Below are 70,642 nucleotides of genomic sequence, written 5' to 3'. Positions count from 1 at the left end.
CTTCCCACAGCTGGCAGACATGGTGGTCCCATGGGCGAGGGCTCCATGGCTCCCTCGGTCCGATGACCTGGCCAGGGTCGCATCGAGAGCCAGATCAGAACGCCCCAGCGGTTCCCAAAGTGCAGATGCGACTTGGATTAACATGTTTCTACAAGCCCCGGCCTCCTCCCTCCCGGGGCGTTCCCGCACTGCAGCTCCCTGGGCCCACGTCGGCCTGGCCTTCTTGTCCTGGCATCTCCGCCTGGGGAGTGTGGGGAGAGGCCTGTGGCTCCTGGTCTTGCAGGTCCCTCTCCAGCGAGAACCTGATGCTGCTGGGGGCATGAAGCTCACCCCCACATCTCTGGGAGACCCTTCCAGGACTCCCGCTGCTACCGGCTCTGTGAGGAGACCTATGGATGTTGCAATAGCCTTGCTTTACCCACAGTCAAGTCTACATACTTCTAAATATCATTTGACCTTGAGCATATCGATTTATATTTTGTTTTCTAATTTGCTAACCTATAAAAAAGGCCATCCTCCTCCCTCTCTCTAAGTCCAACTCTGCAAGTGAAATCACTGCCCTCCCCCCTACGTGGGACATGACATCCAGGGGTGAATGTCTCCCTAGCGGCATGGGAGATGACTCCCAGGGATGAGACTGGCCCTGGTACTGTGGGATCAACAATGCCATCCTAACCAAAAGGGGGGAAAGAAGTGCAACAACCAAGGTATCAGTGGCAGAGAAGAGTTCAAATAGAGTCGACAGTCTACTCTGGAGGTTGCTCTTACACAAGCTTCAGTTAGACATTGCTACCTACCATAACTTGCCAAACCCCAATCAGAACCATTCCTGTCAATCCTAAAGAATACCTAGGGTGTTTTATAAGATTCTTCAGAGGTTCCATGCATTAGGATAAATTTCCAGAACCCTACAACCTCTAGATAGGCCCCTGGACCAGATAAATCCTGAAACCTAGAGGGGCCAGCCTCTCCAGAACATCAGCTAGTTCCATCCCCCTATCCAATATTTATGACAGTCCCTTCCAACATGAAAAAGTAGAATGGCCATAGCCCAAATACCCCTAAAGAGTGGGAGAAAGATTAGAGGTGATGGTGGAGTTACACAGACAAGGTAGGGATTAACAAACGAATATGGTAGCTGAATCATTAGATTGAAATTTCTTTTAGTCTCCAGTTTCTTTGAGTAGCTAGAAGTAAAAAACTAAAATTGTTGAATTATAAAAATTCTGAAATCTGTTCTATAACTAATTGTTGTTCTGTGCTTTGAAATTTATTGCTTTTTTGTATGTATGTTATTATTCATTTAAAAAAATGATGGTGATGATTAAAAAAAAAAAAGCTTTTATTCCTTCTAGCCTCCTATATTCTGGAACAGCTAGAAGGAAAAATCTGAGGATCATCTGGTAGCTCATGACAAACTCTGGAATCTGTCCTGTAACTACTTGTTGAAAAATGCTTTGAAAACTATTGCTTTTTTCTGTCTTTGCTTTGTATATGTGCTCTATTATACAATAAAAAAAGTTTTTAAAAAATTTAAAAATAAAACCATAAAAGGCCGTCCTGTAGCAAATGCAGTCCATGGCCCTCTACAGACCTGCTGGGCTCTTGCTGCAGCCTCAGCTGCTTGCTCAGAGGACAGACCAGCCGCTGGAGCCCCCACATCACCTCCTGGCTCTGCGGCCTTCTCTACTCCATGAGAGTGGCTCTACTCCTTCTCTACTCGGCCCAGCCTCCCCTCCGGCCCACACTGTGGGGGTTGTCACAGCTCCAGCACCCACCCACATGCCCAATGGCTGCCTAGGAGAAGCCAGGCAACAACCTGCAGTGCCGGGAAGTGAGAGCCTCGTGGGGTGGACTTGGACCAGTGAGGGCCAAGAGACAGGAAGGAGCCCAGAGGTGGGCTCCTTTGAAGAAGGTCTGGAAGATTTTCTGGAAGCTACCCATGCACCTGAGCAAGTAGCTCTGCTCCTCGAGACTACAACCCCCCACCCCCACCCCTGAATTTGTCCTCTTCCTACTTCCTCGAGGCAGTTTCCATCAGGCGCTCTAGGAATTGCATCCCCACCCCACCCTTCCCCTATTAGGGATCTGCTTCAGGCTTTGTAGTCTCAGGCGTGTGGAAAGACAGCTCCCTAAAACCCTCTCACACACTTCTAGGTTTATAGGCAACAACTTGGAAGAAATTTAATTGGAAGATGATTGCTCAGGTCTGGGCAAGAGGTATGAAGGCCAAATTTGGGAAGAAGCTCTACAATGGAAAAAGAGAGCAATGAATGGGAGAGCTAGGGCGGGGCTGGCGTGGGCAGGCTCTGAAAACTGATTGGACTGGGGAAAGGAGGGAGGAACCAAGCAACCCTGAGTTTGAGGTCTCCAAGCCTGAAAGGCAACCGTGGCTCTGGTGGAAATAGGGGAGAAGTCAGAGTCAGAGGAGTTTTGAGCTAGAAGAATGGAATGACGGCGAGCATGGGATTTCGGTCCAGACTCTGCCATCCACCAGCTGCGTAACCTTGGGCAAGTTACCTGCCGTCCCTGAACCTGTTTCATCACCTGTAGGGTAGACCAACTCCTGGCTTCTCCAGTGTCTCTCCATATCTCTCTCTCTCTCTGATTCCTGTCTCTTTAATTCTCAGTTCTTCTGTTTCAATCATTCCCTTTCTCTCTTCTCTGTCTCTCTTTCCTTCTGACCCTGCTTTTTCCATCTCTCTCTGTCGCTATCTCTCCCTTTGTTTCTGTGTCTCTCTGTCTCTGGGTGTCTGCCTCTCTCTCTCCTTCTGTTGCTCCCTTGTCTTCTCTGGAGTCCTGCAGGCTGGTGGCTGGGAACAGACGGCTGCCAGGCCTGGCCGGAGGCCCATGTCATCACCGAGGCCCCTCCCTCAGTGGCGGCTGTTCAGAGACCACCTGGGGAGTGCAAACTGTCCTGCCACCCGTCACCGCTGTGACTTAGGGCCTGGCCCAGCCTGCGGCCCAGCCTGCTTTGGCTAACCCTGAGGGAGGCCAGCCTGCCGCCTTCCTTGTGCAATAGCCTCTCCAGGGGCCAGAAGCCCGGCCTCAAGGGAAGCGGTGGTGGAGCCTTGCCTCCGTGGACACCAGTCAGCCTTGCACCCTTCACAGGGGGCCAGGGTCAAAGGAGTTGAGATGCCCTGGACCAGTGCCCCCCCTGCCTCCATGCAGGAAGAAGACCACAAAGCCAGGCTGCTTGGATTGCCTTAAAGTCTGTTCCCTGATTTCTCTCAGCCCTTCAGGAAGGGACCAGAGTAGTCTTATGAAGATGACCTGAAGCCCAGCCTCAGCCCTCCTCAGTCCACACAAAACATCACAGTGTCTGGTGGGCATCTAGAGCCTGCAGGCCGCTGCTACCTGTCCCATGACCCTGCCATTCCCATCTCAATGACGTCTGAAGCCCCACAGACCTTCTACTCTAGGTCAGAGCCCAAGGCAGCAGGAGGAGAACCTCGGTACGGGACAGGGGAAAGGGAATTGACATCGAGGGATCCCTTACTTGCTGTGTGCCAGGTACCACGCCAGGTGCCAGCTTCAGGGCAGCCACACCAGGCAGGAATGATGACACCCACTTTTCAGATGAAGAAACTGAGGCCGAGAGAAGTTCAATGAGTCCCCTAAGGTCCCACAGCGCCAGTAAGGGATCTAAAGTTCAAGTGACCTGGTCACATATGCATGTTCAGAATCCCCCCTAAAGAAACACCCGCCATGCCCCAGCAAACCAGCTTTCTAAGCAAATATAGACACGACACAGTTCCTGATGTCAGAGGACCCACAAACACACACACAAACAGACACACAAAAACCACGTGACCGCACACTGCCACAGTGACGGTACCTGGGGATCCAGAAGGAGACGCATGTAGGGGGGCTGCTTGTGTCTGCTCCTGCCACCCAGTGTGCCAAAGCTACCCAGGAGACCCAGGTGGGCGGCTGTGTCATGCCCTTGGTTAGGGGCCTGGCCCAGTGTCACCTGTGAGCGGACAGTACCACATGCGTGACCGTGGGCTAGGAGCACACTCTGCTGTTTCTCACCGTGCCTTCTGCCCCGTGCAGTGGGCATGAGGACACTGAGGCTCTGAGAAGCTGCAGGACTTCCCTGGTCACACTGGGATTCAAGCCCAGGCAGGCTGCCTCCAGAGCCCCCACTAGTTCCCAGGTGGCCTTTTGAGGATGAAAATAAAAATGTGCAGCAGGGACTCTCTGAGGCCCAGAGAGGCTAAGGGGGAGGCAAAACCTTAGGGGAGGTGGGATTGGCTCTGCTGCACTGAAAGGGCCTCGAGGGTGGGGGGGGTGTCCAGGCATGGTGGAGACAGGAGCAGCCCTGCATGCAGGCTGCAGAGGGAAGGCCGGAGGCTGACCATTTCCAGGCACCCAGGAGGCCGTGGCAGCAGCCCAGAGGCCATGGGCCTGGGCACTCTCGGCAGGCCTGTCCTTCCCTGTCCCAGCCTCCTCCCCTCTCTCCTGGCTTGAGGGAGGGCAGGATGGCAGGATGCAGTGGGAGAAGGCCAGGCTCATGTTTCCCTCCTCTCTTCCTGGCAAGGATCACATGGCAAGCAAGGAGGACAGCTGAGCTGGCAGGTGGGTGGCCCTGCCACACCGAGGGGACGGCTGGGGAGGAAGGACGGCTGAGGTAACTGAGGCCTGGGGCAGAGCCACGCCACCCTTTCCACATCCCACCTTCCCAGCCGCCCTGTGGTTCTACACATCAGTGGCAGAGCCACTGGACCCTGCCCCGATGCCCACACGCCTGCAGCCCCTCTCTCCTGCCCCTCAGGGTAGGCAAAGAGCAATAGGGTTCCCAATAGACAGGCAGACTAACGTCCGGGACTAGAAGACCCACAGTTAGTAGGACACAGCATGGCCCAAGGGGATGAGAGCTGTGTAATTCTAGAATCTCTAATGAGCACTGCTCACCCTCACCGGGCCTCTACCACAACCCCCTCTACAAGCCTGCAGCTGTTGGAAAGCATGTGTCAGGCAATCTGCAGGGCTAATTTACCTCCACCAAGCCCCTCCCCAGGAGATGTCACTGGGCCCTGGGCTGCTTGGACTGGCTCCTTGACCATTTGGGAATACTCCAGCCTTGGAACAGAAGCTGTCAATCAATGGTCCTCAGAGATTCATCAGAATGATCAAGGGACAGCTTGGCGATGCCAAGCAGTGAGAACTGCTGTGGATCCAGAGAGCATGGCAATGCCATGTCAGTGGAAAACCACACACCCTACATGCAGCAGAACCCCAGTTCTGGGGCTGAGGGGGCCTGGCTGGAGCCCTGACAGATGGGAGGGGAGGTGGGGCTGAGCTCTCTTCCTGCAGGCTGAACTGAGTCTTCAGGAGTCCCCCGAGAAGGAGATCCTAGACCAGAAAACCAAAGTTCTGCATTGAACCGGCTGCACGGAGGCCAATTTGGCTGCTGCTCCTCAGACTTGTCTTAAGGGGACTTAGTAAATCCTGGGTGGGAAGAACCCAGGGTCCTGAATCTTCCAGGAACATCCTCAGCTTGGTGCTGTCACTATAGGGATGCTCTAATACCATATCATCCAGCCACAACCTGAGCCAATTGACTGCTGTTAAACCCTATCTACATACATCTTTAGAAACACAGTCTGAGAGTTAACTGTCAAGTGGCCGGCTTTTCAATTGTTCCAGCCCTGTTTGCAACAAACCCTCACTCTAATGCTCTGTATTAGCAAGTGTATCCAACCTAGTTCTGCACTTCTTAACTTCATTCATTTTGGACAGGTGCCTTCTCTGAGCCTCAGTTTCCTCATCTCTGAAATGCAGGTAACTCTTTTTACCCAAAAACGTTAGTGGGATGATTAAGACCAGTAAAAGCACCTAGCATAGAGTGGGTGCCCAGTATATATATTTTTTCTTCCCTCCCTCCCTCCTTCCTCCCTTCCTTCCTCCCCGCCCCCTTCTTTCTCTTAGCATTTATGTTCCCAGAAAGAAGAGTCTCAAGCACCTTACTTGATCCTAATTCAGCTCCCTCCCTTCTCCTTCAGCCACATTCTTTGTATTGCTCCTCTCAGGACCCTCTCCAATCCCACTGTCTTGTTTTATCTTGTTTTTTGTAAGACCTTCGCATTGTTTTTGTAGTCAACTACAAGAAAGAAGCTCATCCATCTCTGTGTCCCCACATCACCAGGCACAAGGGCTACTCGATGGATGGGATTCAAGGAATTGATCATTGGATGAGGCTCTGGGAAAAATGGATAAATGTGTAGATCGATGGGTCAGGTTAGATAGAAAGGATAGCAGGTTGCATTGGCAGATATATGGAGGAGTGACGGCTACATAAAACAGATAGATGGGTAAACAGATGGCTAAGTGAGACGGATGGATAAGAATGTGCATGGTTAGGTAGCGAGATGAAGCGGATGGGTGATGTGAAAGAGTGAGGTATATGAGTTCACGAGAGGATGGATTAGTGATGGATAAACAGATTGACAGATGCACGTACCATGGTTGGCTTTGGGCTGATGCAAGAAATTTAACGAGCTCACCTCAATACCTTCACCCCAAACTGATGTTTTCACTCTGTCTCCCACTGCTCCCAAATCATAAAGGTGGGGAGGTAGAGAAAGGAAATGGTTGATAACAGCAGAGTCCAGGTGCTACCTTCTCGTTCCAGCTTTGCCTAGGGGTCCTATGGTATGGGTGCCACAGTCTCCAAGGTTGCAATGCTCAGAGCCACAGGGTCAGGAAAAGGGCTCAGGGCACCACTCTCTCCTCCCTGGCCTGATCCCCTGGTCTCCCTCCTCGGAAGGACCACGCCATGCCGAAGGGGAACTGAGGGCACGAACAGAGCTTTGACTGTCTTCACACACAACCCCAAAGGCTGGAAGCCCGCCAACGGCACTTTCCAGCCTGTCTCTTCCCACAGGGCAGGCTTACATGTTGGCCAACTGGGAGCAGCCTGTAGATGGCCCTCGTTGAATGGAGAGGTCTTCCAGAGCAGGAACAGTATCTTCCTCCCTGTCCCATCCCAGCGATAGAGTTCCTGGTACAGAGTTGGCATAGAAAAATGTTGGGGGTTAAATAAATAGCTAATGAGTCTTGGACATGACCAACTGTAACCGATCCCAGGGAAAGCATAGGAAGATAATGGTAGACCCTGATCTAGATCATTGAATTTGAATCCCAGCTCTGCCTCTTACCGACTGCATGACCCTCCGTAAGCCGCCACTCTCAGACCATCTATTTCCTCATCTATGGAATCGTGTTCATAATTGATACCAGCACAACCATCTCCTGCAGCTGTGAGGGTCACATTGGAAACCGGCTTCTAATCGGGTCTTTTTAAGGACCCTTCCTGGGAACCTTGATAGCCAAGCCCCAAAGCTGAAAATCCCTCCTGCCTAACTCCCTTGCCCAGGGAGCGGAGCTGGGGCCCGTGGGAGGCGATTGGCAGGCACGGAGGTGAGCATGCCCCACTTTCAGAATTCTGTAACTGGGGCTCTGCATCATCACCCTGACCTCAATCTTTCTCTGTGAATTATGGAAAAAGAGTCTCTGAAAGTGAGGCATGTGAAAAAGTTCCACCAGGCTCCCTCTCCTCTCCTCATTTCATCCTTCCCAACTTAATAAGGACCATGGCTTATTAGCTGTTCTCATCCACCTCGCCCTGTCCTGTGCCTGCACACGTGAGACTAAAAATACCCACCGCTCCTATTAGCAGCTCTGCCCCAGGGACAGGCAAGGCTGCACTGTCACCAAAAATTGGCTCCCTGTGTCCCTGGCACCCAGGCCACTGGACCTATCCCTCTTGGGGCACCAAAATCCTTCTGCAGTAATCATCAAAAGGCTGTTCTGTGTTCATCTGTGTTTACATTCAGAGATGCCAGTCTTCTTTCTGTGTCTCACCTCACGGTCTCGTTAGGCAACCTCACATCACCCAGGAGAGGGGCCTCTCCCAGGGAGCACATGTCACCTGGAGCACTGCCTGGACTCTGAAAGCGGCCAGCCCAAATCTCCGTGTGCCCCTGGAAAAACACACGAGCCCCTTTTCACGAAAATGTACACTGGTTCATTGTGTTTGGCTGAGTGCAAAGACCAGACCCATCCAGGAGCCACTGTTGGCTCCCTGGGAGAGCTGTGTGGACCAATTTCTTTATTTTCTGGTTCTTTGTCAATAAAACGGGCATAAAGACATTCACCCACTGGGCTAATTCTGAGGCTGTCTGAGTTCATGGAAGTCATAATGCAGAGTTCTGTGACTGATACTGTCACCCGTCAAGCTCCTTTCACCTGCATGAACTAGGTATTTACTCTTCTTGTCTGCACTGGAGAGGGAGGTGGATCGAGGAATATACAAGGGGCATTTCAATAGCTCGGCAATAAACACTTGGCGAAGCTAAAGAGGTAATCTCTCCATGCGCTTTCATGTGCCACTGGATACCTCTCTTGGCATTGCCCGAGATATTTTGGAAATGGTGGTGAGAGACAAATTGATTTTCATCATCTCCATCCACAGGAAAAGGCCAAGAATGCCGTAGAATATGAAGGCTCCGAAATCCAAACGACCTGAAATTTAGAATGAAGTGTTTCCACATTTGCGCACCGTTATATGCAAGAAGACGGGATTTTAACAAGCTATGGACAGAAAACCATGGAAAGTCGATTAAGGCGTCATGGACAGAAATACTGAGACAAGAAACGGCTGACAGGCTGCTGGGGGAGAGACATACCAGAGAGGTTGACAGTGGAAATTGTGCTTAGCAGAACCAGTTACCAGCTAGGGCTCCCGCTGAGAAGGTGGCAGCATGGGGCTGAGCTGCACTTTCTCAGAACCGAGCTCTCCCCAAATTCAGGTTCCAAAGGGTTCTGTCAACAGAATAGGAAGGTGCCTTTTAACACTTTTAACAAGTGTCCTCAGTTAACCTCCTTCTCCTCCATTCCCTGAAGGTCTGGGAGAAAGACACAGAAGAGCAAGTGCTACCAATCACGGGAAGGTTCGGTTATAACCCCAGGCTAAAGGGAGAAGTCTCAGCTCTCTGGGAACATTAATTCTGTACAATTTGATTCAAGCATTAATTGAGCACCTCCAGTGTGCAGCACGTATATGAGGCACCACGGGTGGTCAGAGGGTCAGGAATGAGGAAGACTGTGGCCTGGCCTTCAGAGAGCTTAAGGGGTCAGAGGGACAGAGATGATGCCACCATAAACTCTGGCTGTGAAATAGGAAAGATCGGAGGCAGATTGGAGGAGTATTCTTTTTTTCTTACTAATATTTAAGCGTTTGTGTCACCCCCAGTAGGAAACAGGAACAAAGGATACAAACCAAACAAATCGCATAAGAAAAAACACAAAAGGGAAATTTATGTTAAAAAAAAGCACTCAGTCTCAGCGGTAACCTAAAAACTTAGAATGAGTTACCATTTATCAATAATCCTAATGGCAAAGGTTCATGTAATGATAGTGTTCAGTGCTTGTGATGATTTGTGGTGAGGTTGACACACACGCCTAGGGTGATTGTAAATCGGCACACTCTTTCTGGAAAGTAATTTGACTTTTTATATATATATATCTTAAGTCTTAAAATAGTCATAACCTTTGACTCAGTAATCCCAGTTCCAGGAATCTATTCTAAGGAAATAACCAGAGAGGTGGTCAAAGATAAAAGCACACAGATATTTATCATCACATTGTTTATAAAAGTGGAAAATGAAAGGCAATTGGAAATTCCAACAACAAGAAAATGGAGTAATGGATCATCGCACATCAAAATAACGGGCAATGATTAAGCAATCTTTTAACTTGGCTTTAAAGAGTTTTTACTAAGTTATCAGTGTGCATGTCTTGAATTAAAAAATCAAGATACAAAACTGTAGGTAGTGTGATCCAATTTCACTTTAAAATAAATATGCATTTATTATATATGTTGTTGAAAGGAAATGAAAGATGAGACGTTTAAAATGATTATTTCTGGATGATGGGACTTGGATAGTTTTTATTTTTTTCTTTAAATAGCTTTTGCATTTTGTAAATTTTCACTAAGGAGCCTGAATTATGTTTGTAATTAGGAAATATCTTCCAGTGATTGTTTCTTGCATTTTAAAGTAAGAAAAGACAACTTAGAGCAATGCCATCCAATTGCTGAAGTAATCTTCTTTTATTCTTATCTGTATCTTTATCTAGTCCTCACATAGTGAAAGAATCTGACCAGTGCCAGAACAATCTCTACCATCGGGAAAAGGCAGAGTCCACAGACACTTATTTTTGCAAACAACAAGATGAGCCATGACTCAGGACTGGAAACACTGAGCGTGGCCCCTCATATCTCCAACACTCAGCCTCTTCGCGAAGGTTTAATGGACGCCACAAAAGACCAGAGGAGGCTTAAGCAGAAAACAAGGTGGTTGATAGGGAGATAGATTACTGGGGACACTAACAGAGAAGAGATGGAGGAAGGAAAACTGAACTCCAGGGAAAGGCTTTTGCTCAACCTTTAGTATGGAGAGTCTAGGCCAAGAGGGAAGGTGTCAGAATGACACAACCCAAGTGGAAGACCCGTATCGCATAGGCACAAAAGGCTGAGAATCGCTGCCCAGCAGCCAGTAGCCCCCACCCCTCCTTCAGACCTGGGCACTGCCTGCCACACAAGCTACGACCTCACAGCCCCACCCCATATGCCCACCTGCTGGGCCAGCCCACCGCAGAGGCCCCTTCTAAAGATGTCACTGTAGAAGGCAAGGCAGGCACAGTGGGCAGGGAGAAGGCCTGGGAGGTGGAGATCTTGAGAGTGATGCATGATGTCACCTTGACCAAACCAGCCTGGGGTGAATGATCCCCCCTCTTCCTGCCTACTAAACTCTGGGCCACAAAGAGCCCCTTGAGGCCAGCATCGTCCACCAGAGAGCACATAAAGGGATCAGCATATCCAGACCACTCCTGATAGAAGCTCCCACGCCCACCCACTGTGCAGGACATCCCTGGAGACCTTGGGGCTTGTACACCCCACTAACCCTGCTCCCCCATCTCAAAGAGCGTGAGTCTGGTCCTTGCCAAAGCAACAGAAGCAGTGCTTCACACGTGTTCCCTCTGAGCCTTCAACTGGGGAGGACAGACTCAAAAGACTTAGTGCTGTCATTCAAAACTGATCACCCAACAAGGCTGGCACATGCTTTATGAAACGCAGAGCTCCGTGGTAACCAGGCTTAAATAGGAAGCAGTTCCTGAAGATGACTGCAATTCCTCATAGAATGGGTTCTCCGCCAGTGAGGGAAGGGAGCGGTCTATTGGCCTGGGCCCCGTATGGAAATCCCTGGCCCAGCTCACGCAGGGTCACGTAGTGTCTGAGGAAGGAGCTGGAGGCTGGCCCTTCAGCTGCAGTGGAGTGCTCACCTGCCTGTGCTCTCCACCTGGGCCCAGGGTCCCACCTTATCTAGGCACTCTTGCCCTACACAGCACGTGCATCTGACGTTTATCTTTTCGTACCATCACCCCTTGCCCGGCACCTTCTCTAGAAGGTCAGTCTCTGGTAGTGATTGTGCCCATGGTAACAGCCAGACCTGCCCCTCACCCTCGTGAGTGCTCCCTGCTCCTCCATCTCTGCTGACACCCATGTGCGTCGCCACCCAGATGGACCACAGAGGTGCTGCCTTCAGATTCAGTGCCCCCCCCGCCCCACCCCCACTCCCAGGACTGCCCTGCCCCGTGTCATCTTCTCTCCCACCTCCAGCACTCACCCACCCCAGCCAGCCTGCAGCGCTGCCTGGAAAGCCCTCTGCCCGTCTCCAGAGGTACTATCTGCATCTACCCCTAAGGAGGCTGTTTAGCTGTCACCTGCAACGAGTAGCCTTCCCAGAGCCTCCTCTCCAGGAGGACAGGTGCCCCTCTCGCCTTTCCATCACCATTGCACATCGGAGGGGCTTGAGGACAGCAGGGATGGGCAGAGCCCCAAAGCTTCTTTATGGCTTGACCAGCCCCACCTCAGAATGCCGCAAGGAGTTACTGCAGCTTCCACTGTCTGCGAACGGCAGGGCCCTGCCTCCTCTCTGCTCCTCACAGGGCTGCCTCGCTGCTCCTGAGGCTGTGGATTGCTCCTAGCCACCAGCCTTTGCCTCTTGCCACCACCACCAGCGCCCCTGCACTGATGTCGCAGAGCCTGGGAAATCTGTCCCCGAAGGCCCAGGTTCACCATGAGCACCCCGTGTGTCTCCCCTGCAGCCGGCGGCTGCTCTTCCCCTGGGTCTGGGCACTGAGCAGCCTCAGCTCGCAGGCATGCGACGGTCACATCGGGGTGGCGAGAAGGTCCGTACACGAGCTTTGGAGTCACCACCGACTGGGGGGGTCAAGAATTAGGCTGCCACCTACAACCTGTGAGACACCTGTGGGAGCTTCAGTACCCCTGAGCGCTCTGAGCCACAGTTTTCTCGTCTATAAAATGAAGATAAGAAGAGGGCACTTCCCAACGACGGAGTAAATGCATGCAAAGTGCTCGCAGAGTTCAGAGAGGGCAGGCAGGAAGGAGAGCGGCGCTGAGCCCTCACTCCCTTGGAAGCGGCTGTGGCTGCGTGGATCTGACCCCAGTTCCTCAAGGACGGAGCGGTGACACCAAGTAGTGAACCAGGCAAGGAAGGCGACTCCGTGCTCCACAGGGGTTCAGGGACGCCTCTGAGTCCTACACTCCGGACCCCACACCATGAGAGCCCTCAGAGCGGGGTCCAGACAGAATCTGTCCAGGAGGCAACAAACTGCGGAGCTATAACTAAGCCATAGCTAAGCCTTTATCTCATTTAATCCCAACACCTCCCTCTCATTTGACTAGAGGACAGACAGGGCTCAGAGAAGTTGAGTATTTTGCCTAAGGTCACACTGCAGGAGGTGACATCAGCATATATACTTTTGCCTAAAGTAATTGCTATGGGGGTAGGGATTGACATGTTTTCTAAACTTGAGTGGGGCGGAGCCAGAGCTGGGATGATCCTCCGAGTTTATTAACTATTGGGATGGATAGAAAGAGAGGCACTGCGGACATGTGGCATCCCCTGAGAGCTCAGAGGAAGGCCAGGGAGGCTTCAGGGAGGAGGAGAGGAGCCGTGACTAGCCTTGGAGGATGGCTGCACTACACTTGCCAGGGAGGGCCAGAAAGGTTTTCCAAGAAGTGGCCATGGCAATTACAAAGACCCAGAAGTGAGAGCAAGGCGAGCCAGGCTGGTCAAGAGGCCGTGAGAAACCGACACCAACTGTGGAAAGGTTTCTGGGAAACCCCCTGTAGAGCTGGGATTCCATTTAGCAATTCACCCACTTTAGGGGAAGCCGAGGGAATGAAGAACCAGGACTTTGTCTATTGCTTCTTGCCGAGTTTCCCCACTCTCTGTCCAGCCTGCGGTGCCTCGGGGTCTGCAGGACGACTCCCTGCCCGGGGCTGGGGGTGGCAGGCACAGAAGGAGGAGGTGCTCTCTCCACCTCCTCTCCCCACTTCCCTCCTGCAACAACGGAGAAAGCAGGTACTGTCTATAAGTCCCTGCTAAAAGCCTTTCTGCACAGAGAAGAAAAAAATTTGCCAATTGGGACCCCATGAGAGATGATTAAAAAGAGAAATGACCCATGGTCCCAGGGAGTTACTATTTCTGAGGAAAAGGAATACCAGGAGCCAGAACACACCCAGCCCTGGCAAGGGTCTCAGCTGCCAGGAGCAAACCTGCCCTCCCAGTGCAGCCATTCCCCACTCCCCAAGGCAGCCAACCCAGCCTAGGGATCAGCCCACGCGGGCACCAGAAAAGGCCCCTTCAAGCAGCGAGGGCGGCAGCTGAGCACGTCTGAGGATTAAATGTGACAGAGGATACAGTGGACAAAACAGCTATCCCGACAGACCTCCGTCTTTTGGTGTCCTGAAATTTCCAAGTTTTAAAATAAAGTTTTGCCCAAGAATGGAAGCAGCCCCAGGTGTGTGAGATCCTGAGCAAGGATGCAGGTTAACCGGTTATGTCAAAATGCAGAGGGGCTCATGTGGTTCCAGGCGGTGGCAAGCGGGAACAGCGAGTGAAGCCCAGCTGCAGAGAGGCCAGGCGGGCCTGGGGCCAGAGAGGAAACGGCTGCAGCTCGTTTGGGTTCACAGGGCAAAAGGAAGAGACGGATCTATAGAAGGAGGCTGGGCCCTGAGTGTGAATTACAGGTCTATTTTTTTTGTCCTATTGGTTGTGGGAGCAGGTAGGGTGGGAGATGGTGAGCAGGAGGGGCCTGTCTAAATGACATCTTAATAGCCTCAGTTTCCTCTCCTGCTCCCTCTCCCCTTTCCCGGTACATCCAAATGCCCTCCACTTCATGGCCTTCCCTGCAGAGCGTTCATTCCACAACAGGCAGTGGGAATGAAGAGAAGGAGGTGGGTCAACTGAAGCCAGAGGTGGGGGAGTGGAGGGAAAGGGGGTGCAAAGAGCACCTCATCTTCCTGCCCCTGCTCCTGGCAGTGAGCAGCTCTGCAGACCCTGAGAAGCTGCAGGTGGACAGGCTGCCAAGGTGAGGGCCTCTGGGGAGTGGGGCCAGCAATGGGGGCCCAAAGCAGCAGCACCCTCCTGGAGCAGTCAAGGTGACACAGCTCTTACTTCACGGCTCTGCTCCACAGAAGTATCTCAATGGGGTAGCAGTTTTGTCCCCTAAGAGACATGTGGCAATGGGTGGGGACATTTTGGGTTGTCACAACTGAGGGGGCCGGGGGATACTACTGGCACCAGCAGGTAGAGGTCAGGGATGCTGCTGACCATTGTAATTGCACAGGACAGCTTCCCACGAAAAAGAATTATCTGGTCCAAAATGTCAATAGTCCTGAGGTTGAGAAACCCTGCCCTAAAGGATCTGTTCTCGGCCACAACTAGAGTGGCAGGAGGTCCCCAGGCTGTTGTCCTGGACTCTGGCAGGCACCAGTTTCCCTCTCCCACCCCTCTCCACCAACTGGCTGCTGATTCCTAGAATCTTTATACAACCTATTCCCAGGGTTTTTTCCCTAACTACCTATCCCAGGAGCAGTGTCCTTAGAGTGACACTTGCCAGAAGGGCAGAGAAGGCAGGGTGCTAGGGCAGGGAGGACACAAACATCAGGACAGAGGATTTGGCACCCCTTCCACCCCCTTGGCCCCATGGAGTAACGAGGGGTGTGCACAGGAGCACCTGTTGGCATCTGTGCTTCAGGCGACTTGACCTTTGAAGGAGTCAGGTAAGACTGTCACAGGTCCATTGGGGGTCGGTAGGAGCAGAGAGCTGCCTGCGCAAGCTCTGAGATGCCAGGAATTCGCAGAATTCCTTAATTCTCCCTTCCTCAATCATCTAGACAGCAGCAAAGTGTAGCCACCTCCCACCTAGCCTGAGAGCATATGTGTGTGTGTGTGTGTGTGTGCGCGCGCGCACGCGCGCACATACATGCATCCAGGCAGGACAGGAAAGTACAGGATTCACCTGTTTGGGGAGTCACTCACCTCCCCCCATCCATGGGCTCACTCTCCAGGGACTCCAGTTCAACAGTTTCAGAAGCCAGTGACCTGTCCTTTCAACTGATGCTCATGGGGCACAATGGCATGGGTGGCAGCCTTCACGTGCAACGGAATTGTGAGCCACAGGCAGTGGGGGATGACCCTCAGAGTCAGAGGTGCCACTTCAGCTGTGACCCCCAGCTTTGCCATTGGCTCACTCGTCTGTCACTTCGCCCATCCACTGCCTCCCCGGGCAAATGAGGTTGGAATGGCAGCTACCATTCGAAACCGCTTACTATGTGCCAGGCCCCTTTCGTGCATGTAATTCTCACAATAGCCCCGTAAGAATTGTTGTCATCATCATGATACAGGTGAGAAAGTGGTTGCCCAAGGTCACATAAGCAGCAAATGGCAAGCTGGGGTTGGAACCCAGGACACCAGGCTGCATCCAAAGGGAAGGCGAAGCTCTCAGGGACCATGCGGCAAGGGGGGTCAGTACCCTCCAATGTGGGGCTCACTTATTAATGGTGTGTAACTCAAGTTAGGTGACTCCCCCAGCCCAGTGGGCCCACGGTGCCAAAGGCCACCAGGCAGATGCTGGTGTAAACACTCCTGAGACCTGCAGCCAAAAGCAGCTGCTGCTGCCTGGACAGGCCAGGCCCTGACAAAAATAGAATGGCCTCTTAGGTCCAGCTCCCTGACAGGAGAACAGGCAGGAGAGCTCCCCGTGCCCCACTGCCTCCTCTCCCCACCTCCTCTTCTCCTCCCTCCCCAACACTCCCTCCTGCTCCTACCCTCTCCCCTCCCTTCCCCCACAGAGCAGGAGCCAGGCCTCTACAAAGAACAGCTCTTTCAAGACATTCACCCCAGGGAAGGAGAGGATCCTTACTTAGGTTGATGGCCAATAGGCTTGTTTCCAATGTTGCTGGGGCTGCAATTGGGGGGGTGATCCTGACCCCAACAGCCCCCACCCCCACCCCCAGCTCCGTCTGCAAAGCTCCACACCCCCCCTGGGGGAATGAGTGGGACCAAGGCCCAAATTTGACCAACTTTTCCACACTTTGCAATCCAGTCTGGACCCCCACCCCCGTGCTGCCATTCTGTCCCCTGAACGGACCCTCCACTGTTGGCAGCCCGGTGACATTTCATTCGCCTGCGGTGGCTTCTCGGAGGAGCTCTGCTTCGAGCCCTCTCAGGGACCCCGGGCATCGCGGGGATAGGGCAGCGCTTAGCCTGTCCTAGGATAGTCCCCGAGCTCAGGACAAGCGCTTCAAGCTCCCGGGGCGGGAGGAAGGAGGCGCGGGGAGGGGGGCTCTGGAACCGGCCGCCTCTGCCCGCTGCGGCCTCCGGTGCAGGTCACGACTCGGCCTGGGGATTTCCTTTCAAAGGTGACTTAGTACCGCTTCATCAGGATAGCGCCCTCCCGGGCGGGCCCTAATGGCGTGTTTGGCAGAGTCAGCGAAACGCGGCGCCCAGAAGCTCGGGCGGCGAGGGAGCGCCCTCTCCCGCGCCCTCGCCCTCTCCCGCGCCGAGCAGCGGCACGCACGGGGCCATTTGCAGCTCAGGCAACCTCGCGAGCGGCCGCGGTGCGCGGGCCGGGAGGGAGGCGGCACCATGGAGCTCAAGAAGGACAGCAACGCCGTGTCCATCGACATGCTGCTGATCGTGCACTCGGAGAAGCGGCGCGCCGCGCACGGCACGCACTCGGAGCGGCAGGCGGACCCGGGCGCGCTGGTGCAGCATCGAGGAGGTAACGCGCGCCCGGCCCGGGGCCCCCCGGCAGCCCGGGCCCCTCGGCCTCCTCCCCCCAGGGCCCGCCCGCCGGGGGGCGCCCCCACGCGCCCCGGAGCGAGGCCAGCGAGCCCAACCCTGTCCCCCACGGCCTCCTGCTCCTCCGCGCCGTGGCACCGGCGTCCCGTGGCAACGCGTAGCCGCGTGATTGTCCCAGATTGACTCCCCGTGCGCGCCGTCTCCCCGGGAGCCGGTTTCCTCCCAGCTGCTCCCTGAACGGTGCAGATCAGGCTTTAAAGATGCTCTGGAGAAAGAAGGGAGAGCTTCGGGCCTGGCTCCTGTGCGGCCCGAGACCTGCTCCCCGCGCCAGCGCACCCAGCAGGGCACTGGGGGCACAGGGGAATCTATGAGTGGCCCTGTGCTGGAGGAGAAGCAGGCTTTAAGATGGGAAACTCCCTTTGTGATTTTGCACAACCTATGGCCTCCGTTTCCCATTTTTTTAGCCTCTTTCAGGTTCATGATAGAGGGCATAAAAAGTGTAAAAGGAGCACAGCTGTGGGTAGGGTGAGAGTTGAAGTCTGTCCCCCACCCCCTTCCCATTTTAACCTATCTGGTAGTTTTAGTTGTCCTGCAGACTTTGGGGGAAGGGTAGGCGGGTAAAAGCAAGTGACTGTTTACAGAGCGGTTGCAAAAAGCAGAACCCAGTATTCTCCAGATGATTGACACTATATATCAAAATTATAGGCCGATAATAGTGGAGGTTTAAATGAGCTCCTCAGAAGTCTGGGGTCCTCGGGGTCTCATGGAATGAAGCCCCAAGCCCCGGGCAGCGGCTGGCGTACAGGCCCACTGGGCTGACTGCGAGCCACGTCTTTGGGAGTGCTCCAGTTCTTGACAGCCACGCAGTAAAATGGCTCCTGCTCCTGTCTCCCCCCACCCAGCACCGGAGCCCCTTAAAGTCTCTGCTGCTGCTCTGTCCCCAGCTCGAGTCCCTGGAGCCCCTGTGTGCAGTTAACATCTACATTTACACGCTGAAGCAATGGTGGTCTTACCCCTGCTGGCCATGTGGGTTTGATCTTACCCCCAAATCCCTGGGGGACTTCTTGGGGAGGCAGGCAGGGTAAGAAATAAAATCTGGAAGGCTGATAGGTTGATGGATTCTCTGGTCTTGGGAGAGTTTGGGGGGCCAAGAACTGTTTTGATTAGTTGGCTCATTAGTTCCCCGAGCTGACCCTAGGAGAAAGGGAAATGACACCCTTGTAATCGTAATCAGCAGAGGTCACGGGCTCCTTGATGGAAATGAGGCTGCTCCTATCCAGGCACCAGAGTGCAGAAGGCCTCTCCCAATGTGGGTAAAGGCCAGAAGTTCCCTCCAAAGTCTCTCCTAAGAACTCTGGAAAGTGGAGGAGGGAGCCAGAGAAGCTAGGCATTGGGGCTGCCCTGAGAGGTGGCCACCTCCTGGCACAGAGCCCGACCCCAGACCAATGCACATCACACTCATAACCATAACACAGAGAAAAAAGAACCCTGCTTGCTGAGCTCTTTCTGCTGACATTCTTCTCCAGGTATTTTCCTGGTGGAGATTTCTCCCATGCAGTCAGACTGCATGACATTGGAGAGGACTGTGTCACTCACAAGCAGAGAGTTTTGAGCACCAGAGCAGAGCTAAGGCAGGGTGCATGCCTCCAAGGTCTGCTGTGCACTGATGATGTTCAAGAGACCCCCAGCTAAGCCAGCCTGCTGGCCCACTGCTTGCAACACCGGCCAAGGGAGGGAAGATTCAAGACTGTCTTATCCCAAGCCCTCCCCATTTGGTGTGCAAGACCCTAAATGATCCCACAGTCCCCTCCAGGCAGCTTCTCCTGCCTCTTCCTCACTCCAGGTCCTTGGCTGGGGAGCACATTGTCCTTGGCTCTGCAAAGGAGTAGGCCTGGCTTCACGTCAGCAAGAAATTAAGCATAGTTACAGTCACATGGCAGAGAACCAAGTGAAGAAGGAAGTGATTGGTTCTTCTGCTATGACTAGAAAGGAGTTGAAGGGACACAGAGGGTGTGGACAGGCTGGATCTCCAGGCATTTTGGCTTGCAAGACCAACCTGTGCTCTCTCCCCCTTCTTGTAGTGTCCTAGAATTTTCCTAGCCATTTCTCAGAAAGGTGGAAGCCCTCATCCCCGGTCAGAGAGAAGAATTCATATATCCCCTGGAAGTGGAGGAGGTAGCCTAAAAGAGCTGAAGTCTTAGGTTTTATCCCAAAGGTGCATGCAAATTGCACGTTCCACTCAATAAACTACATTGGTACAGGTTCCAGGTGGTATGCCAGTGACACTGGCTGTAGAGGACTCTGCAGAAAAGAAGGGTGTTAAGAGAGGATTGGGGGCCCTCTGGGTGGTTTAAAGGGCTGGAGAACCAGGCTGGAGGCTGAGCTGCTAGATACAGTTGTCCTAAAGTGTGCCATCGAGCTGATCTGGTGAGGAAACCCCCGCTGCCACCGAGGAGCAATAAATGCTCCTTCAGCGCCAGGAACTTGATTTTATTGCAGCCACTACTATTGCCAGAACGTATGCCAGTTCTGTGCCAAGAACTCGACCTTGCAGTCACTACTTCCACCCGCCGCCAGCGAAAGAGCTTCCCTTCTCTTCCCTGTTGCATCACCAGTCCCAAGATGGATTCAGGCACAAGGGCATCTAATGGGCCATGGCCGGGCCACACATGCCCCTCCTCTAGCTGCAAGGGAGCCTGGGAACACAAGTAGCTGCCATTTTCCGTTTCCCCCACCTCCCCAGTCAAGACTCTACAGGTAGAGATTTCACAACATGAGGAACAGGCAGGCAAAACGAATGGCGAATATCTCCTAAAATACTGTTTCTGTATTTACACGGTGGGCATGTGGGAGCAGGAAATGGGCATCCAGACTGCAAAAATTCTTCCTCGTAATTCTGATCCCCCACTTTGAAAACGACTCTTTTAACCCTTCAAAAAAGTGTTTTAAAATTTGAGGGTCCTATGCGTCCTCCAGGGGCATCTTATTCACCAGGAAGCTTTGCTTGGATCCCAAGAGAGCCAGGTTCCAACAGCCCTGCTTTAACCCAGAAAAGTCTGCCGCTGGCCCATCCCGCGCTTTGCCTGGACCCCACCACCTCAGAGTCTCATGCCCATCTTTGTTATTTCCCAGGATTCCAAGGTGCTGGAAATGGAATCCGGAGATGGCAGAAATTAGAAGGAAATGACCTTCGTGGTAAGTCCTCTTTTTTCATTTTACTTTCTTTTCAGTCTCTGGAACGCAGTACATTGAAAAAGATCTGGTTTCACTCATTTGCTAGTTTAAAGACTGGCCCTAGGCATTTAATCACTCAGAAAGTGGCTGCTCATGACTCAGCCATGCCTCTAGGGCTACTGTGACCCGGGAAAAGTTTTCCCTGGCCTCAGGTCCCCCCATCCCCTGCAGGCTTCCTGTGTGGAAAGCCATGCAGTACGCTTGCACACTCACTCATTCGCTGGCCTGGCTGAACTCTAGGGTATGACTTAGCATCATTTGGGATGGTGAGGTTTGAGTGTACTCCCAAGGAAAATGGAACTTCCCGGACCATGCAGAACATCCATCTTTTAAAAAACTTCCAGAACAGAAAGGTCAGTTCCCTGCCTTGGTGCAAAGGCCTGGGAGATGCCAATCAAGGGTTCTGCAGCTGCCTGCTTGTCTGGGACCCAGAAGACAATAAGGAAGGTCCGAGTGAAGCTGGCTTCCAGAGCCTCCTCTCTCTGATGCTGGGTGTCCATCACCCCTGCAGACCCAGGCTCTCCCTAGGAATGCTATGGATGTACAAACTATAATGGGCTTCATTGGGTGCCCTTCAGAGTTTCATCAGCTCAGCCTCTGGGGGCAAATATTAGTGACCCTGCTCTGTGTTCAGGTGAGAAGTTTAGAAAGAATCAGACTTCTACTCCCAGACCACCAATGATGGAGGGGCGGTGTCTGTCAGGTCCTGACTGTGTGATCCCCCATAGGATGGCTGGCTCATCAAATGCCAGGCTCCATGACCCTGGTCAAATGGGGAAACTCAGTTCTGGAGCATTCTGTTCAGTGATGAAACAAGACCAAGTCTCTACTCTGCCAGCCTTCTGACCCTTCTGAAAGGGAAGGGGGAAGCCCTACAAGTGAATTCATTCATGCCTTCCCTCGACAAATATCTGTAATGTTTCCTCGGTACCAGGCATGGTTCTGATTGTTAGGAATCTAACAAGATAGTCAAGAACCCCTGCCCTTGGGGGCTACAGTAAAATGTCTGTAAGCATCACACCGCTCACTCCTCTAGGGTCTCAGCTGCTGGAGTTGGACAGCTTGCTGTGTCCCCTACCCTGTGTGCATGTAGCAGTCATCCACCAGCTGCTGCCCCCTCCCCTCCCCTCTGGAAACCATCCCTCTGTGGCATGGCTGATGAGCACGCATGGGCGCAATGGCTTCTTTAACCTTGCTACGATGGTACATGTGCCAGCTTTAGCTCTAATGAAGCAGATGCCAAAGGTAGCAAAACCGTGCTGTGGGCATGACAGAATTATAAGAATCAGATCTCCAGAGACCTACTGGCCACAGAAATGCCTAGCAACCCATGCAGGGTATCTGTGCTAGGCCAGTGTGTGGGGGGGTGAGTGGGCAAGCCCGCACAGGCAGGAGGCAAGAGACACAGCGTCCCCACTTGTTGCAGTTCTCTCTTACCTTGCCTGGCATGTCTGGAATTGGTCTTATGGCTTCTCTGCCATGTTATCACCGCAGGAGAGGACTGAAATATATTGAATTCATCTTCATTTTTGTCTTACCATCTTCAGGGTCCCTGGTTTGGAGGAGGGGTAGAGCAAAAATACCGCAAAACATCAAGTGTCACAGTAACTATTTCAAGACTATTATAAAACTCTTCTAAAAGACGTGAAGTGGGACTTAGTCCAATATGTGTCAACCAATGAAGTCGATGATTAAAGTGGCTCTTGCAAAACCACCCAAAGAACTAAGAATTTGGGGTAAATGCAGGGCTGGGGAGAGACCCGGAGCCCAGAAAGGATGATGGTTCCATCCCTCTACCCATATATGTAATTTAAACTAAAATTTCATTTATTTTTTTCAAATGACATGCATATGGACTGAAATGATAATGGCTTCTTTCTGTGTTTTCTGATGGCAAGATTCTGGGTACAAGTATTGAAGCTGTTCTTTTCTCCTGTCTGCTTTGCTGCTGCCCAAGGCACCCAGCCCTCATAGCTGGATGGCTTTCATCCGAGAAGGAAGCGGCTAAGGGCACGTGCTGGTGCCGTGGGCACAAACGTGGCCAAACATGGCATTGATCTGAAAGGGCACATTTTCCCCCTCTTGCTATCCGTGCGCTCCTTGGGCTGGGGAGTTGGTAGGGCAGGCCCCGGGGAAGGGGGAGAGCCTGCAGGCTCCAAACTTTTCTCCCTCTGCAGCAGGTGTTTGGGCCGCACCCCCCTTCCGCACAAAGCTTGCCCAGCAACTGTCTTCCCCTGCTGTGATTGGCTGCTTTCCTTGGTCCTGGATGAACTCTGCCTAGCAGCACAGGGACTGTCATCCAGCAGCCACAGGGAGACCAAGTGTGCAGCCCTGACTATAAATACCTTGCAGCATCTGTGCCAGCCAATCACTCTCCTGGAGGATTCCCTTCCCAGATCCTTTTCCTCCCTGGGCCAGCTGAGCGAAGATGCGGCCAGCTGTACCCGCAGGAGGCGGCCTGCCTGTCCTCGCCTGGGTCTGGCCTGTGGCTCCGGCCCAGCATACTGCCTCACCCTGGGGGGACATACACAGTGCACCTGGCTCTCCCCTGCCTCACGGTGGGTGGGGTCCCTGCTCTTAGGGGGAGGCTGGACCATACAGGTTTCTCCAAGAGCAGGACCTGCTGGGTGGACCAGAAGTCCAGTCCAGCTCCGTGCCCCACCCATCCAGTTTTATTGGCCTCTCTGAAGTCCAGGTCTGGAAAGCGTGGAGTGGCAGATATGGTCGGGTGCACAAAGGGTGTCATCTGAGTGAAACTGCATTCCAGCCGGGGCCCCAGGGATTTGCTGTTTGCAGCCCACGGCACCGTGGGGAAGCCCTGTCCATGCCGGCCCACCAGGCTTTCTGCACACCAGCAGGGGTTGGGGATGGCAGCACGGGGTAGAGGGGTGGGCGAGCCTCCTGCTGCCGCAAACCTGTCCCTTTCCCGGCCCCTCTCACTGCCTTGCTCTGAAGCAGAGATTCAAGGATAGCCTCAGTAAGACCAGGCCACGAGGGCGTAAGGAGGAAGGTAGGAAAGGCTTTGCTTGCCACAGGAGGGACAGGTAAGCCCATGCGTCCCCCCTTTGCAGCCATCTCTCGGGAGCAGCCTGACCTCACAGGGCTCTGAGGACAACTCTGTGTCCCAGGGCCATAAATATCCTTAGTAAGTGAAGAGAGCTTGTACATAGCAGGTGCCCTGCAAATTCAGAGAAACTGAAGCAAGCTGCAAATCGCCCCAGCTCCTAAGCTGGAGTAAGAGGAAGGTTGCCCCCTCTGGGTCTCAGAGGGAGGTAGGAAGCTGTCTGGGAGTCAGGGAGCCTGGGCTCCAAGTCTTGGCAAAAAAAAAAAAAAAGAATGACCTAACTGCAGGCTCCTCATCGGTTAAAACAGGGCCAGGGACTGTCTAGTTTCCCAGCTGCTATGGCAAATACCAGCTTAACAACAGGACTTTATTGGTTCCTGGGCTGAGAGGCTAAAAGTCTTACTCCCGGGGCTGGTTGTGTTCTTGCTGGCCGGCAGTCCCTGGGTTCCTTGGCTTTCCCATCCCATGGCCGTGTCGTCCCTTTCGTCTTCTGGCTCCCCACGGACCGCTGGCTTCTCCCTGTGACCTTCCCTTCCACGTCGTTTCCTTTGCTCATAAGGCCCGACACCATATGGGATTAAGTCCCGCCCTCACTCAGTCTGAGCACACCTTAGGGCCCACACGTATGGGTCCATAGGACATTTGTCCCTTTTGTGGGGGACATGATTCAATCCCCTGTAGGGACCTCCCAGCCTGTTCCTCCACAGAAAGAGCAAAACTCAGTGAGCAGCCCTGCAAGGGCAGGTGCTTTGGAAACCGTGCCTGGAGACCCCAAACGTAGACCATGGGGGGCCCCACCAGCCTGCTCTAGGAGAATCCCAACCTGCGCTGAGGCAGGAGCCGTGTGTGCACACGGGCCCCAGGCATTTGGCTTGGCATGCAGCTGTGTGACCACATTGGTTCACATCTGTGCACCTGAGTGTGTGTGTGTGCACGCGTGTACATGGGTGTGCATGTGCTAAGGCTCAGGCTATGGATGCGCTTGGCCCCACCAACCCACCCTTCCTTCTCTGCCCAGGGAAAATTCCCTCGTGGCCCCAGCGGTCCCTGCAGGCCTCTCTGTCTTCCTTCCGTAGGAAACCTGGCAGAGAAGCTGCAGCCTCAGCAGACCCAGGTCATCACGTCCCATGACAGCCAAGGTGAGTGACTTGCTGCTCCCCATGGCCTCTGCTCCCGTGGCTGCCTGCCAGGACCTGCTGTTTCTGCAAGAGGCAGCTCAGAGTGTGGTGCTCAGGCTGTGGAAACAGGGGCCTCTCTGCCCCATGGAGGCTGCAGCAGTGCCCCTGCCCTCTCCCCACAGCCCAGGGAATGCAGTGAGTGGCTGCATGGTCTCAAAAGCTGCTCCCTCCCCACCATGGGATTACTCAATAGGTCATTGGGTCACGGAGCGCATGACTGTCATCATCTCCTTCACTGCATCATCCCAGCTTGTATTCACTGAGCATTGTGTGAGGCTTTTTGCATTATTCTCATGTCTATTCAGCTTCATAACAATCCCATGTGATTGGTACTCTTACTATCCTCATTTACCATGAGGAAACTGAGGCTTGGAAATGTTGTCACATGCCCAAGATCGCAAGGCCAGCAAGAGCCAGAGCGGGGATGCCCCACACCCCTCCCCCACACCCCACTGTTGACCCTCGCAGGGCCCTGCCCCCCTGGAAGCCGGCCTCCCCTGCTGGGTGCCGTCTCTCCCTGAGCCACAGGGGTGGCTTGGCCTCTGCCCCAGGCTGAGCGTTCCCAGCTCCCTGCACCCACGGCAGAGTTGTCGCAGCCTGGCCGAGAGGCGGCTGAGAGCGCCCTTCCTCAGGAAGTCTCTCTTTGCCGGCACAGGTCCCCAGGCCTTTGGGGAGGCAGGTGAAGGCAGCGCCACAAGGACTCGGGAGCAGGGGGCCAGATCTGAGGGCATGACAGGGTCAGGACAGGGCACCCCACAGCCACAGCTGCAGGCGAGTGCAGGGTAGAGGCCCCCATTTTGTGCTGCCTCGGTTCCCTGCTCTGCCTTAAAGACGGAGCCTAGTATCCGAGAGCTCTCGCGGGCTCAGCCATTAGATTTCACCAAGCCTTCCCCACTTGCTCTCAGCACTGATGTCCAGCCTGGAAGGACATTATCTGATCTCATGCAGAGGAAAGTTGCAGCCCCTAAAGCAGGAGGCCTCTGGGGACCTTGAACGGTTCCAAGCCTCCCCATGAATTTCTGCCTGAAACACGAGGCTAACCCAGCCTCCCTGCAAAAAGGCCCCGGCCGGCAGTGCAGGAGAGGCGTCAGCACCGGTTTACCAGCACCAGAGAGCCTGCTGTCTTTGAAGTTCCAATCAATATCTCTTTGGTCCAGAATTCCTGGAATATGACTCCAGGGTAGACCAGAGACCCCATGGTGGTTGGAAGCAGCCCACCAAGGCCTGCCACCCTCCCAAAGACAAGCCCACTGCGTTTCTGAAATGGACCTAGCAGCTCACGGCTCTGCACAAAACATGCATGAGCGATACCTCTCTCTAAGTGAGTGGCCACTTGTTTAATTCTCACCACACCCCGTGAGAGGGTCATAGTGTTATTCCCGTTTGCACACATGAAAGCTGAGACCAGGGTGCTGCATTCATAGGGCTGGTGCTTCTGGCAGGCCTGAGCACTGCACTGTACTGCACTGCAGCCCCTCCTGGTGGGCCTGAGCACTGCACTGTACTGCACTGCAGCCCCTCCTGGTGGGCCTGAGCACTGCACTGCACTGCAGCCCCTCCTGGTTTAATTTCCTAATGCCGATGAAATGCAATAGACCAGAAATGGGGTGGCTTTAACTTACGAGCTTACAGTTCTGAGCCTCTGGAAATGTCCAACTGCAGGCATCAACAGCACGACCCCTGGACTCTGAGGACAGGCTGCCACATCCTCAGCCCCTCTGCCACACAGGAAGGCACGTGGCGCGTCTGCTGGGCTCTCCCTGCTCTCTCGGGTTTCGTTGTTTCCAGCTTCTGGCTTTGGTGGCTTCCTCTCGGGGCTTCTGCGTGTCTCTCTCTTTTAGCTTCTCTCTTAGCATCTCTCCTGCGAGCTCCTCTGGGTGCTTCCTTGGACCTCCTCTCTTGTAATGGACTCCAGTATGGGGATTAGCCCCACCTGGGGCAGGCCTCACCTGGCCCACTGACAGCAGGTCTCACTCCACAGGAATGGATTAGCTTTAAGAATGTGGTGTTTTCTGCGCCACGTACAGCTTCAGACCATCACACCTCCCTTCCCACGGTGCGGGGGTCAGACAGAACCTCACCTCGCACACCCCTCTCTCGCCACACCGGGTCCTGGTTCATGTGTGCCCCTCACACTCCAGGCCTTCCACGCTTCCCGACGGCCCTGGGCATCCTCAGAGCAGGACACAGCCTCCTGCAGGGAGGGATGGGACAGACAGGGCAGGACTCCCCTGGGAACCTGGGCTACAGCCTCACCAGAGTCCACAGCAACTGCAGTCCATCCCTTCCTCAAAACCCAGGTCCTGTGTATCTGGTGAACAAAACAGACTCCTGTTCTCATAGAACTGACATCTTGGTGAGGGTGGACAGATAATTACAAATTACAGATAAGTAAAATCTAGTGTGTCAGATGAGGCTTAGGGGGAAAATGAAGCAGGAAGGAGGATAGAGTATGTGTGTAGATGCAGGGACAGGTTGTATTAGTTTCCTATGGCTGCTATAACAAACTTGCACAACTTCGGTGGCTTAAAACATCATACATTTATTTTTTTTACAGCTCTGGAGGCTGTCTCACTGAACAAGGTGTTCACAGGGCTTGTACCTTTTAAAGGCTCTAGAGGAAAATCTCCTGTTCGCTTCTTCCAGCTTCTGCCTGCCAGCATTCCTTGGCTTGTGTCTGCATTATTCCAACCTCTACCTCCTTGGACACACTGCCTCCTTCTCTTTGTGCTCAAATCTCCCTCTGCCTCTCTCTTACATGGACACACATGATGGCATTTAGGTCCATCCAAATAATCTAGGAAAATCTCCACATTTTTGAGGACCTTAATTTAATCAACATCTGTAAAGTCCTTTTTGCTCTATAAGGTGATGCTCATAGGTTCCAGAATTGTATGTCTTTGGAGGTTACTACTCAGCATACCACAAGGGATAATTTAAAATAGAGTGGAATTGAGACTGCCCCTGCTGAGAAGGTGACATTTGAGTAAGACAGGAGGTGAGGGAGCAGCTGTGTGAGTATCTGGGAAAGACCATCCAGCAGAGGGGAGCAGTGAGAAGGCCCTAAGGCTGGAGCACTCGGGGATCAGGAAGGAGGTAACAGTGGCCGTAGTAACTTGGGTAGGTAGGAGTAGTAGGAGGTGAGTCAGAGAAATCTCAGGACAGATCTCCTGGGGTTGGGAGGCTGCCCCCAGTATCCTGGCTTTTAATCTGAGTGTGACTGGAAGTCAGTAGGTGCTGACATGACAGCCTTCTACGGGTGGAGAATAAATTGAAGAGGGCAAGGTGAAGCAGGAAGACCTCTTAAGGGGCACTGTGATTGTCCAAGCAAGAGAGGTCTGAGAGTGGTGTGGATGTGGGTGAACTGAAGGAGAGGAGTCAAGGTTTGGGACCTCAGCAGTGGGAGGGTGAAGAGGGGAAAGATGCAGGATGAGCAGGACGGGAAAAGGGCCTGTGGAATCCAGATGTGACCTTGTTAAGGTTGATGCTGGCTCTGAGACCGGGTGCGGTTATTTTGGATAATGGTGGCTGGGAACATCACTATTCCATGTGCCACGCTATGCCTTATCCAATGAGCCTTGAAATTCGGGGGCTGTGTTCTATAGACTATGCAACCCTGGGGAAGCCTTCCCTGAAGCTCTTTGTGTCACAGTACAAACAGCAACCAGAGGTGGAACGCTCGGTGTGCACCAGTCATTGGTCTAAGGCCTCATTTAACCCCACAACCATCTTCTGTAGTGGGTTATCATCTCCATTTTGTAGTCAAGGCAGCTCAGGCTCAGAGAGCTTTAACCGACTTGCCCAAAGAGTGCTGGGCCCAAGAGTTGAACCCAAGCCGATGCCCTCCCAAAGCCTGTGGGCTTAACCACTCACTCACCACCTCCTCTCTACATAGCGAGACCAGTCTGGTGGGGCTGATTTAGGGGCATCCTCCCCTACCTGCTGACAGGCCAGATGGGTGACATTCAGTGTCCAAGATTTTGGTCAGAACTCGTCTCTCACAGTTGTTCGGCTTTTTTCGCTGCCCTCCTCCATTTATCATTCAATGGTAGACTTTGTGCAAAAGCTTTCAAGAAATCTTAGATCTTCTTAGAAATGGAAGGGGGCTTTAGGAAGGTTAATCTGAAATGGGGTGTGTGCGTGGAATCAGGGGAGAGTGATCACTGGGGACATCTGTGACGTCATGCCCCAAAGATTACTTTTGAGGAGTCAGTTTTCTGTGGGGGCTTCCCTCGTCCCAGATCATCAACCCCTATCCCCAGGTGTCATGGTTAGGGACAGGTGTAAACTTGGCCAAGTTGTGGTACCTGTTCATCTGATTGGGCAAGCGCTGGCCTGTCTGTTGCAATGAGGACATTTCAAAGGATTAGGTCATGATCACGTCAGCTACATCCACAGCTGATTCCATTTGTAATCAGCCAAAGGGGAGTGTCTTCTGCAATTAGTGATGCTAAATCCAATCATGGGAAGCCTTTTAAGGAGGACTCAGAGGAGACAGGTTCCATTCCTGCTTTGGCTGGTGAGCCTCTCCTGTGGAGTTCATTCAGGCCATCCATTAGAGTCATCGGCTTCGCAGCCTGCCCTGTGGATTTTGGACTCTGCCTTCCTATGGTCACGTGAGACACTTTCATAAATTTTATATTTGCAAGTGTTCCCTGTTGATTCTGTTTCTCTAGAGAACCCTAACTAATACATCTTGGTACCAGGAGTGGTTCTTAAGGAACAGAATCTTAAAAATGGGTTTTTATGAATGGTTTTCTACTCTGACTGGGCTCAGAGACACTAAGGACTCTGATTCCCATAATCAGAATGACACTCCCAATCCATGGACTGAGTTGGCAAAGGAGATAGTCAAAATATCATCATTCGATTCTCCTAATGCTTCGCTTGTACGAAGCCAGACTCTGGGGGATAATGTTTTTGACACCTTTACAGAGTTTTGTAGAAATAAGAGTTATAGAGATGTTGGTTGGTTGTTGTTAGATACACTGTCTACATTAAAGAGTGAAAGGGATGGGCTTAAGGCTTCAAATGAGAAGCTTAAGCGCTGTCTGAAAGATGTAGAGGTTTCTATGAGTATCCTGAAGGAAAATCTTATTTCCTGTAGCCGTAGACTTGAGATCTCTGAAAATCAGACTCAGAATCTTATTGTTAGAGTAGCAACTTTACAACGTAAACTGAAATCTCAGTCTTGCATGGTATCTGCCGTTAAAGTGAGGGCATTGATTGGAAAGGAGTGGGACCCTGAAAAATGGGATGGTGACATATGGATTGATAATGATGTTGGGGGTGAGGTTGAAACCCTAGACCATGCTGAGCCTTCTTTAGATAACCCTGTAATAGTCTGCCCTGAGGACATAGCCGCCCCACCTCCAGCCTGCCTTGAGGAATTGGCCACCCAACCTCCAACTGAAGGGATTAGCCCTAGAGTTATTAATCCTGTTTCACCAGATGAAACTGCAAATGAAAGCCCTGAAGCAAATGGCTTGGAAGATATTTCTAATTCTTTTCATGACCCACCCCCACCACCCCTCATTTCTTCTAGACCTATAACTAGACTAAAGTCCCAACAGGCCCCTAAAGGTGAGGTACAAAGTATCACACATGAGGAGGTACGTTATACTCCAAAAGAACTGTGTGAGTTTTCCAATTTATATAGACAGAAATCAGGGGAATATGTGTGGCAATGGATTTTAAGAGTGTGGGATAATGGTGGGAGGAATATAAGGCTGGATCAGGCTGAATTTATTGATATGGGCCCACTAAGCAGAGATTCTGCATTCAATGTTATAGCTAGAGCAGTTAGAAAAGGTGTTAACAGCTTGTTTGGGTGGTTGGTTGAAACATGGATCAAAAGGTGGCCAACATTACCTGAGGTTGAAATGCCAGAACTGCCCTGGTATAATGTAGATGAGGGGATCCAGAGGCTTAGAGAGATTGGGATGTTAGAGTGGATTTATCATGCAAAGCCTGCTCTTACACCCCAGGAATGTCCAGAGGATGCACCTTTTACCAGAACAGTGAGAAATAAATCTGTGAGACTAGCACCATCATCCCTCAAGAGCTCTGTGGTTGCACTTCTCTGTAGGTCAGATATTACTGTAGGAACTGCTATCACTGAGCTGGAATCCTTAAACACAATGGGGGATGACAGGATCCCGAGTTGGCAGAAGCCAGGTGGCAGCACTTAATCACCAAAGACAGGGTAGACGTGGGTATTATAATAGACAACAAACTCAAAGGAGGCATCAAAATTATATGACACGCAGAGATTTGTGGCATTGGCTAGTAAATCATGGGGTGCCTAGAAATACAATAGAAGGGCAGTCTACTAAATTCTTGTTGGAGCTGTATAAACAAAAGAGTTCTAGGTCAAGGGAACAGAAGTCTAACCTGAATTACAAAAACACAGAGTCACGGCCCCTTAACCAATTTCCAGACTTGAAACAGTTTACAGACCCTGAGCCCCTTGAATGAAGGGGAGGCCAGGTCCCTATGGGGGAGAAACCTGTTACACTGCCACAAATTTATACTGTTAACCTTCCTCTAAGTCTTCCCCAAGGAGACCGACGGCCTTTTACCAGGGTAACTGTGCACTGGGGAAAAAGAAATGATCAGATATTTCGGGGATTATTAGACACTGGTTCAGAAGTGACATTAATTCCAGGAGACCCAAAACGTCACTCTGGACCACCAGTCAGAGTGGGGGCTTATGGAGGCCAGGTGATCAATGGAGCTTTAGCTCAGGTCCATCTCACAGTGGGTCCAGTGGGCCCCCGGACCCATCCCGTAGTTATTTCCCCAGTTCCGGAATGTATAATCGGCATAGACATACTGAGCAACTGGCAGAATCCCCACGTTGGTTCTCTAACTCATGCAGTGAGGGCTATTATGGTGGGAAAGGCCAAGTGGAAGCCACTAGAACTGCCCCTACCAAGCAAAATAGTAAATCAAAATCAATACCGTATTCCTGGAGGGATTGCAGAGATTACTGCCACTCTTAAGGACTTGAAAGATGCAGGGGTGGTGATTCCCACCACATCCCCGTTCAACTCTCCTATTTGGCCTGTGCAGAAAACAGATGGGTCTTGGAGAATGGCAGTGGATTATCATAAACTCAACCAGGTGGTAACTCCAATTGCAGCTGCTGTTCCAGATGTAGTATCATTGCTTGAGCAAATCAATACATCCCCTGGTACCTGGTATGCAGCTATTGATCTGGCAAATGCTTTTTTCTCAATAGCTATTAGTAAGGACCACCAGAAACAGTTTGCTTTCAGCTGGCAAGGTCAACAATATACTTTCACTGTCCTACCTCAGGGGTATATCAACTCTCCAGCCCTATGTCATAATCTTGTTTGCAGAGACCTTGATCGTTTCTCCCTCCCACAAGACATCACACTGGTCCATTATATTGATGATATCATGTTGATTGGACCTAGTGAGCAAGAAGTAGCAACTACTCTAGATTTACTGGTAAGGCATTTGCGTGTCAGAGGATGGGAGATAAATCCAACAAAAATACAGGGGCCTTCCACCTCAGTAAAATTTCTAGGTGTCCAGTGGTGTGGGCATGTCGAGATATCCCTTCTAAGGTGAAGGATAAATTGCTGCATCTGGCCCCTCCCACAACCAAAAAAGAGGCACAACGCCTAGTTGGTCTTTTTGGATTTTGGCGACAACATATTCCTCATTTGGGTGTGCTACTCTGGCCCATTTATCGAGTGACCAGAAAAGCTGCTAATTTTGAGTGGGGACCTGAACAAGAGGAGGCTCTGCGACAGGTCCAGGCTGCTGTGCAAGCTGCTCTGCCACTTGGGTGGTATGATCCAGCAGATCCAATGGTGCTGGAAGTGTCAGTGGCAAACAGAGATGCTGTCTGGAGCCTTTGGCAGGCCCCTATAGGAGAATCACAACGCAGACCTTTAGGATTTTGGAGCAAAGCCTTACCATCTGCTGCAGATAACTACTCTCCTTTTGAGAAACAGCTTTTGGCCTGCTACTGGGCCTTAGTAGAGACTGAACGCTTAACCATGGGCCACCAAGTTACCATGAGACCTGAGTTGCCTATCATGAGTTGGGTGTTGTCTGACCCACCAAGCTATAAAGTTGGGCGTGCACAGCAGCACTCTGTTGTAAAGTGGAAATGGTATATACGAGATAGAGCCAGAGCAGGTCCTGAAGGCACAAATAAGTTACATGAAGAAGTGGCACAAATGCCCATGGTTTCCACTCCTGCTGCCACATTACCTTCTCTTTCCCAGACCAGAGCTATGGCCTCTTGGGGTGTTCCTTACAGTGAATTGACTGAGGAAGAGAAAACTCAGGCCTGGTTTACAGATGGTTCAGCACGATATGCAGGTACCACCCGAAAGTGGACAGCTGCAGCATTACAACCCCTTTCTGGGGTGTCCTTGAAGGACAGTGGTGAGGGGAAATCCTCCCAGTGGGCAGAACTTCGAGCAGTGCACCTGGTTGTTCATTTTGCTTGGAAGGAAAACTGGCCAGAGGTGCATTTGTATACTGACTCATGGGCTGTTGCTAATGGTTTGGCTGGGTGGTCAGGGACTTGGAAAGACCATAATTGGAAAATTGGTGACAAAGAGGTCTGGGGAAGAAGTATGTGGATAGACCTTTCTGAGTGGGCTAAAAACATGAAGATATTTGTGTCCCATGTGAATGCACACCAGAGGGTGACTTCAGCAGAGGAAGATTTTAATAATCAAGTGGATAAGATGACCCGTTCTATGAATACCAGTCAGCCTCTTTCCCCAGCAACTCCTGTTATTGCCCAATGGGCTCATGAACAAAGTGGTCATGGTGGTAGGGATGGAGGTTATGCATGGGCTCAGCAACATGGACTTCCACTCACCAAGGCTGACCTGGCTACAGCCACTGCTGAGCGCCCAATCTGCCAGCAGCAGAGACCCACACTCAGCCCCCGATGTGGCACCATTCCCCGAGGTGACCAGCCAGCTACATGGCGGCAGGTTGATTACATTGGACCACTCCCTTCATGGAAGGGGCAGTGATTTGTTCTAACTGGAATAGACACATACTCTGGATATGGGTTTGCTTTCCCTGCACGCAATGCTTCTGCCAAAACTACTATCCGTGGGCTTACAGAATGCTTTATCCATCGTCATGGTATTCCACATAGCATTGCTTCGGATCAAGGAACACACTTCACAGCAAATGAAGTGCGGGAATGGGCACATGCTCATGGAATTCTCTGGTCTTACCATGTTCCCCATCATCCAGAAGCTGCTGGATTGATAGAACGGTGGAATGGCCTTTTGAAAACTCAATTACGGTGCCAACTAGGTGGCAAAAACTTGAAAGGCTGGGGTAATGTTCTCCAGGAAGCTGTGTATGCTCTGAATCAGCGTCCACTGTATGGTGCTATTTCTCCCATAGCCAGGATCCATGGGTCCAGGAACCAAGGGGTGGAAATGGGTGTGGTGCCACTCACTATTACTCCTAGTGATCCACTAGGAAAATTTTTGCTTCCTGTCCCTGCTACCCTGAGTTCTGCTGGTCTACAGGTTTTAGTTCCAAAACGGTGTGTGCTTTCTCCAGGAGAAACAACAGTGATACCACTGAACTGGAAGTTAAGATTGCCACCTGGCCACTTTGGGCTACTTATGCCTCTGGATCAACACACCAAGAAGGGGATTACATTATTGTCTGGGGTAATTGACCCTGACTATCAGAAGGAAGTAGGACTGCAACTACATAATGGAGGTAAAGAAGAGTTTTCTTGGAATATAGGAGATCCCCTGGGGCGTCTATTAGTACTACCATGCCCTGTGATTAAAATCAATGGAAAACTGCAACAACACAATCCAGGCAGGACCACTAATGACTCTGAGACTTCAGGAATGAAGGTTTGGGTCACCCCACCAGGCAAAGAACCACGGCCAGCTGAAGTGCTTGCTGAGGGGAAAGGGAACATGGAATGGGTAGTGGAAGAAGGTAGTGATAAATATGAACTTCGACCACGTGATCAGTTACAGAAACGAGGACTGTAATGCTGTTTTGTTTGTGTTATACTATTTAAGTTGTAAGATATCAAGTTTAAGAATGAATGTTGCCCAAGGATTTGCACCCTATTCTGGAGAGATTTAATGTGTTTCCAGTTATATGCAGGACAGTTGAGTATTGTCAGGTAAAAGAAAAAATGTGTGCTTATTTGTTTTCATTTGGAAATTAAGTATGGTCTAAGGCACATATATATATATGTGCCACGTTGACAAGGGGTGGACTGTCATGGTTAGGGACAGGTGTCAACTTGGCCAAGTTGTGGTACCTGTTCATCTGATTTGGCAAGCGCTGGCCTGTCTGTTGCAATGAGGACATTTCATAGGATTAGGTCATGATCACGTCAGCTACATCCACTGCTGATTCCATTTGTAATCAGCCAAAGGGTAGTGTCTTCTGCAATTAGTGATGCTAAATCCAATCATGGGAAGCCTTTTAAGGAGGACTCAGAGGAGACAGGTTCCATTCCTGCTTTGGCTGGTGAGCCTCTCCTGTGGAGTTCATCCAGGCCATCCATTGGAGTCATCGGCTTCGCAGCCTGCCCTGTGGATTTTGGACTCTGCATTCCTACGGTCACGTGAGACACTTTCATAAATTTTATATTTGCAAGTGTTCCCTGTTGATTCTGTTTCTCTAGAGAACCTTAACTAATACACCAGGCAAACACTCTGTGAAGCATATGGCAGGGCCAGCTGTCATGTTCCCGAACCTGAGACATCCCTTTGGAGCTCCATGGCACAGGAGAAGACTAAAAATCAGGAAACGGCCTGTGCTTGCAAGAGCCCATTGGAAGCCATGGGAAGTCAGGGCTGCAAGAGGCCCCTCTTCACACACACTGGTGGATGGGCACCCAAAGGGTCTCAGCCATGAGCTCTGGCATGCTCTTTGGCATCTTATAACCAGAGCCACTGCATGGGGTCCCAGGCACTGGCACGCTGGTCCCAGGATGCCACAGCTCACCGCATCCTGCCCTAAGGTTTCTGCATCCTGGGCAGAAACCACGGCATGGCTGTGTTGAATACCTAGCCAGGGTCTGTCTCAGGGTGTTTTAAAATTACAAATGCTTTAGCTGAAGTTTTCCTGACTCTCAGCTACTGCCCCCAGAATTGCAAGGTGAAGAATCAAGGTTGTGAATGTGTCAATCTGATAGAGGACGAGCTAATGAACACCTTTAGTCAATGGTGGCAAATATCGTGCACAAATCCTGTGGCCCCTGCACACACACACACACACACACACACACGCATGAACTCACACACACACACACACAAGCCTGAAAGTCTTTGTTAACTGTTCAAAGTTCCAGGCAGCCTCTTCCAATCACTCAGAGTTAATGAACAACACGAAACCTGTTTGCCATGCCTGCATTAGATATTCTGAGCAAATTAGGACTTTGCAAATCCTGAGTCAACCCTAAAGAGACTTGAAAAGAAGCCGTCAGGTGGGGAAAAAAACCCGACAGGGTAAACGGTAGTATGTACATGGATAAGCTCACATTTGCCTGTGTGCATTTCTGTGTCTGAGAGTTTAGGGAAAAGGAAGCAGAGCTGATGGGATTTAGGAAAATGGTCTGGGAACTACTTCTTAGGATTAGTAGAAACCATTATTAATAAGCTTTTCCTGAGACAATCAAAGCTACAATATCAGAAATGTCATTGGGGTGACAACTGGCAGAGCTGGGAAGGGGCCCATGAGAGACACTAGCCACGGGACCTCCAGCTTCTCCAATCCCAGGAGAACTCCATCCAGTTTTAGTTTCCCAGCTGCCAAATCAAAAATCACATGGTGGGTTCACTTAAGCAACGTGAGCTTATTGGACTCACACTTTTGAGGCTAGGAAAAGTCCAAAATCAAGGCATCAGCAAGGCAAAGCTTTTTCTCCAAAGACAGGTATTCTGAGGCTGGCTGCTGGTAATCCTTGGTTCTTGGCATTCCCATCACATGGCAGAGTCCTCACATTTCTCTTCTGAGTTCCACTGACTTCCAGCTTCTTGCTTTCTTGTGATTTTTTTCCCTCTGGCCTTCCAAGGCCCCCAGCGATAAGATTTATTCCTTTGGCCATACTTTAACTAAAAATAGCATCTGAAAAAGTCCTGTTGACAATAGGTTCACACTCAGCAACAGATTAAGATTAAGAACATGTTTTTTCCTGGGATGTGTAATTCAAACTCCATAGCCTCCATTAGGTTGCATTTAGGATATAGTTTCTTACTTTAAATTTTGTTCCAAATGACATTCTACTCTTTATAATTAGGGATTGGTCAAATTAATATTTTTCTTGAAATAGGAGCTTTATTCGATAAAGGAATGTCATTGTGGGCAAACACTCTACTTCATGCCTTTTGGTAGCATGAGGCTACACTGAAAATACTTTTCATCTTGAGACTGTGTGCCCAGGCCCAGGCCCAAATTCCTAGCACCATGTAAACCTCTGCACATGCCTTGGCACTCCCAGGCCTGTAAATGACAGCAAGAGTCCCACTGCAGCACAAATTGGGGGACAGGGGACGTTGCCATTTCCTTTAGGGGAGGACTGGTTGACAGCGCTGCTTTGGGGAAGAGCCAGACACTGGGCCTCAGGGAGATGTTAGATCCCAACCTGCTCCTGAGATGGAGATGGAAGAGGAATTTCAGAAAGGAGAGCAGGAATTAGAGATGATGTTGGGTGGAACTTCTAAGCCAGTGCCATGATCAGAATATAAGACTGTACCTCCCCACCCACCCTCGGAAGAGTTTTGTTTTTTTATTAATTTATTTTATTTATTAAATGTACCAACATGCAAACACAAACATTATTACCATATGATCATTCCGTTCTACATATATAATCAGTAATTCACAATGTCATCACATAGTTGTATATTCTTCATCATGATCATTTCTTGGAACATTTGAATCAGTTCAGAAAAAGACATAAAAAGAAAACAGGAAAAAAATTCATACATACATATCCCTTACCCCTCCCTTTCATTGATCACTAGCATTTCAGTCTACTAAATTTATTTTAACATTGGTTCCCCCTATTATTCATTTATTTTTAATCCATATGTTTTACTCGTCTGTCCATAAGGGAGATAAAAGAAGCATCAGACATAATGTTTTCACAATCACACAGTCACATTGTAAAAGCTATATCATTATATAATCATCTTCAAGAAACATGGCTACTGGAACACAGCTCTACATTTTCAGGCAGTTCCCTACAGCCTCTCTATTACACCTTAACTAAAAAGGTGATATATATTATACATAAGAATAACCTCCAGGATAACCTCTCGACTCTGTTTGGAATCTCTCAGCCACTGACACTTTATTTTGTCTCATTTCTCACTTCCCTCTTTTGGTCAAGAAGGTTTTCTCAATCCCTTGGTGCTGAGTCTCAGCTCATTCTAGGATTTCTGTCCCACGTTGCCAGGAAAGTCCACACCCCTGGGAGTCATGTCCCATGTAGAGAGGGGGAGGGTAGTGAGTTTGCTTGTCGTGTTGGCGGAGAGAGAGAGAGAGACCACATCTGAACAACAAAAGAGATTCTCTAGGGGGTGACTCTTAGGCCTAATTTTAAGTAGACTTAGTCTATCCTTTGCAGGATTAAGTTTCATATGAACAAACCCCTAGATTGGGGGCTCAGCCTATTGCTTTGGTTGTCCCCACTGCTTGTGAGAATATCAAGAATTCTCCACTTGGGGAAGTTGAATTTTCCCCGTCTCACAATTCCCCCAAGGGGACTTTGCAAATACTTTTTTATTCACTGTTCAGATTGCTCTAAGGTTTATCGGGGCATCATTCTGAACAAATCTACAAAATCTCATGCCCCACTCGAGGTCCTCAGAAGGGTTTTAACGGCATTTTGGTTTTCACCTGGCTTGTTCTTTCACTAAGAGATGTGGCTGAACTGGGAGTGGTTGGAAGTACCTGAACATTGACAAAGGTTGGTTGTTGAGCTCCAAGCTAAGAAGTTGTTCAGTTTTGCAGCTTCTCTAAGCTCGTGGAAATTGTTGTAGTCCAGATTTTTCCAAACAGCGCTCAACAAAAAGAGAAAAAGAGTTTCCATGGCACATGTGGCAAGACCTGGGTCAAGCAGGCTTCTTTGTGGTGCAGGACTTGTCATAGCATTGTTAATCGTGACCAACGTGTGTGTGTATGGTGTGCAGGGGAAGGGACGTGGGCATTTCCCACTTTTTGTTCACAAGGCATCTTACAGCCGTGTACCACTCGGCACCCACTTTGAAAAACAGCTCAGCGTGTTTCAGGTGGAGAAAGTGAAAGGAAAGGAGAGCACGCCCATGCCTCATGTGTCCTGAGAAGATACACGGGAAATATTTGCTGCCCATGGCAATGGCAATTGACCGTACCATCCGGAACTGAATTATACCTAGAACTCAGAAATGCATAAAGGAAAATCTTTATTACACAGTCATACAACTGATTTTCCTTGACAGTGAACATACTGGAAACTACACTTTGAAATGAATGTTATCCTCTTCAACCTAATGCCTCCAAAGGCCACACTGAAACTATTTGAGAATTGCCCTCTGGTATGTACAACAAACTTATAAGCCACACAACAAAGTCAGCATTGTTGCTCTGTGAAATCGTTTTTACTCTATGAAAAATAATTGCAACGTTTAAGAGGCAAAGGGCTAACAAAAAGAGCTCTTACAAAATCAATAAGGAAAAAACAACATGTCAATCGGAAAATAGGCAAGTTGATAAATAAGAATTTAACATGAGAAAAACATATATGAAAAGAATACCACACTGGAAATTAAATATCCACAAACAATAATGAGATACCATTATTCCATGGTAAAAATTTAAAGGCGCTAAAAAATCAAATGTTGGAGAGTATATCAGCTGTATTTACTGGCATGTAAAACTTCACGTGAAGAAAGAAGATTGCTAAAAGCATATTTAGTATAATCCTGCTTTGGATTTTAAAATGTAGAAATGAGGCCTGAAAAGGTTTGCACTTTCTGCTTTTACACCCTTCTGTATCATCCAAGTTTTGTTTAGTTTTAATTCTGCTTGGGGTTTTTGTTTGGTTAGTATTTTTTGTTTTTATTTTTATTTTTAAATTAACATAGAGTCTAACTGAATGTTTCGGTGTTCAGTTCTATGAGTTTTGATATATGCATCGAATCAGGGTACCAGGCAGTTCCATCACCCAAAAAAGATTTTCCTAAGTGGTTTCTTTGTAGTCATTTCCTCCTCACCCCTGTCATGCAATGATCTGTTTTCTATTGTTATTGTTTTCCTTTTTCTAAAATGCCACCTGTGTTTTTGTATGTGTAAAAAAATTCCTTTATATTGCTGAGAAGTATTCCTCAATATGATTATGCCCCAGGTTATATATCCTCTCCCCCATTGAAAGACATTTAGGTTGTTTCCAGTTTGGGGCAATTATGAATACAGCTGCTATAAATATTTGAGTATAGGTTTTTGTGGAAACTTAAGTTTTCCTTTCTCTGGGGTAAAATGCCCAAAGGTATAATTGCTAGGTCATATGTTAAAGACATGTTTTGGCTTTATAAGAAACTGCCAAATTAATCTCCAGAGTTGCTGCACCATTTTACATTCCCACCAGCAGTATATGAGAGATCAAGTTTTTCCACATCCTTGTCAGCATATGGTATATTATCGTAATTTTTTATTTTTGCTCTTCTAATAGGTGTGTAGTGATATCGCATTGTGGTTTTAATTTGCATTTCCCTAATGGCTAATGATGTTGAACATCTTCTCACAAGTTTATTTGCCATCTGTATCTCTTCTTTGTTGAAATATCTGTTTGTGTCTCTTACCCATTTTCTAATTGGATTATCTTTGCACCTCTGAAAAAAATCAATTTGCCATATTTGTGTGGGTCTATTTCTTAACCCTCTGTTCCTTTGATTTCTGTGTCTATCCCTTAACTAATGTCACATTGTCATGATTACTGTAGCTGTATAGTACATATTAAAATAAGATGGAGTCCTCCAACTTTTTTTTTTCAGAGTTGGTTTTGCTGGTCTAGTTCCTGTGCCTCTTGATAGAAATTTTAGAATTGTACGATATTTATCTACACAGTCCCACCAGGGATTCTGATTGACATTCCATTAAAACTATAGGTCATTTTAGGGATAATTGTCAACTTGATAATATTGAGTTCTCCTCATTTATGTAAGACTTCTTTGATTTGTTTAATCATATTCTGTAGTTTTCAGGGTAGAGTTCCTATATATATCCTTTTAGATTTATATGTTAGTATTCCATTTTTGGAGCTGTGGAAAATCATATTTTTAAAATTAAATTACCAGTTGTTCTTTGCCAATATAGAGAAATATGAAAAACTTTTGTGTGCTCTCCTTGCATCCTGTGACCCTGCTAAATTTACGTCTATTCTAGGAGCTGTTTTTTGTAGATTTCTTGGGGTTTCATATGTAGACACATCATCTGTGAATAGGGACAGTTTTATTTCTTGCTTTCCAATATGTATAATTTTTATTTCTTGTTCTTGTGTTAGTGCACTGGGTGGGACTTTTAGTACAATGCTTATTAAGGGCAGTGAGGATGGACACACCTGCCTTGTTTCCTGTCTCAAGAGGAAAACATTCAATTTTTCACCATTAAATATACGGTTTACTATAGATGTTTTGAGGATGCACTTTTCCAGCTTATTGATGTTCCTACATGCCTGGTTTGTTAAGCATTTTTGTGATGATTGGATGTTAAATTTGGCTTCTTATGTATCAATTGAGAAGAAATTGTGGTTTTTCCTCTTTGGAGTATTATACGGTGAATTACATTAATTGACTTTTAGAATGTTGAATCAATCACACATTCCCAAGGTAAACGGCTCTTGGTTGTGGTGTATTATTGTTTTACTGGATTTGATTTTCTAATATTTTATTGAGGATTTTTGTGTTTATGTTGAAGGATATTAATCTATAGTGATCTTTTATTATATGGGCTTTTTTTCTAGTTTTGGTTGCAGCCTGATGCTAAATTCAAAGTGTATAAGAATTCAATCCTTTTCTGTTTTCTGAAGGAACTTATGAAGAACTGGTGTTATTTCTTTTTAAACATTTAAATTATAGAATTCTCCAATGAAACCATTTGGACCTAAATTCTTTTGGAATGTTTTTTATTAATTTTTTTTAATCAATAGAGGAATATTCCTGTTATACACTACTGATTGAGTTTTTGTAGTTTTTGGCTTTCAAAGAATTGGTCCATTTCATCTAAGTTCTAGAAGTTATGTGCACAGTTGTTTGCAATATTCTCTTATTATTCTTTTATTGTCTGTGGATCTGTAGTGATATCTCCTATTTCATTCCTGATATTGGCAGTTTGCGTCTTATCACCTTTTTTCTTGGTCTCTCTGGCTAGAGCTTTATCAATTTTACTGATATTTTCAAAGAACCAGCTTTTGGCTTTATTGAATATTCTCTATTGTTATTCTGTTTTTAATTCCATTCATGTCTTCTCTTATCTATATTATTTCCCTTTTTTTGCTTGCTTTGGATTTAATTTTCTACTCTTTTCTAGCTTTTCAGGGTGGAAGCTTAGATTGTTGATTTGAGACCTTTCTTCTTTTCTTTTCTTTTTTCTTTTTTTTTTTTTTTTACATGGGCAGGCACCAGGAATCGAACCTGGGTCCTCTGGCATGGCAGGCAAGCGTTCTTGCCTGCTGAGCCACCGTGGCCCACCCCTTTCTTCTTTTCTAACATAGACATTTAATGCTATGAAATTCCCCTCCACACTGCTTTAGCGTCATCCCACACATTCTGACATACTGTATTTTTGTTTTCATTCAGCTCAAAACATTTTCTAATTTCCCTTTAGACTTCTCTCTGAGCCATATTATTAGAAGTATGTTGTTTAATTCCCAAATGTTCAGAGATTTTCCAGTAATCTGTCTGATTTTTACTTCTACTTTAATTCCATTAAGGTCAGAGAGCAATTTTATATGATTCCAATGCCTCTAAATATTTTAAGGTTGGTTTTATGACCCAGGTTGTGGTTCAACTTCATGAATTCTGTGGGCAGTTGAAACAAATGTGAATTCTCCTGTTGATGGATGGAACATTTCTTAAACATCAAGGCAATCCTGTTAGTTGATAGTTTTGTACAATTCTTCTATTTCTTTGCTGGTTTTTCTGCCTACTAATTCTATCAGTTACTGACAGAGGAGTATTGAAATCCCCAGCTGTAATTGTGGATTTGTCCATTCTTCCTTTCAGTTATATTAGTTTTTGCTCCATGTATTTTAAAGCCTATTGTAACATGTGTACATATTTAAGATTATTATGGCCCTTTTATCATTACTATTCCTCTATCCTTGATATTTTCCTTGTTCTGAGGTCTACTTTGTTTGATATTGATATAGCAACTTCACCTTCTTTTGATCTTTTTTTTTAACTTTTATCATACCTATATTATTATGTTTAAATTCAGATCCGTGTAGACAACATATAGTTGGATCTTGCTGATTTATCCTTTCTGATAATCTCTATTTTTTAATTAGTGTGTTGAGATCATTTACATTTAATGTAATTATTGACATGTCTGGATTTAGGTCTTCTATTTTATTATTTGTTTTCTGCGTGTTTCTAGGTTTCCCCGTCTTTACTCCCACCTTCTTTATTATTTTTGTACCTTCCATAAATTCCCTAAAATTTATTTAAGTTTTTTACTCTGTTTGTATAACTCCTTTCATGTAGATCCTTTTTAGCTTATTATAATATACATACTTAACTTTTCAGTCTAATTAATCATTTATCATTTCAAGTAGAATGAGGAAATCTTGCTTCTATATAGATAACTTATGCTCCTAAATTTATGTTATATATTTTACATACAAATATTGAAAACCTGATCAGACAATGTTATAATGTTTTGCATCCATTTATTATTAATATGTTTTACATACATATATTGAAAATCCCATCAGACAATGTTATAATTATTACTTTCAAATGTCATTCACATCTTAAAGCCCTTAGGAGAAAAATAATTGACTGTTATTTTTACCTAACTATTAACCATCTCTGATGCTCTTCTAAGTTTCCCTCTGGTATCATTTCTCTGGCGCCTGAAGAAATTTCCTTTAGCATTTCTTTTAGAGCAGTTCTGCTGGTAGTAATTCTTTTACTTTTACTTCATCTGAGTATGCCTTTATTATGTCTTCATTCTTGAGTGATTTATTACTGTGATATAGAATTCTGAGTTAATAGTTCATTTCTTTCAGGACTTTGAAAATGTTCCACTTTCTTCTGTCCTGCGCGGTTTCTGATGTGCAAGCAGGAATTTTGTATGTAATGCATCACTTTCCGTTGGCTACTTTCAATATTTTTTTCCTTTTCTTCAGTGATTTGATTCTGATTGTCTGGGCTTGGATTTTTTGTGTGTTTATCCTGTTTGGAGTTTGCTGAGCTTTTTCCTTTCCAAATTGAGATTTGAGGGAATCTTTCTGTGCTGAGTAACTTGGGATTGCGGCTTTTGCAGGGCGACACAGAGCTGTCCTGCAGCACACCGCCCGGTGGCCAATCTGGGCCCTGGATATTGCTCTCGATGGTTGAGTTCTCAAAGACTGTGGCATGATGTTTAGGATGAGATCCCTGCATACCCAGAATAGAGAGATGAGGCGGGAGTTCATCTACCACCTTATAGAATTTCTCATGTGAGCTCCCTCTCCTTAACAAGCCCTTTCCCAATCGCCCAGTCCAAAATCTGGGACTTTAGTTTCCTGACTCTGCCATGCACTCATACACATAACTGTATCTGCACCCAGGGTCCACAAGTGGAGAGTAGAGAGAGAAAAAATGCAATGGACATTTTACCTCATGCTCTTGGGATCATCGCTCCTCCAGCGAGAGAGACTAGTTACCCTCCCTCAAAGCCTAAAGTTACTGCCTGGCCACCACCATCCCTACTACCACCAACAGAATTGCCCGGGGACTACATCAGGAGAGAACAGAAAAAAGGGAAAACAAAGCATAACAAATACAGGTGATTTTGCCCCTCTCTGGCCCTCAGAGGTCCCCTTCCTCACTCCCCAGGCCAGAACAAGAAACCGTCCCTTGGTGCATTTTCTCTGCACCCATTGGGCACTGCCAGGTTTTGGGGTGCCTTTGAGTCCAGTCTAGGTGAGCTCAGAGGTGAGTAGAGAGAGGAAAGGTGGGGAGTGGCGGAATGGTAAACTCACTGCTGATTTGGTGGCACTTTAAATTCTGGTCTTCTTCCTCCATCTGCCTTGTGCCATTTACTTTGCAGAGTACTCCAACAGTTGTTCCATGCATTCTGTCCAGGGTTTATATTCAAATTAAGTGGGAGAAACTGGATGGAGTGGGCTTGTTTCATCTTGCCTAGATCTGGAACCCGTCTGCTTTATGTTTTAACAAGAATGACTTATATCTTCAGAGAAGAGCTCTAAAACTAATTGGGGTTTTTGTTGTTATTGTCCAACCCTGTCGTGCAACATTGCAACCTTTCCCGGCAGCATCCAGCCGAGACTATAACCTTCTATTCCTTTGCAGGGACACAGCTGACGGTAGAGGTCCACCCTCGAGACGCCATGCCCCAGCTGCTCAAGAAGTTCTCCTTGGCTAAATGTATGTCATACGGGCCCCCTGGTGTGCAGAGGGCTGGCAGGGAGGTTGGAGGGCAGCTGGGTGGGGGAGCGTCCAGCCCGGGTGTCTTCTGGGGAAAGGAGGGACCCACGCAGGAGGTCCAGATGCCTGACAGCATTGCTCTGGGGGACTCTTCACACCCAGCCACCAGTGTTCTGAGCCTCCGGAATGAGGCATGGGTAGCACATCAGGTAAAGATACATTTAGCTGAAGACACATTTCATCACAAGAGTTGTTGCTCTTGTTTTTAGATGTCATTTGATTGACTTCCTGAAAAGAGGCATGTGCAGTGATAATCACTTGATATTTGCTGACTTTCTAACCCTTTAACATCTGCTAGTATTATCCCCACTTTTTTTTTTTTTTTTTTTTTTTTTTTTTTTGCCTGCAAAATACGTTTTATTTTAGGGTCAGATTGAAGAGGTATTTTTTTTATTATTATTAATTAATGAAAAAAAAAGAAATTAACACAACATTTAGAAATCATTCCATTCTACATATGCAATCAGTAATTCTTAACATCATCACGTAGATGCATGATCCCCACTTTTTAGAGAGCAAAGTGAGACTCAGAGAAGTGAAATAACTGTCCAAGTCACCCAGCTGAGAAGTGGGCCAACCCAGGCCTGCCCCTGATGCCTGTGTATTTAGCCACTACACTTGGCTGCCTTCGGTGCCCTGTGCACAGCCCACAGCCCAGAATACAATGTCTCCTCCACTCCCTGCCCTTCCACTCCTTGTGTCTGTCTTATGGCTTCCAAGGAAATGCAAACCTAGGTTCGGAGGCTGCAGAATGGCTTGTCTTCTCCATGTCTGTCCATTGGCCAAGGCAGCGCCTCCCAGGCTGCCAGTCCCACCGACCTCAGCAGGCGGGTCTCAGGAGGGCAGTCTAGCATCGAGAGAGCAGACTCTGAAGTTTGGCTGTCTGGGTTCACCACTCAGCTGTGAGACCTTGCACGGGTGGCTTAACCTCTCCTTTGGACTCAGTTTCCTCATCTTTAAAAGAAGGAAAAGAAATGCACCTCCCTCAGAAAGTTGTGAGGTTAAATGAGATGGCAAATGCAGCATGCAGGCCAGGTGTATTAAGTGCTCAAGAAATGCCAGCTACTCTTTTCAATCCTGTCACTCTATCAGCGAACACAGGTGCTGCCGTATGAGAAACAAAAGAACCACTGTTTCTCCCATGGCCTGTGTACATTTGCAACCTTCTTTTGTCACCTTTGCAGCATAAGTGGCCGTAGAGGGCATAAAACCACCTGCCATGCACCTGTCCTAAATCCTTCTAGTCCCATCAGGAACCCATATCTTCCCATCCCAAACCAAGTCTGTCCCATAGGGCAAAAAAAAATGTACCCTATTTTGAAAGCCTTCCAGAAAAATATATCCTGTGGCTGTCTTTTGAAGACCGATAAGGTTCCTGAGGTTTTTATACTGGATTTGAAATCTTCACCCAGTAAGAAACATTCCTTTCCTTTCGCCCATGGAGTGTAATACAGCCTTCTAGCTCTCTTGGCTCCCTTTCTGCCTTAATGGTCTTGAATTTACAGGATTTGATTGGCCTTTAACTCTCCCTAGGAATAATTTAATAATTACTTGACTTTTCTGCTTTTTGAGCTCCATACCCACTGCCTTCCTCTGACTCCCCAGGCCCCAATTTTCATTTTTACCCATGGTCAGTTCTTCCCGGACTCATCTGGCAGTGAGCTTGTTAGCACTCTCCACATTTCCAGCTGTGCTCCAAAATGGCGGAGAATCCAAAGGAGGGCAGGAGCCCCCGGGCCAATGAATGGTCCAAGGAGTTGAGGTCAGAACCCGTTCTAACTCTCCCCTCAGACAGCGGCTCTTTCTTGTCATGCCCTCTCTGGTTTCCTCCCTCTGTTCCTTCTCCCCCCTGCCCCCACCAGGAAGTTCACAGCAGCTCAGTGCTGTGTGGGGAAGGGAGCACGGAGGCCGTGAGGAGAGAGAAGAGGAGGGGAGAAGAAGCAACGACCACCCGACGGAGAATCATTGGTGCTTGCTTTTCTTTCTTCTGAAGCATCTCCACTTCTGACCTTTGGGATCTTGTAGGTTTACAAGGCGATAAAAATGGGAACACCAGACCCCGGCAGCCTGGAGTGAAAGATGCACATGGTAAGTGGCAAATCTCAGCACTGTCCTCAAGGATGGAAAATTGGTGTAACCTTGTGGCCCAGCTCCCATCCCTCCTCACTGGCCTTATGGACACAGTGCTGGGGGGCTGGGGCAGCCTCAGGGCTCAGACCGAGGAGTATCGGGATTGATTAGCAATGTCTGCTGTGAGTGCGGGCGAGGAAGGGAAAGGCTCCCAGACCAGATGTCATCTCACAGCTCCTGCATAAGCCCCACCAGTAACAAGACAGCCTGTTGTGGGAAACATTAAAAACGGAATTCAGGGTTACATTAACTTTAAGCTGAGGGCCAAATGTCTATAGTGTGTGAGCGATGTGAATAAGCAGTGGAGGTCAGAAGAAGAAGCACGGATAGGGTAATAGATAACTTGGGTTCAAATCCTGACTTGCCCCTCGCTTGCCTTCCCTGGGCCTCAGTTTCCACCTCAGTAGACCAGGTGGCCTCTGAGGGTTAGTGTAGCTCAGCACTGCTTCTCCTTGTTTTGCTTTAAAATTAGAACAATTTGGTTAATGCCACGGGTGTTTTAAATGTATTTATGCAAAATCAAATTTGGATCGTATATAATCTGCTCAGAGGGAAGGTTTAATGAGGCATAAATCATTATGGGTATTTTTAATGTTCAGATATTGTAAAATGGATCCACAAATGAGTAAAACTGGTAATAGGGTTTTCAACCCCATTTTTAAATGCCATCCTTCTTCCAAATGGGAGGGGAACTCATTTGCAAAGCGACACTGACTAGTACCCGGTTAAATGTATCTGTCGACCCCATATCAACTTAGGCCATCCTGATGATGGTTCTTGCTAGAGAATTGTGGGTGTCAGTCCCTGTGCAGGGAGAGGACGTGGAGAAGTGGGGGCACTGAGCAGGGGCATGCTGGGGCATCTGCCGTCCCCTTCCATGGAGTAGCCTGACGGGTGACTGCCCTCGGGGACCGCACGGGGCAGGATTGGGCCACCAAGGAATGAGCAGCACCAGAGGAGTGGGTGGGAGTCAAGACCCAGCTAGGTTTCAAGGGAGCTCCACTGTAAGATTGTGCAGCACAGGAGGAAATGTCTTGGTCCTGGTAGAAGGAGCAAAGAAACAAAGAGAATGCCAGGGGGCTAAACCTGGCCACAGCCTTCATGCTAGGGGTGCATAGCCTGCCCGCCCACCTCCTTCTCTCAGGAGGAACAACCCTCAGATCCTGGATGCAGGAGAACGAGTGACGTGGAGGGAGCCCAGTCAGGGGCTTCTGGTGAAAGCAACCAGACCCCTTCCACAGGGAGTGCGTGAGCAGCATGAGGTGGCCTTGGGGGAACAGGCCACACCCAGTTTGGGGTTGAGAAAGAAGACCTGGTTCCTACCAAGACAGGAGTTGGGGCAGTGGGGAATTGCAGAAAGGTCCATGCGGCCCACTCCTAATGCTGAACTTGACTTGAGCCTGGTTCCTTGGTGGCCAAGCATTAGCCATCTCCTGAACAAGCTGACATTGTCCTTTTGACCAATGCTAGCCCAGAAGAGGGTCACGAAGCAGCTCAGGCCAAAGCTGAAGGTGACACACCCCTCCGCACTCTCTCATCACATCTCTCTGGGGCTAAGGCCCCAAGGCAGTAGACTCTCACCATCAAGGCAGCTCTTGGGGGGTGCGTGGGACCCATGGTGGCTGCATCCCCACCACCAGGCTCAGAGGCTACACACCCCTGATCTGCACTGGGCCCCTGTCCCCTGCACTGCCCCCCTGCCTCCCACACTGTCCCCTGCCCCCTGCCCTACCCCCTGCAACCTGCTCCTGCACTTATCTTCAGAGGAGGGCCCACACTCTGCCTGCTCCCAGAGAGCAGCATCTCTATAACACATGGGCAACCATCTCATCCATCCTCCCAGGAGCCCCATAAATGTGTGACTCAGGCGGCATGGCTTGTCCAGTGCCCACAGCATGGTGGGCATCTGGCCCAGCCAGGGACCTTCTCCCAGCACTCTGCTTTCCCCTGCCTTCCTGCTGCTCAGGGTCCTACCAGCACCTGCACTCACCCAAGGTGGGAGGCTCCGAGATGGCACACCTCTTCCCCTCATCCGACTGCCCTGATTGTGTTGGTCTACTGGGTCGGAGAGCCTTGGTGAGGGACTCTGCCAGGGCCCAGGCGCTCTGCTGGGCTGGGACTGTGGTTTGCTGCTAAGGCTGCCCTGTATCTCTTCCCTGGGTCTCTGCCCCCACGGCCTGGAAGAGGGCATCATCCAGGGCATCCTGGAGCTAGATGAGTCCTCCTGGGCTCCAGCTTCCCTCGGGGTCCTCCCGGCAGCATCTCAGGGGACTATGGTTGGCTTTCTTGGGTTGCCCCAGCCTCCAGTGACCGTGGGCCAGGCACAGGCCTGTCTGTCCACCCACCTGAGAGGTGATGCCAGGCCCTCCTCGTCTACCCAGGTGTGCTATGGCGCCTCCACCCCAGGAGCTGCCTTCCAGGCTACAGATAGGCTTACATTCCTTATGACTCTCCAAGAGGACTGTAGAAGTTGCTGTATTTCCCAAACTAATTTGACTAAGGAGTCCTTCCCAGAGACATAGATCTTGGTTCATTTTGGGGGAACCAGGTTTTGGGAATTGTGTTAAAGGTTGGGCGGTCACAGCTCCTTGGAGAGATGGTGGGCCCCAGGCCAGGCAGCCGTCCTTTGTGGGCCTCGACAGCTGACCAAGGCTTCCCTGCCTCTCCAGCCTATCCCTGGAACCGGTCCAGCCTGAAATCCATGTCCCTAGACCTCCAGCAGTTTGAGAAACTGGACGCCTATGCCTCCCAGGTAGGAAAGCCTAACCCCTATGGTCGCACCCCACCAAGATGACTTGGAGTTCCCCAATTCCGGGCGGCAAAGCCCCTCCCCAGATCCCTCCTGCATGTAGGTTGAGTCTTTTGGATGGATGGCGCAAGAGCACCTTTTCACAGCCCATGGGAAGGGCTCTGAGCATCCCCTGCTCCACCCACACCCTGGCGCTCCTGTCCCAGGCCACACACCCTGAAGCAACCCCATTAGCAAGGCCCCCTGGCCAACCCAGCTGCCCGTTTGCACCTTGCTGCTGCTGAGCCATGCCAGCCCCCGGCCCATGGCGAGGGGGCAGGAGAGGATGTGGAGGACCGTGGCTGCAGAGGGCTGGCCCCACTGTGACCACAGCACACTCAACCCCAGAGTGCGTGGCCTGCTTCAGGCCTGGGCACATCTGGTGTGTGGAGGGACAGCTACAAGCGCTGAAGGTCTAGGGACATGTGGGATTTGTGGGAGCCAGACGGGCTCTTCACATACACTGGTAGAAAGGGCAAAGGAACTGGACCCTTTCTGAAGGTCAGAATGAAGTTTCCTTTAAGCAGGGAGATAGATCATCTACCGTTTTAGGAAGACCAGCCTGTGGTTGGCCCATAGGAAGAACTCGGGAACTTTGTTTATTGAACTGATGAGTGAATGGATAGGTACGTGGGTGAGGACAGTCAGTAGAGGCAGCTGGGGGACATGCAACTATCCTGAAAGGAGAAGGAATGGCCTGGATTAAATGCAGGCATTGAAGACAGAGAGCAGGAGAATAGTCAGTAATGAGCTAGAGGCAGAGGTGAAGGACTCAACCGCTTGTGTTTGCGGAGTAAGGTGTGAGAGGGGGGCTCCCAGTTCCTCACCACAAAGTACAAGAGACAAGGAGCAAGTTTGGGAGGGTGGGGAGTTTTTTTGGGGGGTGGGGTAAGAGACTTTGCATATCTGGGTCACGTCCAGTGGAAATAACCACTTGGATAGATGAGCCCGGAGCTGTTGGGAAGTCTAGGCTGGAATGCCGATTTGGGAGTCATCAGGTTTAGCTAAGAAGCTAAGAGCTGAGGCCAGAGGACAGGTGTCGTCATGAGGGTGGGGGAGTGCTGAGGACAGGCCGAAGGACCTGGAGCCACCAAAGGAGCTGGGGCAAGGCCAGGAAGGTCCTGTGTCCTGGGAGAGGGTGTGGTCACCACTGGGAGCCGTGTAAGCTGGCCACGGGGGATGAGGCCGGACTCATTTCTGCTGCTTCAGCCATGAAAGGGAGGCTGGACGTGGGCAGTACTCAGAGAGAGCTAGGGAGGGCGTGATGGGGGGATAGGGCAGTCAGGAAAGGAAGGGAGGGGGTGAGGACATAGAGGAAGGGGTGCACAGATGGTGAAGTTCCCGCAGAGCAACAGGCCTGGACCCAAGCTCACACAGAGGAAGGCTGAAGCAGGAGGGAGAGAGGAAGGAGGAGGAGGAGGAGGAGTTCTTCCGTGGGGAACAAGCCAGGGGTTCCATCTGCATCTCTAGGGAGTTCAAGGCCAGGCCGTCTGCTGCGAGTGCAGCAGGGGCTCATCCTGAGGCCAAGGTGGGTGAGTATTTGGAAATGGCATCCAGGAGCAATGGGGCAGGCTGCTGACCATGGGCAGAGGAGCTGTGCCAGAAGCCCAGCCAAGGCCAGAAATGCAGCCACAGAGCAGCAGGTCCAGGAGGTCAGGGCCAAAGGACCAGAAGCCGCAGAACTGAAGAGCTGAGATTAAGTCAGGAGTGGGCCAAGCAGTAGTGTGGGCCTCTCAGTGTCAGCTTCTCAGTCCTGGGAGAGGGACAAAGCCAAGGATCAAGGACTTCCTTTGAGCTGGACACAGAAAAAAATGAAGCTGAGAGCAGCTGGGAGAAAACAAGGGTGCCAGGGTCCCCCTGAGTTCAGACTGCCACCACGGTGGGCGGTGGACACGGGGTAGGTCCTGTGCTCTGATGTGGTGGTGGAAGGGTGCCAGGTGAAAAGGCAGTGAGCAGTGCCCCGGAGGTGGGGGTGAAGTGCGGCATGGGCACCGGTTGCAGGAAATAAGCTCCCAGTGGCTCTAGAAAGAGGGGGCAGGATCAGAACTGCCTTTCCAGCCGTCCCCTGCTATGGACTCCCGTGAGAAACACCAGTTTGTTCTTGACCAAAGACTAGGAGCTGCTAAAGCCAACCAGATGTGCGCCTGGCTGGCCCCAGGATCTGCAAGGAAAGATGCGGTGGTGGCTCCAGGGCCCGTGACTCAGTGGGGCAGCACTGCCGGCCCTGTCTAGCACCTCCCTAGACACAACCCCCTCAGCCCAGACTCTGTCCCTCTGGGCCTCTTCTCCTCCACCTTTTCCCCTTCTGCCTGGAGGAAGAACGGGTGGTGGCTGCAGGCGGCAGGACGCGGGGGCTCTCCCGGCCCTCCTGCAGGCCCGGCCCAGCACCCCCCCCACACCCCAGGTGGCGGTCAGGAGCGGCCTGGACGAGCTGGTAGGCGACCTGCTGCAGGAGGCCCACAGCGACCTGGAGAGGACGCGCGCCATCTGGACCTGGATCTGCCACCACATAGGTGGGTCCCCCTGCAGCACCGGGGCTCTGGGCGCCCCCAGCCCCATCCCCCACAGGTCCCTGCACAGGGGAGCATCGCTGGGACTCGATGACCAGTGTGTGCGGGTCCAGATGGGAGGTGGGGGGCTCCCCGATCCAAGGAAGGAAACCCCCTGTCTCCGTGAAGGACCTGCGAGGGGGGGGGGTCCCGCGCAGTCCCCTGCCCACAGCCGGTGGCCCCCGCTGAGGCCCTTCCCCCGGAGCAACCTTCCATCAGGCCGTGCTTCCCAGTAAACTCGCCCCACCCCCACGAGGACCCCAGGGGAGAAAGTCCTCTCCAAGGAGGACGGCCACTGGTGGGAGAAGTTAGCTCAAGATCAGAGGCTTTGCGACGTGCAGTGCCAGCGGGGCGGGCTCTCCTCTCCTGCTCCCTCTTGTCACACCTGCGGCCTCAGGAGACCTGAGCCTGGGCAGCTGCCCACATGTACCATGGAACGGCCAAGCCCAGCCCAGAGATGGCCGCTAGCAGCGGCTGCACCCTGCTAAGAGTCTTTGCAAACCCGAATGAGAGGATGGAGAAACCAGGTCATGGGGTGGACTCCTAGTGCTTAGGCACTTACCCGTGCCATAAAGACTGGCCAGTTTTCCTCACCTGCCACCACCTGGCCTTCTCCTTTGTCCTCAGAAGTGGGCAGCCAGGGTACAGCATAGAGAAGGAGCTCACCTGGTACAGGTAGGGGGTCTGACTCTAGGGACTGCAGGCCTACCTCTTCCCATGCAGCCCCACCAGGACCAGAAAAAGGAGATTTGGTAGGACCTCACTTAGTGAACCCCCTTCTAGCACACTCACACTCACTCACACATTGTCACATACTCATGCACACTCACATGCTCGCACACACACTCCCACACTCCCTTTGTGCCCTCAGGAGCCTCAGTGACTCCCGCTCAGGACTTACCACGGGCCTCACAGCCCCTTTCCAATGCCCACGTCCTCTTGTTAGTGAAGCAACAAGGCTGTCTTCCGGGGTTGGGGACACACTTTCACCGTAGCTCGGGGTGCCCATGGGGCCCGCAGCAGGGATGGGTGAGGGTCTCGCTGGAACTACTTGCCAGCTGGCCTGCTCTGCCTCCCACTTGCCACACAAAGACGGGATAGGTCCAGCTGTCCCATTAGGTGCGCCCACTTCCATGCAGCCCACGATGGTTTCCCCAGGTGAGGAGGGAGGCCCCCCAGGTCCTGAAAGCCCACCTGTGGGGTAGGGACAGCTGTGGGGAGTGGGGCTCTGCCCCTGCCCTGGCCGCTCATGGCCTCCTCTGCCCGCCAGAGTATGACGTCGCCGCTGCCCAGGAGAAGGACTGCCAGGCCTTCAAACCCACCGACATCCTCAGGACCCAGAAGACCAACTGCGACGGCTACGCAGGGCTGTTTGAGAAGATGTGCAGGTAAAGGGGGGTCCGGCGAAAGGCAGGCAGTCTGCGGGGGCCGGCCCCCCAGCCCCATCCCGTGGCCCCTTGAAAGCATGGTCCCTTTGCCTCCGTGCCAGGCCTGAAACACGAGTTTGCAAACTCTGCTCTGGAATCCACAGAAGTCCTGAAAGGTCAATTTCACCCTTTTTAACACCAACATAATTGACTTTGTACCATCTGCCGAGCTTTGCGATACATTAACATAATGGCAGATGAATGCACAGAGATAATTTGGTTATAAAAGGCTCTTTTTCTGCCTTCTCCTGTCTCTGTACAGCTGAAGGTTAGAAGAACAGCAGGCCCGGGGACAGGGGACAGTGAACGCTGTCCTCGGGGCTGGCGCAGGTAGGGGCTCTGTCTGGGGAAACTAAAGATTTCCCACCTGAAAAGAGCTGGCAGTTGCCAAAGCTGAATAACTAGGAAGCAGCTTCTCTGGGAGCCTTTGGGCTCCGTGTTCCGTGCTCTGGGATCAAGCACCTGGCCAGGTGCTGAGGGGGGCACGTTGCAGCCTGACCCCATGGAGGGGCGAGCCGCTGGTCAGGAGACCATTGTATTTGGAGGTGTTATTCTCAGTTCCCCGGGACCTTGAGGCAGGATCGAGGCCTGGAGAGCCCAGCTGATACCCTCGGGGAACAGTCACCCCTGGGGACCCCCCAAGTGCCCCCTTCCCAGAAGGATCGGTGAACAGCTGCCCCCGTCTCTGCAGCCTCTGGTAGGGGCCTTCCCCACGGGTGGGCCCTACGCGTGGCAGTTCATCAAACCAGATGAAGCAACGAGCCCTGGGTGGGCAGTGGCGTGAGCCAGCACCCTGTTCCTGGGGGACACACAGCAGATGCCTGGCCTGGCCCCCCGGTCGCACGGCCTCCCACCATCCCACCACCACCGTCATTAGACACACATCTGGCCCCGGGCTGCTCCAACCTCCGTCCTGGTCCCTGTTCTTCCCTCCACCGCCCTCCCCGGAGGCCACCGGCCACGTCCCAGCCCCACGTCCCCTGACGCCGCCTCTGCTCCCCTCTCCCTAACACCCCTGGGTGCCCCCCCCAGGCCCCACCCTGGTCTCCCCAAGGTCATCACAACACCTTATAAAATCAGTTCACGTTGTTGTAAGCTTTCATTTAATAACGTTTTTAGTTAAAAATTCCCTGTTCATCATAAATAATCTATAAAATGCTCAGAAGCAAAAAGGAGAAAATTAAAAGCACCCCAAATACCCCCCCTTCCGGAGAACACCGTTATCATTTGGGCACCTTCCCTTCCAGACGTTGTCCCCCCCCTGCAGACCTTACCTGTGCTCTTTCTTCTCTCCCCAGCAAAGCCAAGCCTTAGGCATCTTTAGCCTCTCGTGCTCTCTGCCTCCCCGGGGACTGCCCCACTCAGGCTCCTACACCCAGTGGGACCTCAGCAGCTATTTATGGAGTGACAGGAAATAACAGGGCCATCCTAGCACACACGTCTGAGATGGGTTTTACTCTCTTTTTAAATAACAGCATAAGCATCGATCTGCTTTCAGCTCCGTTTGTGCCTGGCATCTCTTCCAAGGATGTGATTATTTTCATCTGAATTTGCAAATTTGAAAACACTCAGGATTTATTTTAAGTCCTAGAACGTATCATTCTTAATCCAGCATAAGCTTTCTAGCATGGTTTGGAAGGAATGCCAGATCAAAAGCCAAACTGCGTTCTTTTCCTTAATTTACCACTTTATAGATTTGCTCCCTCTGGCCAGGCACTTGACCTCAGGACCTCAGTGTTCGCATCTGCACATTGGGAGCTGCTGTGCCTGCCCCATGGGGCTGCAGGGCTGAAGGAGAGCACACGGCTGGGGGGTTGCTAACTTGATTTGGGGGGTTGCTTCTTCTCTTTTCTAACCTTCCCTGTCTTTCTTAAGTGAGTATTGGAGTGATTTTGCTCTGGAACTTTCCTACAGTCTGCACCAGCTCAGAAAATTGACATTTGTCTTGAGTGAGACTTTCAGCTTTTTGGCCTGGTCTGGATGCTTAACAATGGCCATATTCTGGACAGCAGCTGATCATTAAAACACATCCCAACATTTTGCATCATTTAAACTTGGGTTTTCAGCCCGGAGGTTACCAGGTGCAAGATCCCTCACTTTATCCAGTCGTTAAACAGCTTGCAGTTGAATTCTTTTAACTTTCCCTTTAAAGATCAGAAACCCCAGCCAGGCATCAATTTCCTAATTCCCCTAAATTTTAAAATAACTCTCAAAGGTTTGGTAAATTAATTAGCTAATTCCTTAATGACCAGAGACGTGCAAGGCCCACCTGCTGACTTGTCCCTGCTTGGTTGTCAGGGTGGCCTCTCAGCAAGACTTGTTCCCGCATGGTCATCACTTCCTGCCAGTGCATTCTGCCTCCCTGCCATGACCTCATTAAAGATTGATTCAATAAAGTAATTTGGGAGGGAATACAGTTTTTTGGGTAACATCATTCATTTCCTCAGCTCCCTTTCCCGGTAACCCATGTGTTTTCTGTTAGTGCGAGCACTTGTACCCCCTGGTCCAGTCTCTCTCTCCAAGCATTAATGCCTTCCCTTTTGCCTCCATTGCCCACAGCCTTAAGTGATTCTGCTTAATTTCCTTGCAGGGGCCAGGCCTAATTTGCCAGACCCCTGCCACTTGGAGTCGACCTCTACTGCGCTCTCTTGCCCTGTCAGCATGCCTCTAGCACCGCCAGCTAGCAGATTTGCCAAAGAGACTTTTGGTAAAGACAGGGGCTTATTACCGGTGAGAGGTTTTGATGCTGGGGGGCTGGTTGTCACCCATCAGCTGCCAATTTGGTTTTCCACCCATCCTTCACCTGTCGTTGAGGGGAAGAGTAGGGACAATCAGATGGCTGCTTGTGGTCATCATGATGTCTTCGATGCTTCCTAAGGCCCCAGAGGCTGGGAGTGATGGCCTTTGCCTCCTGAGAGATGCAGATTTACAGAGTGCTCTTGAACTATCCCCACATCTGGCATCATATAAGGCCTGCAAAGGGACATCAAACAAGATGCAATAGAGGCAACAAGAGATGAGGCTCCCAAAAATGACTTATGCCACAATGGGCAAACCATCTTGGAACTTCACTTCTTATGACACCCAAAAGTTTATAGATCGAAACAAAATCTTGATTTTAAAACAGGCTGGTGAAATGGAAAACCTCCTGAGCCGTACTTTCAGAGAGTTGCATTCCAGGACAGCTTGGCCACTGATTAGCTGTGTGTCCCCAGCCAGACCAGCCTCCCTCTCTGAACTGCCAGATCTCACCTGTCAGAGAGGCCACACCTAGCTCTAAATGGGGCCTTGAGAGTTATGACTGTGATTATAAGCCACGGACCCCACCATAAGGCTGGTATAAGAAGAGGGTAAAGGAAGCACTTAACAGTAATGGAAAGTAGCTGTCGAGTTTACAGAAGTCAACTCTGTAAATTGTGAAACAGAAGTCATGATGATGTTAGTCCTGCTGCAGTATAGAAATCACAATATTTTCAACAAGAGAGCAAAAATATATATATTTTTTAAAGCATGCTTCATTGCCTCTGCTACAGTTCCAGTCCCCACGCCCCTTCCTTTTTTACCACTCTGCTCAGGCATCTGCAGAGAGGAGAGCACAGTTGGGAAAGTCTGCCCTGCTCAGAGCCTGATATGCACAGGGTGTCTTCCCCTGCCAGACCGCGCAGCCACACGGAGTTGTGGCATCTCTGCATAAGATGACAATCACAGCGTTGATCCACCACTCTGCTCAGTTAATACCTAAGGATACAAGGGCACCAAACTGTAGTCAGAATCATACACAAATCTTTTTTTAATTAACAAGACTACTATGTTCACAGAAGCCGTAACAGCTTTAGGGCTTACTGAAGACAAACCAGGAAATGCTGCAGCCTTCCACTTGGCTGCACCTCTCCATCAGGCCACACTGGGGGGGCGGGGGAGAGGTGGACCTGGGGCCCCGTCACCTCAGGGCTTCTCTGGTTGAGTCCTTGAGCCCTGACAGGTGCCGGGGAGGGGGCTGCAGCTTCCCCCAGCCCTCCAGGGTGCCCCAGGAAAACCTTGTTCAGGGCGTTTGGCCTCCATGTTTTCTCTTTGTGACTTGGGGTGCACATCAGCCACGGGCTGTGGAGGTGGCATTGGGATTTTCAGGGTGTCAGAATAAAGTCCACTATTCTGCAGCCTGAGGTGGTTGAGTAGATCTCCTTGGGTGAGGTTCTGGACCCCAGGCTGGGTGGCCCAGGTTATTTACAAGGTGAAAATGTTTCCCACCCTCTGCGCCTTCTTTGATTCCGTCCCAGCTTCTGCAGGCAAATTGTTTCCTCCTCCTCTGGGTTTCTCAGTGCTTTGCTGTGCCCCGTGCACTAGCATTTTAGAGAGGCTTCGTGGATCTGCTCTCCTGGGCTGTGCACACCTCCAGAGCAGCAGCTGCTCCTTAGCTTTGTCTTAGGTATGACCACATCACTCCGTATCATGCCGTACCATATATCCTATTCCCCGGTGCCTGGTACAGTGCTTGGTATATAGAATATAGAGTCAGAGAGCTTTTAATGAAATGAAATAGTTGTGGGTCGTCCTAAGAACCATCACCAGGACTCAGAGCCCCTCCTAGAGGTAGGTAGAGGATGATTCTGCATGAAAATTATGGCTTATTAACAGTAATGCTTCATATTGTGAGTTCCCTAGCCCAATTCATCTTGCACATTGCTGCCGGATAATAAAATGTCTCTGCGTGATAGTGAAGCCTCGCTTGCAGCCAAAGTTTAGTTTGTCACCTTTGTTCGGACCCAGGCATTCCCCACGACCCTCAGCATGGCGGAGGGGAATCGACACTGGAGGTCATGGAATCCCAGCCTTTCGTTTTGTCCTCGATGAGCCTGGCAAGGTCACACCGGGCGTGACCATTGGCACTGGGAATAGCGCCTCAGCCCAGTGAGGCCCAGTCCAGCCCGGAATATCCAGGTGGACATCCCTTCTCTCCTCCCCACCTCACCGCCTCATTCTACACACGTGCGCATAGACACATAGACTTTGTACTCACTGCAGGCTCTTTTTTTTCTGCATAGGCAGGCACCGGGAATCGAACTCAGGTCTCTGGCATGGCCGGCGAGAACTCTGCCTGCCAAGCCACCGTGGCCCGCCCTGATTACAGACTCTTGTGTGATTTTTTCATATTGACATTGTGTCAGGAGTATTTCTCACCTCACCAATATTTTTCATTCGGCCCATCTCTGAGTACATGGGGCCCTAGCACCTAGGGAAGGCCCACCCCACACCCACACCTCCGCTCCACCCCTCTGCCCTGGCTTTCCATGCTTCCCTCTCTGCTGGCTGTTCAGTCTCCCCATCCTGAGAGCACCCTCCACCCTGCCTACCCCTGCACAGCACCCCCCTCCACTGCTGCAGCCAAATAAGGCCACGCATCACCCAGATGTGCATGTGAAGTTTCCTCTCCACCCAGGGGCTCTGTGCCCACTGCCTCCTGGGGCCTCCTGCCCAGGGCCACCCCTCTGCTCCCAGGAGTTGTTTTTAGCCTCTACCAGCAAGAAATCCTGACACCAGGCTCCAGTTTCTCTTGCTGTCTGCCCTCTCCCCTCCATACTTCCAAAATCCTGCCCCAGGACCCAGCTGGTAATTTCTCGTGGGATTCCTTAGAGAGTCTGGGAATCCTGCAGCAACCCTGTGGGGGCTATGAAGGGAGGTTCCCTGCCTTCCATTTGGATATCCTGGACTCTGTAGGTGAAGGACAGTTCAGGCAGGTGTGGGGCACGTCCTCATCTGTGCTTGTGGAACAGCAGCTGAGGACAGGGCAATCAGAATCTGTTCACCGGCAGGACACCACATTTTGCTCGATGACTCTCTCTCCAAAGGATATGTAGATTTAGATAAGTAATATTTAATCTAGTATTGTGCCAATTTTTAATTAGATTTTTTTATAGGGGAAAAAATTTCCCCAGTTCCCATAATAAAATGAGTAACCATTATATCCCTTCACCCTGAGAAGCTCCATGTCCCCTGAATTTAGAGTGAGGCTGGCCAGCACGCAGACTGCAGGCGTGTCACCTGGGCTGAGCTGGGGGGGCCACCGTGGAGGGCTGAGCAGCTTGTGCAGGGCTCCACGGAGCCCCATCTCAGGGGTTACCAGCGCATCCTAGATTTCATAGCTCTGTGTGTTTAGTACAAGAGCTTTCCACAAAGAAAGGAAAACGTCTGGAAGAAGGGGCGCCCTTTATCCAATTCACCAAGAAAGGGTGGCATGGGTGGTCCTAAGTCTGCCTGGCAGGGGAACTGTCTGCACGTCCACCCCGGGACCACGTAGCAGCCTGGGACGGGCAGGGCTGCTGAGGAGAAAGGGGCACGGCAGGGCCCTAGGGCGCTTGCTTTGGCCTTGGGGCGCTGCCCGCGGCCCAGGTTGGAGCCTCAAGTTTCAGCTACAGTCACAGCCCCAGAGGTGACCGGCACCCATCCCACACTGCCCAGGCTCCCAGAAAGGGGTGCCAGCTTAGTTATGAACAATGGGGCAGACTTGCTCTCGGGGGAACCCTGAAGCTTGGGTTAGCTGTCAGCATCTCCACCCCCTACAGGATGGCTGCAGGAGACTCCCAAAATCGTGACGAGGCGGTCAGGCGGAGAATGACCTCCACGTCCTGGCTCTGCACCACGGTGGCCCCACGTTCACAGGGACAGACCTGTCCATCAGACCCGAGTGATCCCAGCAGCCAGCTGGGCCCCTCAGCGGCGGGGCTGGAGAGCTCAGTGTCTACCCAGGCTCCAGGCAGCCATGCTGCCTCTTCCTGTCTCCTGTCAGTCTTTGCAGGACAGGGCCCGGGTGAGGAGGGTGCAGCCTCGTCTGCACCCCACGCCCAGCACCCCTTCCTCGCCTCCCTGGGATCACTAGACCCAGCTCTTCGGTTGTGTGTTTAGAGCCACTCTGGTTCTTCCATCTCCATCTCCTGTTCTCAACCTTACGTGCAGTTCTAGTTCCAAGAACCTCGTCATTTTGCTGGTTCTCCTGTGCTTAAGGCATCCCCCTGTGCCCCCGTCTTCCTCCTGAAGAGCTGCTCACAGAGCGTGCCAGGCAGGCTCTAGGGGGGAGCAGTTCAGAAGTGGCGTGCACGGTCATTCAGTGACTGCAGCCTGTCGGTCCCGGCAGGACCAGCCACTGCCCCCGTGCCCAGTCCCAGGGTAACAGCCTGCAGCCTGCAGGTGTGTGAGCGTGTGTGAGGCAGGAAGGCGGGGGATCCAGGTGGATGGGCTGCTGGGCAGCAGCCACACCTGTGGCCTGGGGCTGCGCGGTCAGACATGGGGGGAGGCCCGAGGCCAGCCCCAGCCTCAGCGCCCCTGTCCCGCCCCCAGGGTCGCGGGAGTGCCGTGCGTGACCGTGCCTGGTTACTCCAAGGGCTTCGGCTACCAGACGGGCCAGAGCTTCTCGGGGGAGTTCGACCATGCCTGGAATGCCGTGCACCTGGAGGGGAGGTGGCACCTAGTGGACAGCACCTGGGGCAGTGGCCTGGTGGACAAGACCACCTCCAAATTCACCTTCCTGTGAGTTCAGGTGTCACTCCTGCTGGGGGTCTGGTCGGTGGAATTGGGGCAGGCACGAGGCTGAAAGAGGTGGCAGGTGGGGACCGCCAGGTGGGAGGGGAAGGAGAGCTGGGGCAGGCTGACACCGCTGCTGCCCCCTCCTTGCACAAGCGCCCCTGCCCAGCTGCCGAGGGGAGCTAGCTCTAGGCAGTTACAGCGACCCAGGCCTTTTTGTCACCACTCTCCACTGATGAGACCCCTCCTCTGGCTCCCCCCAGCCCCCCCCACCACAGAGCTCGGGGCGTCCAGCGCTTGCTCACAGGCTGCGTGCAGGGGAAGCAGGGCTGACGCGGCGTCTGGAACCCTCTGTTGACTCTGCACGGATGCCAGGGTCCTCTCCCAGCGCTTCCCCAGACCCGCGGGGTCCCTCTCCTTCTCCCTGGGCTGAAGGAGGCCATCGCACACCTCCGAAAAAGGGGGTGTGGTTTGGAGGAAGGGCCTGCCGTCCAGTGAACAGAGTCGCTCACTGTGACTGCGGCGGCGGGCGGGCATGCGCGGGGGCGCTGGAGCATTTCTCTCCTTCTCCAAGCTCAGGCCACCCCCGGACTTAACCTATGGCTGTGGCCTTCACTACAGACCATCAGCAGCTCAGATTCCTTTTTATTCAGAAAACTGAAGTGTCTGCAGTTTAAATCTCGGTGCTCCCACACGCAGCCGTGCACGCGCACGCACTCACAGGCGCCCTCCTTCCCTCCCTGGGCTCTGAGGCTGCTTGTTTCAGGCAAGGGAAGCAGCGCCTGTCTCAGGATGAGCGCCCCCCCCCCTCCATTCTCGTTCTTGGTCCGCATCGTGGACCCTCAGGGAGCGACCCTCCGGCCAACCCCCAGGGCTCCTAGAGCCGGCCAGGCCGGCACAGGGACAAGATGGGGAGTGGAGAAAGTGAATCCAGGTACGAGAACACTGCCTGGCACCTGGTCCCTGGGTTACGCCTCTGCTCCCTTTGAATTTCTCCTTGGCACTGAGAGCAGGGGAGCACCCATTCCCGCCCCGGACAGCCTGGGGTGCTGGGAGCCGGCCACAGTTGCAGGCTGTGGTCTCTCTCACAAGGGCCCGCAGCCCCTGCTTTGGCTCCTGTTTCTGAAAACAGCCACCAAGGACAGCCTCTCCCCATTTGGGGTGTCAGGGGACCCTCCTGGGGTGTGTTAGCCAGATAAAGGTCCCCAGAGATGCCCCTCTAACCTTCCCCTGAGCAGAGCTTTCTACAACGGCCACTGACCAGCTCTCTCCCCTCCAGCTACAACGAGTTCTACTTCCTCACACACCCCGCGCTGTTCATTGAGGACCACTTCCCAGACAACAAGAACTGGCAACTGCTAAAACCCCCTCAATCCTTGCGGCAGTTTGAGACCAACATGTATCACAAGAGCGAATTCTACAACAAGGGGATGCTGAGTGCCCACCCCGAGACCCCTGTGATCAAAACGGGTAAGCCCGGGGCAGGCGGCCAGCAGCGGGCATTGTCTCGCACGGGGCCGGCGAGCTCAGCGTGCTGCCCACATGTGCATGTGTGTACACATGGACGTCTGTCCGTGCGGACTGCTGAGACAGCCCGTCGGGCGTGCGCCTCTCACCCCAGCATGGGCCAGGATGGGGAGGTGGTGGAGGGTGTCGGCTTCCCCAGGGCCCGCCATGGAAGCAGGGCTGGAGGGCCCGGAGCTGGGGGAACCCCTTCAGCCCATGCAGCAGGGAAGAGGAGAACCTCCAGGGGCCCAGCAGAAGTGGGCTAGCCTGCTGTGTTCTCTTTCCAAACTCCTGAGTGGGAGAACGTGTTCCCCCATAGAGCCAAGATCTGTGCCTCAGTGGACTAGCCAGCTGGGTCGGGGAGAGGGGCAGGGGTATCCCGGAGTGCCCGCCTCATGGGTTGGGGGGAGGCTTCCCCAGGGAGCTGGATGCTGAGCTGGGTGGTGGAAGAGGAGGGGCAGGCGTGACAGGTAGGTGGGGTGGATGTAATGTGGGTGGAGGGAGCAGATGACAGGGGAGGGGCACAGCGGTCCCTCACACCTGCATGAGGGAGGTCTCCAGAGGGAGCTCTGGCCTCCTCAGGACGCCTCCCTTGCTGCCCCTGAGAAGAGTTAGCCAGCTGCCTGCTGGCTCCACTGGCCTCCTCCCACCCCACCTCCTGGAGGCAGGTTCCAGCCTTTTCCAGCCGGCTTCCCCAGAGCTGGGCAGGGCAGGGCACCGATTAGCTGGCCTGGGCCAGCCTTTGCCCACAGAGCTCTCCACGGGAGCTGGATGTGTTTGCACTCGGAGGTGGATGGGGCGTGGGGTCGGGAGGAAAGTCCCAGGTCTTGGGCCTCACGGGGTTTCTCTAAGGGACAGTGTCTCAAGGCCCCAGTACCAGCCCAGGGCTGGACATGCAGCAGGGCCCAGGAAGATCTGGTCCACGTACTCCCCACCCCCAGCAGAGAGCAGCCTGCCCCTGCCATCAGGGGCCTCAGTGCACCCGGGACAAACGGCCCTGAGCTCAGAGGAGACTTTGGTGGCCTGTGCGTGCACCCACAAAGCCCGGCGGGTGAGGGGACGGCCAGGAAGCGTGGGTGCCCCCGCGTCATTTCCCACCAACCTGTCCCTCCCGCCTCACCACAGCCTCCTCCCCCGGCCATGCGGCACTCACGTACTTTGTAAAACTACCAACCCCTGGCAGCTCCTGCTGCTGAAATAACAGCCTGGGGTTGCTCACTTTGAGAATCTGTTTCCTGTGCTACCATTGATCAGATGGAGGGCCGCTCTGCCTGCTGCGGGGCTGAAGCACGGGAAAGGACAGACCTGGCCGCAGCAGCATAAAATAAATGCCATAGAGAGGAGCTGGCGCAGACACGTACACACCAGATTCCTTACCGTAGAGTAATACACAACCTGATCTGTTGTATCTAGTTAGACTGGACGTGGGGGCGGGAAGAAAGCGAAAGAGGGAAACTGAGGTGGGCAATAGGGAGGAGAAGGGAGAAGGGGGAGGTGGGGTCCAGGAGAGCAGAGGGGGCAGGGCAGGAGCAGGGGCTCCTGTCAGGGCTACTGCAGAGGCACCAGGGCCCGTCCTCTGCCTCTGGGGCCGGCGGCGGGAAGTGCGACAGCCTGGCCCTCGCCCTGAGAGCCCACGGCGCCCGGCCAGGAGGGCAGACCTTACACATCAGCGCTCCCATCATCAATCGTGCTGATAAGTTCCCTGAAAAAGAAGATGCAGGGACTCAGCAGTCGGGACTTTTATGCTGAGGGTGGGGCCGGGGCAGCGGGCCCTGCTGCCCAGAGGAGGGGGCCCTGGAGGGTCTGTGAGGACGCCCAGGGCCCGCCTGAGGCACGGACGCGGGCAGGAGCCCCTCCGCAGGCACAGACCCTCCCTTGGGAGCCCCTGGGGCGGCCCCTGCCTCAAAGGTGAGGTGCCCGGGATCTGGACCCGCCAGGCGGTCGGCCTGCCCACAGCCATGCTGGAGCGGGGAGGGGGCAGCGCCCAGAGAGGTCAGGCCAGGCCAGCGTTTGCAGGCTGGAGCGGAAGGATCTCCACCAGGAGGGAATAAGGACGTTTCCTTTGGAGGTTACCGCAGGACACATGCCCCCCGGGGCGGCTGCAGGCACTGGAGGGGGTGTGAACAAAGAAACCAGCACTAAGGCAGGAGGAGCCCCCAGTTGGTGGGAGGGAAAGGAAATGGGCGGTCAGAGGGGAGGGAGAGGGCCAGGCCGGGGGGCTCAGGGCACTGGACGGGCGGAGGGGGTTCCCTGGAGGCCTGGCCACCAGTGCCTATCCCGATCCAGTAAGAGCTGAAGAGCTGGGAGAGTCCAGATTTCCGAGAGCTCCTGAGTGGAGGGCGTTGGAGGGAAGGCTCCCGGGAGGGATGGGGGAGCACAGGGTGGATGAGGCATTGGCAGCGCTGGGAAGTTGGGGAAGCTTTTCAAGATGGAGGAGGCCCGAGAAGGAGGCAGAGGGGAGACGGCTGACATCCCGCCGCTCCACCTGGGGGTCTTCTCATTCCCCAAGTTGCCAGTGAATGAAGAATCCGAGCAGCCTGGAGTCAAGGGCTTCGTGGCAGATGATAGAATGTCTCGCCAGCATTGCCTCGCGCCCAGGCGTGGGGTTTCTGCCTCCCCAGCATGAGCATTTGACCCCAGCTTGGGGAAATAGTGCGTACAGACCAGGCAGCCATCTCTGTCCTTCGGCTCAGCCATGTAGGAGGCTGGGGAGGTTGGCTGGGAGTAGGGGCAGGGGCTGGCTTCTGAGAGGCAAGGCAAGGCTCTCAGGGAAGCCACTGCCCCCACCACCACCCCGTGGCCCTGCCAGGCAGGGAGGACCAGGCCGGTGAGAGCTCATAGACTGTGAAGACTAGGGAAAGTACCTTCTCTCCCCAAAAAAGCAGCGACCAGGACGGAGAATGCTGCTGTTTTAGCAGGACAAGGGGAGAGGCAGAGAGAGTATGGATGCAGGAGACTCTCCCAGGCATACACTGACTCCTTGGGTTCCCACTCCAGCAAAGGGGCTGAGCGAGGCCTGTGTGAGCAGTGTAGAGGGGAGGTGGGGAGCAGGGAATCTGCCCCACCCCCGAGTGTGGTCTCCAGCAGAGAAGCCACTGCAGTCTACATGACAGCTGTTGATGCTTCCATGAGCAGATACTGGAGGGAGCAGTGTGAAAGCAGACCTGAGGCTTAGAGGAGGTGGGCAAACGGGGGGCGCCTCTCCAGCTGGGAACCTGTGCCCACCCTGCCCCTGCACCCTCTCCCTTGCCACGGCCCCCAGCTAAGCCTGCAGGCAGCGTCACCTAGTATGAGTCACGTGGATGAGGTCAGCCGGTCCAGCAGGGAGCAGATTTTGCCCTGAGTTTCCAGTTCTGTTGAAGAAAACCACCTGGTGGATCCCAGGGTTGAGCCGCAGCTACCCTGGTTGCTTAAAATCAGCCACCGGGAAGCGTTCACACCGCAGGAAATGCGCAAACACTAGAAACGAGGCGCTCTGCAGCCCCGTCCCAGAGGGCCGGTGGTTACGTGTTTTCCAGCCCGCCGCCGGCCCCGGCTCACCTTGGGGGGGCTTTCTCCCCGCAGTGAACGGGAAGGCCCTGGTCACCGTGGAGAGCTGCGCCCCGACGTTGTTCATGTTTATGCTCAACGGCAAGCAGGAGCACGGGCTGCTGAGCCTCAGGAAGAACGGGATGAAGCTGGAGGTGTACCCCCCCACCACCGGCACCCACAAGCTGCAGATCTTCGCCAAAGGCAGCTCCGACATCTACAGCTCCGTGCTGGAGTACACGCTCAACTGCAGCGACGCGGACGCGGACGCCCGGCTGCCGGCCGAGCTGCACCAGCCCGTGGGCCCCAGCTGGTTCTCGGAGCAGATGGGCGTGGTGAAGCCCTCGCACCCTGGCCCCATCATCCACACCAGCGACGGGCGCTGCTCCGTCAGCTTCGGCGTGGAGGAGGGCACCAGCATCCTGGCCTCCCTGCACGGGGATGAGGGCCCCTTCACCGAGGAGACGCAGCAGCGCTACATCTTCCAGACGCACCGGGAGAAGCGGACGGAGCTCAAGGTCCAGCTGCCCCATGCCGGCAAGTTCGCCCTCAAGATCTTTGTCAAGAAGCGGCAGGAACCGGGCAACTACATCTTTGTCTTCAACTACCTCCTGTGCTGCACCAACACCAAGGTGAACTGGCCCGTGTTCCCGGAAAGCTTTGGCAACTGGGGGCAGGACAATGAACTGCTGGAGCCTCTGTCGGGCGTGCTCCCTGCCAACCGCAACGTCCCGTTCAAGCTGAAGCTGCATGGCGTCGCCAAAGCCCTGGTGAAGGGGCAGGACACGTGGCCCCTGACCCTGAACCACGAGGGCTACTGGGAGGGCAGCTGCAGCACGGCCGGCTGCCAAGAAGTCTACGTCATGGTGCTGGAGAATGCCAACCACAACTTCTACTCCTACATCCTCAAGTATAAGGTGAATGCCCAGTGAGGGCCCGAGCTCCAGGCCCCCAGCCCCTGCCACTCACCCTCCCAGGGCGCCGAGGCCACATCTGCCCAGGGAGGGCCCAAAGGGACATGCAGAGAGACCTGGACACTGCTGGGTCTGCATGAATTCACTTCTAGGCCCCCTGCCTCAGTCTCCCCACTCTGCCACGGGGGCTACAGGGTTGGGGTCCTAGGGGCGGCCCGAGGAAGTCGTGGCGATGGCTGAGGGGCCTGAGGCAGAGGCTCTTTGGAAGAAAAAGGTGCTATGTAAATCCAAGGTATTGTAAACTGTACTCCGCTGCCCCAGACGCCTCCTTCCCAGATGGATGTGGTTGGCAATATAGGGTTGATGTGGGAAAGCAGGGATACTGCCCAGGCTTACAGTGTTGCACATGATGGTGTGAAAATCCACCCCCTCCCCAGGCCCAAGTGGGGCATGATTTGCAAGGCGACGAGCCCTGAGTCGCAGAGCCCCATTCAAGGAGCTTCACAGCTTTTCTGGCCAATTCTGGATCCCTAAGGAATGCTGAACTATTATCTTTTCCCAGGCCTGTCCATCCTCTCCATCCCTATGCTTCTTTGTCTTCGAGAGCCCTAGAAAAAAAGGTGCACAAAAAGCCACAGAGCTCACCGCGGCCTCTGGGCGCTGGGGGTGTGAAGACCAGAAAGCGTGGGGGGGAGGAGCCGAGGCCCGGCCCACCGGTGTCCCAGATGGGGCCGGGCCCGGGGGAGGCCGGAGGCAGCCCCGCAGCCTGAGAGCTCTGAGTCGGTGCTCCCTGGAGGAGCGGGCAGGGATGCCCCTCCCGGCCCGCCAAGCCTGTGCCTCAGGGCACCGCGTGCCCCGCCCCCTCACAAGGGCCTGGAGAGGCTGCCAGGTCCCTCCGGATCTTGCTATATGACCCTAAATAAAGGCCTGGGGGGGCCCTCCTGCTGGCCCCAAACCGCACCTGGGGGACCTCATCCCGCCCCGGGACAGCTTTGGGGCTTGTCCCGGAGACAATGGCGCTCTCATCTTCCGTGCTCCCTTTCTCTGAGGAGAGAGGCCCCCAGGACCCAGCTCTGTGGGGACAGGTCGGGGCCTGTCCTTGCTCAGGCCTGAGAAGCCCCGCCTGGCGGGCAGGGGCGTTGCCATAGCAACAGCAGCGCGGCTCCAGCGTGGCCGGAGGGGGATGGAGAGAAGCCCTGCGTGGCCGCTGCACGCGCTCCCTGCCCAGGTGGTCCAGGCCCGCTTCCTGCCTCTCCTGCTCTGCAGCCCCCCACCCCGCTCCACATGCCCCCGGGGCCAGCCCGGGTAGACCGGGGACTCCTGCCAGGCCGTCCCTCACAGCCCCAGGCGGCCTGAAGGCCCAGGCTCCCGACACATCCGCCCGCGGGGTCCCACCCCCACAACCCCAGGACCGCCCAGCACGGACCTAGCCTGGCCCCGAGCCCGGTCCGGAGGTGCCATCCTCTGCCGGGTCCCACCGCTAGCACCAAGGGAGACACCCCCCCCCCCCCCCCCCCCCCGCCCCGTGCAGGGCCTGAGCTGCCCTGGCCGGTGTCCAACCGCCCCCCGCCTCCGCCGGGCTCTGCGCCCTGTCGCTCATGCCCCAAAAATGCAGAGGCCCCCGAGGCGGAGCCGGCGCGCCTCTTCTCACACCTGGGAGTCTACGGACTGAAAGAAATACTCCTGTTTCATCAAAATAAGCGCTCTCTGGGACTTGTCACTCGTTGAACGCAAAGCTGGCTGCCACAGCACACCCCCGCGCGTCCCGCCGAGGGCCCCTCGCATCACCACCGTCCACCAGCGCCTTCTGCAGCTGCAGAGAGCGCCCCGCACAATCCCAGAGGGGGCCTTCTGGGGGCACCTCGCCCCTGCCCGCCCTTAGCCAGGCACCCACTTTATAAAGACATCTGCAGGCACAGAAAATCTCTTGCATTTCTTCACACGGAAGTAAAAATACATGCAATGAAATCCAGTCCCTCATGAATTTTTACACGCATGCCGCTCAGGGTAGAAATTTGGGGTTGCATTTTGAAGTCTTTTACTCAAATCCCATCTTTGTTTCCCCGGGTGAAAGGGTCCTGGCCACTGCTGGAAAGGCACGGGTGCCCCCTGGTGGCCCAAGCGCGGAGGTGCCAGCTCTGCAAACCTCAGCGAGGCTTATCTTATCACCAGGGTTTTTAAGCCGAACTTGAAAAATGATATTGAGATGTTTATGTTAAATCAGGGTGCTTTCTCACGGCTGCATGGCCACACTTCTCAGCGTTCCCTCATTTATACACGGGGTGCATCTTGGCCGCGCACAAGCTGTGAGGGGAGCCTTGGGGACTGCCTGGCTCGGGGAAAAGACGAATGTGGTAGGAATTCAGAATATCTTGCCCAGAAATCTCTTCTAGCAACAGAAGCACTGGACATATGACTGGATGACAGCTTTGACCTCATTCGTTACTATGCCAATGAAGAATTGAAACTGATCATACTCAGAGAGCGTTTGCCCCCAAAAGGCTGTCAAGGGTGGGTGAGGCTGGGCTCCAGGCACTAGAACCACAACTGCAATTAACTTCTTTTCGGCTTGTTTGGGAAGAGCCATCAGCACAGCTGGACTCCATTTTCAATCTGATTATGATCACTCTGAGTTCCCCATATGTTACATTGTCCCACCAGGACAAAACTCCTCGCAGCCTGCTGAGATTAAAAAGAAATAAATAGATTAACTGAAGCATGAAGGATTTAGGCTAGACATAAAATGCTATTTCCTGTTGTTAATCAGGAGGGACAAGTTGCCAGGAAAGCTTGTGAAATCTTTTCTCACAGGACTTGGAAAGGAGGGAAGTTTTCCCAGTGGTCTGGGATTTTTGGTGCTGTGCTAGCTGAAGGACTGAGTTCTCACCAAACCAGCTCGTTCTTGAAATGCGCTGGTTCGTCCACAGCAAACACAG

General features: G+C 52.0%; 1 protein-coding gene across 1 annotated transcript; it reads left to right on the top strand.

The window, feature by feature from the left end:
• The first annotated feature begins 16,984 nt into the window (after positions 1–16,984).
• Positions 16,985–68,414, top strand: KY (kyphoscoliosis peptidase). The gene is made up of 11 exons (XM_077130184.1): positions 16,985–17,163; positions 20,316–20,378; positions 24,558–24,620; positions 45,215–45,289; positions 47,375–47,437; positions 50,149–50,231; positions 52,672–52,780; positions 54,087–54,204; positions 61,576–61,764; positions 63,038–63,228; positions 66,829–68,414. The coding sequence occupies exons 1-11, from the start codon at positions 17,028–17,030 to the stop codon at positions 67,722–67,724; spliced, it is 1,986 nt and encodes a 661-aa protein (XP_076986299.1). The 5' UTR covers positions 16,985–17,027; the 3' UTR covers positions 67,725–68,414.
• Positions 68,415–70,642: the final 2,228 nt, after the last annotated feature.

The sequence above is a fragment of the Tamandua tetradactyla genome, chromosome 15 (assembly GCF_023851605.1).
Source record: "Tamandua tetradactyla isolate mTamTet1 chromosome 15, mTamTet1.pri, whole genome shotgun sequence".
NCBI classification, from domain to species: Eukaryota; Metazoa; Chordata; class Mammalia; order Pilosa; family Myrmecophagidae; genus Tamandua; species Tamandua tetradactyla.
The sequence above is the reverse complement of the archived record's forward strand: the minus strand, read 5'-3'. Positions and strand labels throughout refer to the sequence as shown.

Coding starts and splice junctions, on each gene's coding strand:
- KY (XM_077130184.1), top strand. CDS start 17,028: ATGGAGCTCAAGAAGGACAGCAACGCCGTGTCCATCGACATGCTGCTG. Junction 24,621..45,214: donor CACGTCCCATGACAGCCAAG/GTGAGTGACTTG, acceptor ATTCCTTTGCAG/GGACACAGCTGACGGTAGAG. Junction 47,438..50,148: donor TGGAGTGAAAGATGCACATG/GTAAGTGGCAAA, acceptor CTGCCTCTCCAG/CCTATCCCTGGAACCGGTCC.